Genomic DNA, 72,089 nt, shown 5'->3' on the forward strand with positions numbered 1-72,089 from the left:
ACCTGGTGGAGGAAGCCATCTTCAGGATAAGGGAAGGAGGATAATGTTAGAATAGAAGTAGATCTTAGGAAAGTGATGGAGATGAGTGGGAAGAGAGAAAAACTGAGAGAGAGACAGAGGTCTGAAGACATAGTATTTAAGTCCCGAGAAACAGCACTCCTGAATCCAGGTGCCCATGGATCTTGAAGTTATGGAAACCAATATGGTTGTTACATTAATTTGTGCTGGAGCTGATCATATGCATATAGAAGAGTTCTGACCTAGCTGTTGCCTTTAGATGCCTGCCTTTCCCTGAGGGCAAGCAGCTTCTGGCTCAGAACATTCAAGTGGATAGTGCTGGTGGTTGTGGCGGGGATGGTGGTGTTCACCACGGCCCAGTGGATCACAGAGGACAGGAGACTTCCACTGAAATCTCACGTCAGGCTTGACCTCTGTCTGTGACTTCCCCTCAGGTGCATTCATCATGCTAAAATGGATATTTGGGTCCTTCTATTTTGACCAAAATCCTCTGTGGGGAGTAAGGCTAGTCCTGTAAAGAATTTCTAAGTTTTTAAGAAGTCAGAGCCCTTACTTCTCAGGTTGAATGAAGAATGGCAGGGGTCTGAGCTGGAGGACCCTTCGGAGTGGCGGTGGAGGGGCAGACCCTTTCTTTTGAGGTGTCAAGGTGCTAGAGCTCTTTTTTGTTGACATTTCTGCTGAAACTTAATATCTGGTACTCTTGACATAGCTACCTCAAGGATGACCTAGCTGTTTTTCTCATCCAAAGGGATCATGAGAAGATCTAGTTTCGATGATCACTCTGTTGACCTTCACCCAACTATGTGCAAATACTCATATGCAGAAGACAAATGATCTCTGAGTCTTTTGCTAATAATTTACCATATATTTCTATTTAGCCTTCTAGTGGAAAGGTGACTGGGTAATGTACACAGTTCTTAAAAGCATTGGACAGTTTCAAAAATTTATTACTCAGTAACTAAATCATGTGGGAACACATAGCACATATGAAATTGTCAAGTTAGATTTCTGTTTATCGATTTTCTGCCAGGAAGCTGGAGGAAATGATGAATACATTTTGGCTGCCTTTTCACCATCCACGATGCTGTGCTCTCTGCCACAGGAACCATATCCAATAATGTTGTACTAACAATGGTGTCAGATGGGTACAAGACTTACTAGAGCAATCACTTTGTAAGATATAAATGTCTAATTATCATGCTGCAAAACTGAAAGTAATATAATTTTATAAGTCAACTATAATGAAAAAATAAAATTAAAAAAATAATTAAAAAAGATGCTGTGCTCCCAGGCTTCTTGAGAGAATTAAACTATGAAACAAACATGGGCCGGGTGACATAGACGCACATATTGAACGTTTGGAAGCTTACAGAGATAACTGTAATAAATGTCTTTACAGACTGGTTTTGACTACATGTTCTTATAAATCTTAGTAACTGATGGAAGACCACTGATAAATTCTGTCCTTTTATTGGTTGTGTATGCCTAGAAGAGCCCCTGATCACCGCAGGCACTCCACGAATATCTGGTGAATAAATAAACAAAGTATTGGTGGTGGTCTCCAGTTCCCTTTTCCTTCCATGGCCAGCTTTTCTGGAATTCTGTCAGTTCCTGAGATGACCTACACTCTTTCTTTTCTCAAGCCCTTTGAGCATGCTGGTCCCCATGCCTGGACTCTGTACATTCACCCAGAAAAACATTGATTGAGTGCTAATTATGCGCCAGACACTTGTACAGGTGCTGGGGAGACCCCAGTGAACAAAAGAGACAATGGAACTTACTTCTTACTTGGGAGAGACAGGCAATAAAGAAAAATAGGTATGTGTGATGTATGTTATGTTGGATGAAGGGAAGAGCTATAGAGAAAAACAAAGCCAGGAAGGTGGGTAGGTGGGGTTGCAAATTTTAAAGAGAAGATGACAGCTGGCCCATTAACTCGCACTGCTCCTGCAGGCCCCTGCATTAAGTGAGCTGCAGGTCCCTTTGCTTCCTTTATTGCTCTAATCGTGATTGCTGCCATTTCTTCACAAAAACTGTCTTCCCTGTGGGACTGAAGCTTCACAAAACCAAGGACCACATTGTTTAATTCATTACTCTATTCCTGCCACCTGAAACTGGGCTTTGCCCATATAGAGCGTCTATGAATACTTACTGGATAAACTGATGAGCAAAAATAGGACATTTCTTAGAAAATACCTTATGTTTCCATATTTGTTATGTGTAGGCTATATAAGATGTATTGAATTTTTGCTTGATGGGCATATTAGGCACTTTGGAAAGCAAAGTATGAAACACATAAACGGTCTAAAATTGTTGTTGCGCTGGGCTTCTCAATCTGGAATGCGTACACCAGTAACCTGGAGACTATATTTTCCAGAGATAGCTCAGTGAGATACCCAAGCCCACGCGCTTTTCTTACAATGTAACTTTGACATGTCTCCCATGGAGACCTGGGGTCTGTTTCCCTCCCCTTGAGTCTGGGCGGGACCCAGCAATGACTGATTATCGTAGAAATGACACTACGTGACTTTTTGAAATGTTTGCTTTTGAAAATCTGCCAACAGGCCATGAAAAGACGTAATCTCGGGATCTTTGTTGGAGCTATTGGAATTTCTCTTTCTCCTGGGTGTGGATAGGCTTGGAGCTGCTGAGGGTCCGTCATGTGGATAGAGGCTGTTCCAGAGTGACCTTCACACAGAGAGACATCACATTCTGATGATTGTTTGAGCCCCTTGATCCAGCAATGCCTGAACTTACTTCCCTTTGAGTTTTCAGTTAGATGAACCAATAACTCTTTCTTCCCTTTTTTGGTTTAAGGTAGTTTGAGTTGGATTTCTCTCACCTGTGTCAGAAGAGTCATGGCCCCTATAATGAACAATATTGTTGGCAGCATAGACTCTACAAACCTTGTCTTGAAAACTGTTCATTGATATATATATATATATTTTATATATATAATATATATATAATATATACATATATTATATATATATAAATATAAAAATCCAGTACGTTGCTAATCCTCCTCTCATAAGATATGCTAGAGGAGTCTTATCCATCAATTACTATTAGTGACCACATGCAAAACACCGGCCCTTTGATGATCTGGGCACTCTCCTCCTTCTGTGACCCCTGACGTTTCCCAGGCTGCCCTGACTCAGGGGTAAACACCATGAGGTTTCCCAGGTTTATCTGGAGATGTCACGGGAGTCGTCGTGTGAGAAGCTGTAGATTACACATGAGTAAATGAGTTGGATTCAGTGCCACTTTGGAGTGAATAAAGGATCCTGTGAAAGTTGAACCCCTAGAGAGAAGAATACGCTTCTATTGTATAGTTTTCTACATTGAAACGGCAGAGGAGTAGCCTCCTTTGGTCTGAGCACCTGTGCACACCACTCATGGTTCTTGGGCTCTTGGCTGAAGCAAAATTCGTGTCATCATGGTGGCCAGCCTCAGGCTGTTCCTTATTGTCCTGGGAATGCCTTCTTAAGAATTCCTCCAGAGAAGAGGTTCTGGGCTGTGCTGACAATTCTTAGTATTTTCAGACTGGGCTGCTGGGTCTTCCCAGCAGTCGTGAGTTGCCGGAGGGGTCAAATTCTTGGAGGCAGTTCACTCTTCTATCGTCTAACCGCAAGGGGTGCATCCTTCCCTACGTGCTCCTTGCCTCGGAATCCCCATCCCCTTCCAAGGCTGTCAAATGCCATCTTATCTGGGGATGCATCACTGACTCCTCCATTCCGGCCTTGAAATTTCTACAGCTGGGAGCTTTGGGAACCCATTCCACACGCTTTTTAGTTAATGAGCTGTTGGCACAGTGCGCCTCACAGGGCTCCTCAAGGATTTGGTGGTGATGCTTCAGGATTCAGAAAGCAGCTTCTTGAACTCCCATTTCTCTGAGACAGCCTCTTACAGCTGCCCAGTGGGACGTGTTGGAATCCTAAAAGATCCAGTTAATGCAAACTCAGTAACTCATCTTTCTCTGTCTCCGGAAAGCAGGGTAGCTAAACTCTGGAGGCAAGATACTAGCATTGGAAACCTGCCCCATCCCTTTCTAGCTATGTGATCTTGGGCATGTAGCTTAACTTGTCATCCTCACTCTTCTCACCCATATAATGGGCATAATATGAGCCCTACGACTGAGCATTGCTGTGATAATGAAATCAAGTGATACAGGCAGAACATTTAGTGCAGTGCTTGGCACATAAGAACTCAGTAACAGTTAGCTGTTGTCACTACTATAAATCAGTGACATTTTATTTAATATTCAGTAGGAGACAGGGCACCGTCTTAGGTTCTGGCCTCCGAGCCTCACATGGAATTGACATCCTGGTGTCTTAAGGCAGTGTCCCGACCTTGCTGTCACCAATTGTACCTTTTTTCATCATTTTGTTTATTCACTCAATAGATATTTACTGTTTGTCTACTGTGTGTCCACTGTATATAAGCTACGGCTCCCACAGTCATGTCATGGGAACCAGGATCATTGCCACTGCAGTTATGGCTGAATGATGGATTAGCGCTCTAGATGTTTACTTCCTCACTAGAATTTATTTCGCCATGTCCTAACTCTGTGGACAGGGACAAGAGATATTTGCTTTACTTTAGGGGTAATGCCAGGGGTGAAAATAATACCCTTGTTTCTGCTATTTCTTACACAGAAGCAATTTAAAGGAAGCTTAGAAGAGAAGTGTGTGGGTTGAGACAATGCTCTCTGGCTGGTAATAAACAAAACCGCAAGGATTAGGAGGTATATTGCACATTTTTTTAAAAAACGGGGCCATGCAAGGGACTTGACTCTTTGTGTCCTGGGCTGAAGTTGGGCATCCAGAACCCACAGTCTTCGGCTAGTGGTAGCATATGGATTAATGCATGGATTTGTGGGCCCGGATGATTCTCAGATGCAGCCAGGATTGCAAACCACTGACCCAGGGCAAGCTGAAGAGGAGAAGCTTTTCTGTTGGTCCCATCTCCTCAAGAGCATGTGGTCAGAGGTTTTTAAAAAGAGATGATAAGGTATAGGAAGCTAAATAAAATCTTAAATTGTTTCTGGGGAGAAATGAAACCAAAAATTGATGAAGAGAGTTGTGTCCTGGGTAGGGTTTGTGTGCAGAAGCCTACGTGTGGCCAGCCATGTCATGGTGGTGTCCGATATTTCTCTGACTGTATCGTCCCCCAGATGTAGGACTGAAGTAAGTAGACCCAGGTGGTGATCCGGTGCTGGTGAAACAGAGCCTGTCCCGGCTGATGGCTGGGTGGGCTAAGCACGGCATGCCCAACCACCGGCTCTTCCAGAAGGGACCAGGGGAGACTATGGACTTGGGTCTTGATGAACTCCATCAGCAACTGCCGAAAATCATCCAAGAAGAGGACTCAAGCCTCCATGCTCTTGACTCCATCTTAAGCTGCCCAGAACAAGTAGGGCTGAAAATTGGGAATGAGCTGGATGTACAAAATGACATGATTGATGATCTTGCAACCTGGTGAGGAACATAGATAACACACTTCACACTAAAATCAGACACGTGTCTATGGCGGACAGAAAGTCAAAATCTTATGGGATGAAAATGGTGACTTTATTGCTGCTCGTGGCCACTGTGGTCATTCCAGTCTGCCCTATCAAGAAGTGGCAATAAAAGGCCCACCAGCTGTGACACCTGCCAATGATGGAGAAAAAAGCTCAGTATCTTTTTCATACATGAAAGCTGCTCTCAATAAATACCCCCAAAGCTCTGAAAAAAGGTATGTATGCATATTTATTATTTTTGGGTTCTGTAGGAATTCTGTTCACAATATAGAATCCTTAGCTTGACTCTAATTGGAGAAGCATGGGTTATTCACAATACTTTGTAGAGTATGATTGTGTAGACAGAGTTTTCCCCTTAAATTGTTTGCTCTTTGACCTTTAGCGGATTCTTAGATATCAGCACCAGGTTCATGGAAACACTAGATAGTATAGCATTTATTTCTCATAACCTAGTCAAACTGAACTGCACTGTGTTTTGTAGACAAAAGCAACAGTCAAAGTATTTTAGAGATGGTTCTTGTACACACTCTGATCAATCAGAACTTACCCTGGAGAGTCTGAAGGTCCCTTGCTGGAACAGAGCTCAGGGGAATGGGAGTCAGGAGACAGTGAGAGGACAGTGTGTATTTGTCAACCAAGTTTTAACAGCCAGCCAATACTAGAATGCTCCTGAATATCATCAGAGTCGCTATTGTGTACAGTGTGGTACACAGAACGTTTTCAGGACACACTGCTAGCCATTCATTCATTGACCAAATATTGTGAAATTTCTTTACAAAACGTTTCCTTCTGGTGCCCAGCTTTTCACCACTGCATTTTTTCCCAGAATTCTCTCTTCTCTTTGCTCAGTCAATGACAGTCACAGTATTCAAGAAAAGAATGAGAAAGAACATTAGGGTTCATCTTATATTTCACAAATGTAACCCAGAGACAAATACCTGTTGCTCAGGAGCCTGGCCAACATTTGCTCCAATAACAATTCCTTCTAAGTCCTTTTCCTCCTGCTGTTGAAGCCTGACCCCTTTCTTCGTGTGAGTCCTTTAGACTTCTAGTCTCCAGACCTTGATGGAGCAATGGACACCATAGAAATGGGGGGATAGTGACAAAGGTTTGGATTCCAAAGTATCAGGAGACCCAGATTTTTAGTCCTACTTCTTCCCTTACCAGATGGGTAATTTTAAGCAGAGAATAAAAGCACACACCGGCATTGGGTGCTTGTGGATGAATTGCTTATCGTCTCAGTTTCAACTGTAAAATGAAGGGTCTGGTGTCAGCTGCTGTCTACAGCGCTCCTAGCCCAGACTCCACTGGTCCCATCTGCTCTGATCATCTCCAGGTTGTGGAGGTGAAAGTCTTTTCCCTGTTTTGGCCGCGTGCCCACTGCACTAGCCTCTGGTCGGCAATTTCCTCATCTGTGTGGCTAGTACCCTTGGGCTTCACCCCTGGGATTTCAGGCTTTGACCACTCTCCCTTCAGCCAAGGTTCTCTGAGTGGTGGAGCCTCCAGCCCTAGACTTTAGTTCAGAGGGTCTTCCGCAGGAAACCCCAGCCGTGACTCTTTCTTTTCTCCTCCACCTCTGCCCCTGCACGTCTCTCTTCTGCTCTCTCACTCCCACACATGCGCCTGCTCTTTCTCTCATTTCCCTCGCTCCTTCTCCCGTCTCCTCTCCTTCTCCACACTCTCAGTCCTGGACCTCATCAGCTCACCTGCTTCAACTTCAAGAAAACGGAACGACCAACGCCTCCGTCGCTGCAGGCAGACTGCCGCTCTCTTCCTCTGGGTCCATGGGAACTTACCAAACCTCTGCTTGCTTCAGTTTCCTCATTTGTGAATGTAATATTTGGTCTCAGTTCATAGGGTTATTGGGACAGTTCAATGAGATTATATATGTAAAATACTATAGCAGTGTTTGGTAAGCGGGAATAGCTTAATGTTGGTTAGAGTTTCTTTTTTTTCCCCTGCAGCAGTTGACTTGGCTCGTTGACTACATATAGGTGTGATTAAGTGAGTTATGAATGTGCCCTGGAAACTGCATTATCTTTCCCTCTAGCATTTAAAATATATGAGCAGTTTACTCTCCAAGCCTTCTTTTCCAATTCAGCTGCCATCCCCATTCCTTTCTACAGATACACACATGCTTCAGCTTGACTGAACTAGTTGGATTTTCAGAGCTCATTGGGCTTTCCTTTCCTTTCTTGTCTTTGACTTTGACTGGTGTGCCCTTCCCCAGTCTATCTTCTTTGTTTTTGGTAGTGCGAGAAGTGGACCTCTTATTGATAGAGGTTTCAGAAATTAGCTCACATGCCACCTCCTTCAGGAAGACTTCCTTGACTGCTGCCACTTCCCAAGGCAGAGATAAGTGCTTTTTTGTACTCTTAGGATATCATTGTTGCAAGGCTTATATAGCATGGCAGTATTATTATTCCTGTTTACTTGTCTCTCTTTCTAAACTGACAAGTCCTTGAAGACAGGCTCTATGCTTTATCCATCTTTTTGTCCTCAGCATCCAGCCCAATTTTTGGGTATGTAATGTGTACTTAGTAAATATTAAATTAAACGAATGAAGAGAATGGAAAAACACCTCATGAGAACTCACTACAGAAGTTGCAGAGCCATTGAACTAAAAGGCATTCATTTCACTAAGAGGAATGCTTCTCTCTATTTCTTTTCAGATGTATGTTCCTCCTTTGGGCACAATTATAACAAGTTTGATTTGTACAAAATCCAATACTGTTGGAAAGAGCTGATTAGGAGAAGCAGGGAAGAAGATAAGACCACGAAGCAGAAATGACTCCTGACGCTCTGATAGTGATAGAAACAGAAAAAGTAGCAACACAAAACTGGATGGTCAAGTATGGGCTCGTTTAGAGTACCAGGAAGCAGCACAGGATATTCCTACACAGTCCAACAACTGACATTCAGGAGGAATGCCCTGAGTTATCGAAAGGTTAAAGTATACTCTGCATACTCTGTTTAAGAAAACAAAATGTCAAGACCTATTGGGTTTTCAGTCGCTTGGAAACAGCATGGAACCCTTCAGTCATTAAGATGCTACTTGGACATTTTAAGACAGAAACCGTGTAGCCAGTCTACAAACATTCCTGTAATCTCATAATGACTCCTGAATACAGAGGGATCTTGCCAATAAATAGCAGAATGGTAAACAAAAGATGTCTTAGGACACTGCTTTTCTAATGCTTCTCTTTGGAACCCTGGGGGTTCCTCGTCATTATCTCCAATACTGATTCCGACATGGGGAGCATGGGACCCACATTCTCTCCACTTACCCTCTTCGGCCCCTTATTTTTTATGCAATAGGTTGGGTGTCGGTGTAGGATTTTGTTTGAAGAAAAGAGCCCTTAGATTAAAAAAATATGTGGTGAGAGTTTTCTTACAGTAGATAAAATAGGTACCCAGATACATGTTCTTAAGAGGCAGCAAGTAAGGGCATCATCTGAGCGAGTTCAAGTCCCTGCTCCGTGGGGTGGTGAAGCAGATGGTCACTTTTCCTGTGTGCTCTGTCTGAAAATTGAACCCGGAACTTTCACACGCCGGGCCAATGCGCTGCCACTGAGCCAACTGGCCAGGGCCAAGCAGGGCATTTTAGCTGGAAGCATGGGGAAGGATGGGGAAAGGTCCTATGTCAGGCCTGCATTCAGGACCTAGCATTGGGGAGAGACAGAATGAATGACAAATATATTATTATGAAGTAGGGTCTCCTGTCAGCCAGTGGGGTCAGGATGGAGAGGTGGGCGGAAGGCAACGGGGAACCACTTGAGTTGAGGATGGGGTGTGGCTGGGGCCATGGTGTGGACTACCCAGAACTTTATTCCTGGAAATCTCTTTCGATCTGGGTTTTACAGAGATACTCTGGAAGGGCTGCGCAGGAAACAGCACTAGAAGGAGAAGACAAGAATGGAGCCAGTGGTTATTTTAGAGATGGAACTCCCCGGGGCAGGGCGTGAGGCAGGCGGCAGGGAGAGGTGGAAGCCGACTCCAGTTTCCTGGTTTGGCAACTGGGCGGATGGGATGCTGCTCATCAAGGTGGGGAAGACGGGAGGAGGAGCAGGTCTGGGCTGGTCAGGGAGTGAGCTCACTCCTGGGACAGGCTGGATCTGAGGTGCCGAAGGGAAGTCGAGGCGGAGATGCCCACTGGGCAGTTGGATGCTGTCTCTGGGGTGCCGAAGGAAACGGCCCCGCTGGAGACTGATCCGGACTCACCTACAGCCAAATCCGGACTAACGCTGGCACTTTGGGAGAGGCTAAGTTCGCTCAGGGAATGAGCGTAAAGTGACAGGTGAACAAGTTTGTCACCCTGGGGAACAGGGACAGACAGGGGGGCAGGCGGAGGTAGGGGGGCGGCACCAGCGAGCAGGAGGGGCTGCCAGGGCAGTGGAGCAGCCCCAGAGGGGCCCTTCCCGGGACTTGCCTGTCCTGATCATGTATCTGAACATATCATCACTCTTAAAGGGCAAGAAGGGATTTATGGTCTTGGGATCACTGTGCTCTGGAGTTGGAAAGACTTTCAGAGATTTTATGGTCCAGCGGTTTTTTTCAAAAAGTGGCTAAGGCAGACAATCCTAAAAAAACTGAAAAACAAAAAACAAAATAAAACAGAAAAACCCCAAATGAGACCTTGTGCCAATCCCAGCCGATGAGAGAGTGATAACAGAACCGCCGGCTTCTCCCCACTGTCTCGGAGTAGCCGTGTGCCCACTCACCCCTCAAGCATTTCTCAGTCACCAGGTGTACAGCAGGCTCTGTGCTCGGGTCTGGATATAGCTGTGGACAAGACAGTTTCTGCCCCTGGGGCTTGCTGTTCTCAATCTTGGCTGCACCTTCCAATTACCCAGGGAGCTTTGAAAAATTCCTGAAGGCCTGGCCATTCCTCATTGCAATGAAATCAGGGTCCCGGACACGGAGACTAGGAAAACTGTCCAGGTGACTTCACTGGCCAGCCAGGTTTCAGGACTAACTCAGGAGAGACCGTCTAGGGCAGGGGTCCCCAAACTATGGCCCACGGACCTCATGTGGCCCCCTGAGGTCATTTATCTGGCCCCTGCTGCACTTCCGGAAGGGGCACCTCTTTCATTGGTGGTCAGTGAGAGGAGCATAGTTCCCATTGAAATACTGGTCAGTTTGTTGATTTAAATTTACTTGTTCTTTATTTTAAATATTGTATTTGTTCCCGTTTTGTTTTTTTTACTTTAAAATAAGATATGTGCAGTGTGCATAGGGATTTGTTCATAGTTTTTTTTTTATAGTCTGGCCCTCCAACGGTCTGAGGGACAGTGAACTGGCCCCCTGTGTAAAAAGTTTGGGGACCCCTGGTCTAGGGTACCAAAGTACTTTGACTGAACCCATGTGTCTCCAGGTGACTTCACTGCACAGCCAGGTTTCAGGACTAGCTCAGGAGAGACCATCCAGAGCACCAAAGTACTTTGACTGAACCCATGCGGAGGACACTTGAGCCAGCCCACACAGTTTGATTTACCCACCAGGGCAGGAGTTAAGGTGGTCAAAGGGGACAGCAAAGAGGCTGGGCCCAGAGCCCCTGCATCCTGTCCCCACGCCTCAGCCAGAGTGCCCTCTCCTCTTCCACCCCTGCTAGGTGGCCCTGAGCCTGGTTGGTCACCCAGCTTTGATGTTAAGCACAAACCAAGTGAATGATCTGCATTGTTCTCATTTTTCACCTGGGCTGCCTTCTTTCTCTGTGAAAAACCAGCTGGATTCTTTCTCTAAATGGGGTATTCTTCATTGAGTGGACACACAATGGGCCTCTTTCACCGGCAATTCAGTTTCTAGTAACAGAGACCGCGGGCCTGCCAGCAATCCCCTTGTGAAACTGGCGTGCACCGGCTTCTGAAAACGAACCGTGGGCACTGACACCTGGGGAAACGGGGCCCCACTCATGTGTGGGGCTCCATGAGAGCCAGGCGCTGCTTTGGCCCTGGCAGGGAGAGAGATGCTGGCTGGGCTCCCTGCCCACACTGAGGTCCCCTGCACTTGCTCTCCACAAGGGGAACCAAGTCTTTTCTCTATGTGGCTCACCACAAACCTGAGTCTGGCAACTGCTGTTTGAGCCAGGAACAGGTATCTACCTGTGTGACTTTCGGTGAGTGGCGCAACCTCTCTGAGCCTTAGTCTCAGGCTGGAACACTGGGAACATAGGATGATTGTGAGGATTAAATGACATGATGGATGCAAAATGTGGGCCACCTACACTTATGTGCCAACTACTAACTTAAGGCCCCTTTATATATAATCTGTAATTGAACCCAGAGAACTAAATCAGCAAACTAGCTGTTGTAGATTGTTATCTAGTGTATAAATGAGGATATTGAAGCCCAGAGAAGCAAAGAAACGTGTCCAACATTTCTCAGTCATCAAAGGAGCTGGACTTTGAACTTAGGCCTCCCACAGCGAGAAGTCAATGGTGGGTTAGCTGTTACTGTATCACCAGATGTTGCTTGAAATTCAGGTGGGAAGAAAGGAAAGATGGCGTAGGGCATGGGGAAAACTTTTCTTATTACTTTGGAGGTTGTATTCATAGCCATGATGTTCAGCCAGAAGCTGAAGGGTTTCTTGCCGAGAACAGGGAAAAAGAAACCAATTTTTGCTGAGATCAACTATGTGCTAGATGCTGTGCAAAACCTCTTTCATGTACATTTCTGCATTATTTGTTCCGCAGGACTAAATCTGCAAGGGTGGTGCTGTGGATTTTTATCTCTACTTCGGGGATGAGGATTCAGAGGCTCAGAGAAGTTAAGCAACCTGCCCAAAGTCACAGCATATTTAAGCTGGACTTCGAACCACGGTCTCTCTGGCCTGAGAAGCAGTTGCCCTCTTGCATTTGCCTGGCCTTACTGTGTGTGTCCTGTTGACCCTGAGAACGGAGGTCACCGGTGTCTTTCCAGTTCACTCACTTCCTTACGGATTCCTTTTCAATTTCCTAGGTCCTGCAGCAGTCAGAAAGGGCGGTTTCCTAGGTGAAGTTTCCTTGGCAGCCACGGCAGGAGGAAAGTAGCGCTGATGCTAATATTAATAATAATAACAATAATTATGACTAAGTTTGAACACTGTGTTCTAAGTGCTCAGTGTGTTCCGGACACTGTTGCAAGAACTCAGTAGACCTTATCTCATCTAATCCTCGCAGCACTCCTGTGTGGCTGGGATAATGACTCTCCCCGCTTCTGCCAATGGATACTGGCACAGATCAGTTCCGCAGCTGGCCGAAGGTCACACAGCCTGTCACTGTGGAGCAGGGCTTTGCACCATGTGCTCAAACCCAGAAGCCACTTGGCAGAACTTGCTGGAAGCAGCAGTCGGGGTCTTTGTGCCTCCTGACCTGACTTCTGATTGACAGCTGCCAGAAGGGGTGTTCCGTGGGGGAACGTTCCCTGGGGTGGGGGTCACTCTCCTTTCACTTCGTTTTGAGGAAACAGTTGTTCCCAGAGTGTGGGATTTGGGGGTGAACTTGAGAGGGCACTTACTTTTTTCTGCCTGTAGGTTTCTGGGGACTGGCCCCTGTTTTACTTGGCCCTGACCTGCTCACTCGCTGGGATCTCAAACCTACCGAGTCCTTCCCTCCCCTTCTTTAACGCGGAGAGCTCCCTTTGTAGGAGGAGGTGGGTCTCCTGTGCTTTCTCTCCTTGTACCCAGGCCACATCCTCCCTGCAGGCCACCTCTGTGTCCCCAGACCTTGGAGCCAGGAGCTGGACCCAGATGGTGGCTTGGAACCCTTGCATGTCTCTGGCCAACCAGAGCCACCAGCCCAGCTCCGGCCCTGGGCAGCTTGGCTCTAGTGAGTGCCGCATTCTAGCCGGGGGCTCGGTGTTATGTCAAAGCGGCAACTATGTGCCTGGAGTCACGTTGCTGGGGAGGGAGATGACAGTTTCCCTAAAAATAAAAGAGTTTTATTCAGTCTCCTCACTTTCAAGGGGGAGAAAATATACTAGCATTCCTTCTGCCCTTTATAGTCTCTACTTTAAAAAACTACAACAAAAACAAACTCTGCCTTAATCATATTGTGAGCAGCAGTGATTTATTGAGAACTTACTGTTGTGTGCCAAACACTTTACAAATATCATCTCATTTTAATCCTCTTAAAACATTTTGAGGGGAAGGACTTGATTATCCTGCTTTAACAGTTGAACAAACTGAATGTGGAGAGATTAATTTGCTCAAAGGCACACAGTAAGAAGTGCCGAGTGAGGATCTGAGCCCGGGTCAGCCTGACCCCAAAGCTCTTAACCACTGTGCAACTTTTCACCTGTCTCCTTACCCATCTTCCCCTTCCTCCGGAAGTCCTAAGTGTCGCACGGATGGGTGAGCACTTGGCCAGTCTAAGTGACATGGAGAGCTATTCTAGCTGCTCTTTTCTGCCTGCCCACATGGTGTGCCTCTGATTTCTTTAATTTGGGACCAGAGGGATCTTGTGCGGTTTGTTTGGGGCAAAGTGTAAACAAGTCATTTGTTTTTCTCTCTCAGGTTGACCAGAAGAGCCTTGTCATGTGTGAAGGTGCATACACACTCGCATGTTCCGCCCTTCCTTGCTCCTCCTGACAGATAGCTGGTCCTGTGCCCGAGTTTGATTCATTTCTGCTGAAAAACAACCTCGACCTGGAGATAAGAATTCACTCAAGCAAGATTGGAGGGTGAGATAACATGGAGCTTGCAATGAGTTCATTTTAACTGGTAACTTATTCCACCCCAGAGTTCTCATGTGTGAGAAGTGAGCTCGGGGCTGGACAGGCGTGCAAGGGAGGCTGGGAAAGCAGTTAGCTTCTCCTGGGGAGCCCGGGGCTTCCTGCTGTACATGCGTGGGAACCCACACTGTGGGCCAGACCGACACAGAGGCCAGGCACGGCTGCTGGTGCAGGCCAGGGGGCCATCCATTCTGCAGTAGGCATTCCTTAGCTTTGTGGAGTCTAGCCTTTCTGCATATCTTCTTAGTTTTGATTCTGCATTCTGAGTCTTGATTCCCCAGTGGAGGAGCTTTCTGTGGGCTTTCTCAGACTACTTATAGCTGGGGCAGGAGTCATGACATAGACTCCTTCACTGAGCCCAGCCCCCGCCCCCTGCAAAGCAGACTTTGCTCTTGAAAGGGGATATATGAGGAAGGCAGCACTGCAATAGAGCTGTTTTCAGGGGCAGCAGTGGTTGGTGTCCTGGCAGAGTCAGTGTGTGGCACAGTCCAGGGGTGGTGGCAGGGGCATCTGCAGAAGCACCCCTGCTGCGGGGCTTGAGGGGTGTTCTTGTTCTTCTTTGTGGCGGAGCATCCAAGTCTGACTCTCAGACCCTCCAGGAGGTTTGTGAGCTACTCAGTACCCTATTCGTTTGTTAAGGTTTGCCTGATGGTCCAGATGCGGGCTACCTGTGCATGGTCCACGGATGCTGGCATGTGTGTTCTGCTGTTGCGGGGTAGGGTGTTCTCTAAATGTTGATTAGATTCTGTAGGTTTGACAGCATGGTTGAGTTCTATGTTTCTGTTGATAGTCTCTCTAGCTGTTGTATTAATTGTTGAAAGAGGGGTGCTGCAGTTTGCAACTACTGTTTTGATCTTTTCTATATCTCCTTCCAGGTTATATTGGTAAAGTATTTTGCAACTCCATTTGATGAATAGTACTCTTTTAGGAATACCAAATCTTTCTTGTGAATCGGCCCTTTTGAAATTATGTAATTTCTTCTGCTTCTGGTGATTTTCTTTGCTCTGGAATTTTTCATATAATTCTATATCCTGCTTTCTTTTGCTTAGAGTTTGCATGACATAGTTTTCCCATCCTGTTACTTTCAGCCTACCTATAGCATTCTTTTGAAGTCTGACAGCCTATAGTTGAGCCATATTTTTAAGTCTACTAAACAATCTTTCTCATTTAATCTCTGTATTTAGACCATTAACACTTACTGGTTTCACAGTTCTTAAGTATATTATTTTAGTTTTTCTTTTCTGTTCATTCTCTTTTTTTGGTTTATTTGTTTGTTTCTGTATTTTATTTTATCTGTCTTCCTGTAGGTTACTTGAATATTTTTTAGAATTGCATTTTGATTTATCTGTTATGTTTTCAACTGTATCTTTTTGATAGCTCATTTAGTGGTTGCTCTAATATTACATTATATATACATAACTTATCATGGTCTACTGCTGTTGAATTTTACCGATTCAAATAAAGTGTAGAAACTTATGTCCCTTTAAGTCCTTCACCCTTCACCATTTATATCGCAATTGCCTTAAATATTTCTTCTAAATACATTTAGAACTATGTCAGATAATATAATTTTTTTTGCTTCAACCATTAAACATAATCTAGAAAACTGAAGAGAAGAAAGATTGCTGTATTTACTCCAAATTTTATACTTAATGGGAGAAATAGGGAGAAGTATGTCTAGTCCATATTCCTGAAAGTAGAAGTCACAATATCCCTTCATGAACTCCCTTTCTGCTGAAACTGGCCACAGTGGGCTCTGTTGTTTGCAGCAAAGAACCCTGATTAACACACTACCCCTTTGAGAAGGGCAGAGACGCAGAAGAGCTATCCCTTTAAGTAGGCATACTGGTCTTACCAATGAGTTTTTCAGAATTTAAACTGAAAAGAGGAGTGGTTTTCCTCTTTTTCTTCCAAATTACAGAGCTTGTCTTCTGTACACAACCAAAATGTTTTTTATTACTATTTTTTATTTAAAAATTAGTATTTGGTTTTTGTAGAGAATTTAGAAAATATAAACAGAGAGCATCTCACACTAGAATAACTGTTGCTAATATTTATATACCTGATGCATATATAACAAAAATGTAATGCTTAGTAAACTGCTTTTTCACTTAACCAGATAGCTTTCTATCTATTCATTCTAATAAATATAGTTTAGATCATAAATTTTTAATGGTTACACACCATTCCTTTGCAAACATAGCTATTTCCATATCTGTTCCCTACTGTTGAACATGTCGATTATTTCCAATTTCTTTGCACTGTAAACAATTCTGCATGGAACATCTTTGTAGATAATCATTGTGCACTTGTCTGGTTATCTTACCCCCTAGAAATGCAATTGCTGGGCTGTCAGGGATGCACATTGTTTTAAAAAGAGCTTTGATACAAATATTTACAGAGCCTTCCCATCCTGCTTGCAGTCCCAGTGCCACCACTGGGCTCCCATTCTGCGACAGAGTTCTCTTGTTCACAGAGCCTGTCCCACCTTCAGTCTTCCCTCTTCTTCACCCTATCCCCCAGGGCTAGTTTGTGGCAGGTTGACATGTGAAAATTAACTTAAGTGTTGTGATACCCTCCACTTTCCACTTGCTCCCATCTTAGGAACCTTTTCCATTCAAGGCATGGCAGAACATCCAAATCGATGTGGCACAGTTTTAAGTCTAAGTGCTGAGCGTTCAGATGGAAGATGCGAGAGCAAGATGTGATCCGCCACTTCCTTCCCCATGCCTGACCTCTCTCAATCGTCAGAGAAGAAGAGAGGTGGAGATGGAGTCACTGGGTCAGACTTGAGTGCGAGTGGCCCTCTCTCATGTCTCCCTCCATCCTGCAAGATGAATCCTGGCAGGAGGGCATGATAGGATCTGCCTCCAAGTCATAAGGACCTGTGACGAGCATCCCAGTGTATAGTCTGGGGTGGCATCAAGCTGCAGGTAAGTTCTCTATTCATCAAATAAAGGCTGTCATAGAGTAGAAATGTAGTAGGGTAGGTCTAATGGGGAACAAAGGGTGTAAGGATGAACTCCCAATTTTCTCCTGGCCTCAGAGTGCTGAGGATTAGGCATCTGAATGTCCCTGTGGCATCAAGTTGGTGTGTGTAGGACGAGGCAGAGAAGAAGGAAGGACAGAGAGAAGAGAGGAGAGGAGAGGGGAGAGAGAAATGAGAGCTAGGAGCCCGACAGGTGCTCCTTGCCTGAATGTGTGTGAACCCCATGGCAGAGGTTGCTTCCAGGCATCTGATGAGGACATGGTTGCATCCCAAATAATTTGATTACCTGAGACCATGATAGATACAGAAAGTGAGGCAACTTCTTTTTTATTTTATTTTTTTGTATTCTTCTGAAGTTGGAAACGGGGAGGCAGTCAGAAAGACTCCTGCATACACCCGACCAGGATCCACCTGGCATGCCCACCAGGGGGCGATGTTCTGCCCATCTAGGTGTCGCTCTATTGCAACCAGAGCCATTCTAGCACCTGAGGCACAGGCCATGGAGCCATCCTCAGCACCCGGGCCATCTTTGCTCCAATGGAGCCTTGGCTGCGGGAGGGGAAGAGAGAGACAGAGAGGAAGGAGAGGGGGAGGGGTGGAGAAGCAGATGGGCACCTCTCCTGTGTGCCCTGGCCGGGAATCAAACCTGGGACTCCTGCACTCCAGGCCGATGCTCTACCACTGAGCCAACTGGCCAGGGCGGTAACTTTTTTTTTTACACTGTATATAGGGTGACATTCTCTCCCCCCTCCCACATTTAAAAACACTGATTTTGACAGGACAGATACCCCAGGTATAAAGTACCGTATTTCCTCATATGTAAGATGTGCTATTTCCCAAAAATTTTGGGGTCTAAAACTGGGTGCGTCTTATAGAGTAGTTGTAGATTTTTTTACTTGCATTTCCCCCTTTTTTGCACTTGTTTTTGTGCTCATTGTTGAAGACAGTGATTTGCCCTCAGACACAGATGAGGACAAGCTAATGGATGGCAGTTTTGACAGTGATGAAGAGTTGTATGAATGAGTTTAATAACTTTATGTAATACATTTTTTTTCAAAATTCGGGCCCCCAAAATTAAGGGGCATGTTATATATGGGAGCATCTTATACTTGGGAAAATACGGTATATGCATTGGAGAAAGAGTGGGGGTGGGGGAAGAATTTTTGTAGTTCTAAGTTCACGTTGATGGACAGTCTTTAACAACTTAACTTGTTTCTTTAAACTATGGCTTAAGAAAATGTTTTCCAGATTTGAGCCTCTACATAGCTCCAAACAAAAACTCCTTTTATTTCTACGTTATATATGCACAGTAGTTATCAAAATTTTCAAAGTACCAAAATTTTTATGGACAGCCAGTATCATGTAAAGCAAGTAAAAATCAGCTGGTGGGGTGGGGGGATGATTTCTATCAACCATCGGAGGTTCATAGGGGACTCTATGGGACCCTTAGGAGTCAACAGGTCCGAGGCTGCCATCTATGGTTATGCAGTGTGTATGCTGCAAAAAACTGCTGGCCAAGGAGTCCCTTGGGTGTTGAAGTCTGGCCCATGTTCCACTCCTTAAGACTTGGGCTTGGGAATAGGACTGTCCTTACCTGGGGATAAGGATGTCTTTTTCTTTGCACAAAGTACAGTCTATTTATAACCCATGTGTACACAGAGCAGTGTACATTCACAGGAGGATTCTTTTCAAATTCATTCACCCAGATGGGGCACCTTTTGTATACAGGCCCCAGAAAGGCACGCAATGACCCCGCATGAGCATACTTTGAAAACCATCATAAGTGTTTACTGCTACATAGATTTTGACTTTATAATTTTGAGTCCTCCGTTTGCTGGTAAATTTTCAAACAAGTCCAATACATTTCCTTGTCGCAGACTTAGCACATTACTGCCTGAGTGTGGGTGAGGGGACCGTTGCTTGTCGGAAGCATGGTGATGATAGTGTCATTATACTCTGGAGAAAAGTGCGGGCATGATTTTCTCTGGGCAGAATCCCCTGCTGTGATTTTTAGGATGACGATTAAAATCAGACTTAGGAGACCAAAAGATCACTTTAATGAAACATCCTTATTTTACAATCAGGGAATGATGATCCTGGGAACTTATGGCTCCTGCTCAAGGCCACAGGATTCTAAGTGGTGAAGTTGGGACTCAAATCTAAAGCTTCCTGGCTATGGTCCCAGGCTCCTTAGTTAAGGTCTTCCTCATTGGCCACCTTCTTTCAAAGACAGGTATTTACCCCTTGGAGATGCTCTGTGGCCCTTCTTCGAAGAAGGAGAATGCCTTACACATCAGGGGGAGCCTAGCATTGTGGTATCATGTGCTGTCGATGAAATGAGTGGTCTCTATGTCAGTGGCTTTTGCAGCATGAAAAGGTGAAGGCAGCCCTATTTCCTGGCCTCCAACATGGCCACCTTAAACAACAACAATAATAACAAACTAATGATTGTAAACACCATCATCATCTCGTTTGGTCCAGGTGGAGCACCTTTGATCTGGGGATCTCTAAGCATGTTGCCAACATAATCCAGCAGCTAGTGTCATTATATCCCTTTTATAGACAGAGAAAATAAAGCACAAGACATTTAAGTTAGAGGCTCAAGGTCACATAGGGCATCATTAGTTGAGACATGTGAGGAACTCAGGTTGTTAACTCTGAAATAAAATCTCTAGGCACTTAACAGGTTTTGGCTGGCAATGGCTGCTCTTTATGAGGACTGTATGTTTTTATGAACCATACCATAAAAGCAAATACTGATTATTACATTTTATTTAAAGGGTGTCTTTCACAATCTTAAATGTTGTGAGCATGCGGTGGACGCTGCCCTGCTCCCACTTGCAAATTCCACACACAGTCCTCTAGAATACTCAGGTGGGTCCCCATGGTTCAGGAAGGTGAACTTTCTCTACCAAGACTACTCAAAGTCGGCATTATACAACAGAAGAACCATTGGTCAGAGTCTTAGAGCACCTCAATTTGTCTTCTCCTTCAGCTTTATTGAGTTATAATTGACAAGTAAAATTGTATATATTTAGCATGTACAATGTGATGATTTGACATACTTTGTGAAATGGTTACCACAGTCCTGTTAATATGCCCATCCATCACCTCCCAGTTACCACTTTCTAAATGGTTCGAACACTAAAGGCCTACTGCTTTAGCAAATTTCAAGACACAGCACAATATTAAGTATAGTCGTCATGTTATCCACTAGAACCCCAGAAATTATTCATCTTATAACTGAAGACTTGTATCCTATGATTATGACCAGCCTCTGCCCATCACCTCCATTCCCCAGACCCTTGTAACCAGCATTCTACTTTCTGTTTTTGAGTTTGATTTTTTTTTTATTCTACGTATGAGTGAGATCATACAGTACTTTTTTCTGTCAGCTAATTCCACTCAGCAGGATGTCCTCTAGGTTTATCCATGTGGTTGCAAATGGCAGAGTTTCCCTCTTTCTTATGGTTGAATAATATTAAAATATAAGATGGCTTTCTAAATTTTTCTTTCCAATAGTACATTGTTAGTGCATAGAAACGCAACAGATTTTTTTGTAAATTAATTTTGTATCCTGCAATTTTACTGAATTTGTCTATTAGTTCTAAATGTTCTTTTAGTGGAGTCTTTATGGTCTTCTACATATAAGATCATGCCATATGCAAACAGATATGACTTTACTTCTTCCTTTCTGATTAAATAACTTGTATTTCTTTTTCTTGCCTGTTTCCTTTGGCTAGGATTTCTAATACTATGTTGAATAGAATTGGCAAGATTGGGCATCCTTTTTTTTGTTCCTGATCTTAGAGGAAAAGCTTTCAGCTATTAACCACTGAGTATATTACGTATGGGCTTGTCATGTATTACCTCTATTATTTTGAACTACATTCCTTCTATACATAATTTGTTGAGCGTTCTTATAAAAAATGTTGAATTTTATCAGTTGCTCTTTCTGCATGTATTGAGATGAACATATGATTTTTATCCTTCATTCTTTTAATATGATGTATCACATTTATTAATTTGCATATGTTGAATTGTCTTTGCACCCAAAAGATAAATCAAACTTGATAATGCTGTATGATTCTTTTAATTTGCTCTTGAATTATGGAAGCTAGTGTTTTCTTAAAGATTTTTGTATCTATATTCATCAGGGATATTGGAATGTAATTTTCTTTTCTTGGAGTATATTTATCCGGCTTTGGTATCAGGGTAGTGCTGGCTTTGCAACATGAGATTGCAAGTGGTCCTTCCTCTTGTGGTTTTTGGAAGGGTTTAAGAGGAATTGGTAGTAATTGTTCTTGAAATGATAGAATTCATCAGTAAATTTATAGGCTTTTGTTTGTCCAGAGGATTTAGATTACTAAATCAATCTCCTTACTTGTTATTGATCCATTCAGATTTTCTTTCTTCACAATTCAGTTTTGGTAGGTTGTATGTTTCTAGAAATTAATATTTTTTCTAGGTTATCCAATTTGTTGACATAGTTGTCCATAGCAGTCCTTCTGATTTTTGTATTTCTGCCATATTAGTTGTAATGTTTTCTCTTTTTTTGGGTGTGACAGAGATGAGAGAGCAGAGAGAGGGACAGATAGGGACAGGCAAATAGGGAAAGAAATGAGAAGCATCAATTCTTCATTGCGGCTCCTTAGTTGTTCATTGATTGCTTTCTCATATTTGCCTTGACTGGGGAGCTACAGCAGACTGAGTAACCCCTTGCTCAAGCCAATGACCTTGGGCTCAAGCTGGTGAGCCTTGTTCAAACCAGATGAGCCTGTGCTCAAGCTGGCGACCTCGGGGTTTTGAACCTGGGTCCTTTGTGTCCTAGTCTGATGCTCTATCCACTGCACCACCGCCTGGGCTGTTTTCTCTTTTATTTATGATTTTGTTTACTTGAGTCTCTCTCTTTTCTTAGTGTAGCTGAAGACTTTGTAATTTTGTTTACCTTTTCAAAAAACCAGCTTTTAGTTTTGTTGATGTTTTTTATTGCTTTTCTAGCCTATTTCATTTATTTCTGCTCGTATCTGTTACTTCTTTCTTTTTGATAACTTTGGGCTTAGTATACTCTTTTTCCTTTAATTCCTGAGGTCTAAAGTTAGGTTGTTTATTTGAGATCTTTTTCTTTTTCTTAATGTAAATATTTATTGATATAAACTTGCCTCTTAGAACTGCTTTTGCTGTATCTTAGAAGTTTTGGGGTATGTTATATTTTTATTTTCGTTTCATTCAAGATATTTTTTGATTTCTCTTTTGAATCTTCTTTGATCCATTTATTGTTCAGGAGTCTGTTGCTTAATTTCCACATATTGGTGAGTTTTCCATTATAATGCTGGTTCACACAAAGGCATTTTTGGGGGAGCTAATTTGCTCCTAGAACCATGTTTTTCAAGGGTGTCTGAAAAATGTTGATTTTTTTTCTAGCTCCTGAGTTACAGGAAATGGGAAAATAATGCCAACAATTCAATTTGGCACAAACACCATTCAAATGTCATATTACGTGGTGCATTAGTCAGGATAAGGTCTGCTATGTTGCAGTAATAAATAATCACAAAATTTAAGTGAGTTAATATATTAAATGTTGATTTCTCCCTCATCAGCTATCTGATGTAAGCTGATTGGCCTTACTCCTTCTTATAGATGCACCATTTAGAACAAATGACATTCAGGACACTGAGGGAGTGAAGAGAGAGACGGAGGAGGCACATCAGCCATTAACTGCTTTAGCTAAGAAGTGTCCCATGTCACTTACACCCTTAGTTTGTGCCCAGAGCAAGTCACATGGCCCATTCTAGCTGAAAGGTAGGCGTGGGAAATTATGGGAGCATGTGGAATATTTGGCAAACACTTCCTATCATTTGTAGTAAAAATGAGGTTCTTGGGTTCCAAGTTGAGGAGCCTGCCTGTCAATCTCTTTTTCTCTTCCTGAAAGCCTCTGAAGACAGAGTTCATATGGCTCCTTAAGTGCCAATCTAGACACGCTGCATATTATAGGATTCAGAGCTAGAATCTAGATATCTGTGTGGTGTCCTTGGCTTTATGGCTTGTGACTTTGAGTGGTCTCCTAATGGATGCGATGAGGGCTGGTGGAAGTATGACTTAAAATGTCTGACATCTGAAAGTATAGAAGTCTGCCCTCAGAATATTCATTCATTCCAGAAAGAATTATGTTCCAGACACCGAACCAGGGTCTGCTGGTAAAATGATAAACGAGTCTTAGCTTCTGTCCTCATAGAACTCACAGTCCAGTAGAGGGAATAGATAAGTAAATTCAAGTAGAATGAGGGCTCTCACTGGCGCAGAGAGCTTATAGTTTGGCAGTGGAAACAGTTAAGTAGATGTAGTAGGGTAAGAGTTCTCATTGGGTAACTGGGCTGCTGTGTCCATAGAATGGGTTCTGAAAGAGCCAGAGTTTTGGCCCAGATTCTGCCACTGGTGTGACCTGGGGCAGTTTCCTTCCACCTTCTGGGCTTTCATTTTCCCATCTGAGGATGGGGCCTCTCTGTAGTTCATGTTGTACTTTTACTGCCCTTTCACCTTACTTCTGTTTTTATTGTTGCTGTTTCCATCATCTGGACGTTCCAAGACTGAGAGAATGACCAGCATTGTGGTATAAAGTATGAATTGAATAATGTTAGAAAATGAAAGGCTAAAGGGGAAACCTATGTTTCTGTGTATTTTTTTTGTCCTTCTTTGGGAAAGTATAGCATCTTTGATTGAATACTTATTGGCTGAACTAACACAGAGATGTCTAGGAAGAATTCCAGAGAGGTAACTAAGTGGCTGTAAGAAATGAAAAGGAAAAAAAAAAATCTTCCTTAGGATCCCTGCTCCAGATGGATGCAGTGTTTCTGCAGATGGAGAAGGTGGAACTGGATATCCAGGGTCAGCCCAGGGATCTTGAGGACAGATGGGCTGAGTAGGGGCGAAGTGACTTCTCTTGGTTAATTCTGAGCCTGATCCACATGCTTCTTCGAAAGAGAGGTTTTCTTCTCCTTATTTTTTCTCATTGTTCAGCAGGTGTTGGTGAAGAGACTGCTACCAGAGTCCCAGTTGGTCCTTACAACAGCCTTGGTGAATGGAAGGTAAAGGATGCTGATCAGTAGGAGATGGCTGAACACCTGAGGACTAGCAAGAATGAGTTCTTTTCCACCCCTGGTAGCCTTGGAACCCAGGTGAGTATTGTAGCCATGGGATAAGGGTGCCTCAGGGAAGCTGTGACCAAAGCTCAGGGACACAGCCACCGCCACAAAACTGGTCCAGTAGGGAGGGAGTGGGGGAAACAGCACTTGCTTCTCTCTCCCCCTGTCTCCCAAACTCCTCCTGGTGCCTCCCATTGGCTGAGAGTACCTAAAGGCAGAGGACAAAGGAGGCTGGTCACGCAGTCCCTCATGGTCAACCTTTTGAGGGCTAAAGCAGGGCCTGGTCCTGGGGGCGGGGAGGGGGGCTGCAGAGCTGGGAAGCAGAGCAGAGTCAACACCAAGCGAGAGGCTCTTCAAATTCTCATGGCCTTGGGACCAAGAATCCAGTCCCAAGCAAGCAGTTGCTCAAACACACACACCAGCCCTCTCTTGCTCTCTCCTGCAGCAAGAGCAAAGGATCCATGGACCAAGTGGGTTGGCTGGGCAGAGGGATGCCCACGCTGCAGTAGGGAGTAGAGGAGAAACCTGATTTTTCTGACATGTCTTTCCCAGGAGACGAAGGGTAGGCATGGACTTACTGGTCCACTCTCCCAAGACAAATCTATCTTTTCACTTTTGGGAAGGGGAGGATAACAGACATTTGCCAGATGTCCATTACATGTGGGTATGAAACTTGCCTTTGTGCATGTTGGTTGCCTGTGAATCCTATGGTGATTGACTTAAGAAAATCAACAGGTACGGGCCAGCTGCCTTTGAGAAAAGCAGGCCCAGCTCTAGGAAAGCAGGTGACGTTAAGGAAATTCAACTGGAAGTCTGTCCTTTTTCTGTCATTCCTGTGAGACCCAACCTGACACCATGAGCCAAGGACCCACATGTCTCTCCCATCAGGAGGAAAACAAATGTCTGATGAAGTTATTCACTCCGGGTGTTAGGAACTTAATGGGTCACCCCTCCCAGGAGTTCTGTGTTTTCCAGGATGGCCAGAGAGTGGGTGGTGCTAACCCAAAAGAGTGAATCACTAATAATGGAATCCCAGGCATTTGAGGAGATCCTATTTCTGGGGTGGGTTCCCTCTTGACATTGTTCATGTTATACAAAGGTGACAGCCACATATTGTCCCCCAGAAGGGACTGTCCCTGTGGGTATAGTCACAGTGGAGATGAGAGGCAACTCCAGGCTGAAGCCAGGGTCTAATTTCTAAAACCAAATTCATCCCTTTGAATGAGAGGTGGCTTAAATGTCCGCATAGCCTGCCCGAGAGTAGGGAAGAGTCCCTGCCCTCCTCTCTGAAGCTGGATTCTTGTCAGCTGGAACACACTGATGTTCTTATGCAATGTCCCTGTTGGCAGAAGTGTTTGGGCCCCTTGTTTTCAGGGCTATGCCGTTTCCAAGAAGGAGCCGTGGCCTTTGAGTAGCACTGGGCTACTGAATAGCAGCCCTGGTGCCAAATGAAGGAGCCAAGAAGGGGCAGAGAAGAGGAAAGTCCTGACTTTTACGCGAAGATGAGACAGCTGCTCCCGTGGCAGCCAGGGTGACACTCCTCCTGTCCTGCAGTGGCCTCGAGGTCAGACTGGGGTCAGAGCCAGGTTGGGAGCAGGAAGGGTACCAGCCAGGCCAAGTGGGACAGAAGGGCAAAGTCCCCAGCACCCAGGTGGGAAAATCTGAGAAAAGCCACTGTCATCAGGAGCTGGAGGCTCGGTGGAGAATGCCCGTCAACGTCCAAGCCCAGCACCTCATGAAGCCCATGGGGAAGGTGTTCCTATTACGTTCAGCAATATCATCGACAATAATCACTGCTTCCATTTACTGAGCATTTCTGCCAAAGCCTTTTACATATTTACTTAAGTCCTCAAAAAGGTTCTATTTACCCAAAACATATTTATTGAGTTCCTACTTGGAGTCAGGCACAATTCCAAGTGCTTAAGGCAGATTGAGGGACAGTGGTGACAAAATCCCTGTTCTCACCGCAACGCCGCTATTTGCAATTAACAATGCACAACTCTAGGGTGCGCCATACGCATAGGCTACTTTGTGAACGCTGGTGCCCTGGCATTGGGCAGCCTGGCAGCCCCTCTCTGTGGACCTTTCATTCCAGTGGAGCTCATAGAATACCAATGAGGAAGGTGTTACTATCTTCCTGTTACATAGAGGTGTCGGGAGAAGAGGGATGGCAGTAACTGTGCCAGGCATTTGCCATCCCTCGCCCAAACGGTCATGAAGATTGCTTTCCCAAAAAAGATGCTGCCTGGGTAACTTCAGTCCAAGGCTACATCGAGAGAAAGATGAAATTTGCTTAGAACCAACCCAGCTGCCCTCTGACACTCTCTCTCTCCCAGTCTCCAAAACTCAAGTAGATTGTTGGTCCCTCACTAGTGTTTCAGCCCCTGCTTTTCCTCCAGGGAGTTTATGACAAACAGTCTAAGGGGTTTACTTTTGTGTGTGTGTGTGTGTGTGTGTGTGTGTGTGTGTGTATTTTAATTAATTTATTTTAAAAATTTATTTTTGAATTGCAGTTTACATTTAGTATTATTTGGCATTAGTTTCAAGAGTAGAGCCTAGTGGTTAGACAATGAGATACTTTACAAAGTGAAAGTATGTAAGTCCCCCTGATATTTCCAGTATCCACCCGGCACCGTACACAATGATTACAATATTACTGACATTTTCCTGTGCTGTACTTTACAAAGGGTTTACATTTTAACAGAAGTCAAAGTACTCTCCGAGAGCTGACGGGCGGGAACGGACAGAGTTGACATCTGAGGTAAAGTCTGCCCCCTCTGCCCATTTAGACACTTTGCTATGACTCCTCTATCGTTGCTCATAGCCAAGGCATCCCATTTTATTGTGACCTCTCCATGGAATGGCAGAGCATGGTTCTGTGCTGAGTCACAGACCGGCCTCTGGATCGATGGCCCTCAGTGTAGACTGAACGTGACTGACTCACCGGTATCTATTTGTCTCCGCCACCGACCGAGCTGGTTCTGGAGGCTCTGCTGAGACCTCTCATTGCTCCATATTCTCTCTCTTACTAATGAGGCGTTGTTCCTTAATTACTAGGTGCTGGATACCAGCATTAATTTCCTTTATTTCAGGGGATTTAGCAAAGAACTCATGAATAGTTCTGTGCTTCACGTGAGCTGCCTGATTTTTCATTTCCAGGCGTGCAAAGGTCACGGAGCTGACAAGCAGGGCCAGCGAAAGGTAACTGGGAAGCCGAGGGCAGGGAGACGCGGAGCGAGGCCCACAACACCCACGGGTGTGAAATTCATCTTCGTCAGTGAAGCGTTCAGGCTCTTGGATCCAAGTCCCCTGGCTCGTCCGCTGCCTTGTTTAAAGAGAAAAAACAAGGAGTAGCAGGCGCTGCAGGTAATTCAATATTCTAAATGATGAATATGAATGAAATTATGGTATTAAATCACTAATAGCCTTTCTGTGAAAAGTTATTCCAACAGGGATGAGTCTAAATTTTCAACCTCGGGGTGTCCCAGCTCCTGAGCATCACTGAGCCCTCAGTGATTCAGAGTTTCAAGGCCTAAGGGTCCTATTCCTGAGAAGCAGAGAACAGAACAAGTTTGCTGAAATGTGTTGGCTGGCTACAGGATCCATCAACAAATTGTCTTTTTTGGATTAAATTCAAGATTTTTTTTTTTAACCAATGGTTTCTTTGTTATGAAAGCTGAAAGGTTAAAGAAGGTAGAGGCTAGTTAGTTGCCAATTAACAGATGGGCTTTTTCTCTATGCCTTGGAGAAGCTGTGTCTGACGGCAAACTGAATGTCTGCTCTTGGCGATGTGTGGGCCACATTCAGTACAGAGGGCCTAAGATTGCCATGGTCATTATCCTCAATACGCTCTGTCATCCTGAGAGGTCACTGAACCTCTTTGAGCCTCAGTTCCCTCCTCTGAAGTGAGCAGAGGACTCAGGCAAGGCAAGATACTAACCTAAGTGAAGAAAGTGTATTATTGTTACCCTTAAAAAACTTTAGGAAGACATTAGACATGTTTTTATTCAATCTCATATTTAAATTTGTTTTTTAAATATGGTTTATTGGGTTTTCCAGGATGGAGTAAATACATTCCTTTGATACATTTTAGAGAGTACAGAAAACTAGAAATAAGAAAAAAGGTCACACAAAGTTCTCCCATCCATATATAACTTCTCTTAAATTTTAGTTTATTTTCTTTTAGTCATATTTTTGTGCACTTTGATCACAGTAAAATATACACAACATAAAAATTGCCCATTTTAGCCATTACTAAGTATATAGTTCAGTGCCACTAAGTAGATGCACACAGTTGTGCAACCATGATCACCATCCGTCTCCAGAACCTTTTCATCCCAAAGTGAAATTCTACTAACTCTACCCACTAACCCATAACTCTCCATTATCCCCTTCCCCAGCCCCCCATAACCACTCTTCAGTATTTTTCTCTATGAATATTACTGTTCTAGATGCCTCATCTAAGTGTAATAATTTCTAGTCATTTTATGAATAGGTCTTAAAAAATATGAATTGAACCCGATGAATATGGAATTCAGTGTCCAAATTTCTTAACATTTTAATGTATTTTTGTATTGTTACATCCTCAATACAAAAATATTTTTGATGGCTGAACATTATCAGGTTGAGTGAATGCATCATCCATCATTATTCTTTTATAGCAAGGGGTCCCCAAACTTTTTACAAAGGAGGCCAGTTCACTGTCCCTCAGACCGTTGGAGGGCCGGACTATAAAAAAAAACTATGAACAAATCCCTATGCACACTGCGCATATCTTATTTTAAAGTAAAAAAATAAAACGGAAGTAGTACTGTACGTGAGCGATGCCGCCACATATAGTACTCCAGGAACACAGGATACGGATGCATCCTGTGCTCCTCTCACTGACCACCAATAAAAGAGGTGCCTCTTCCAGAAGTGTGGCGGGGTCCGGATAAACGGCCCCAGGGAGCCGCATGCGGCCCGAGGACCGTAGTTTGGGGACCCCTGTTCTACAGTTTTTAATCGTTTGCACTTTTAAAGACAGTTGTGGCAACATTGTTTTGTGTAAAACTTTTACCATATTGAGGATCACTTCCTTTGTGCAGATTCAAGACATTCATTACTGGCTTAAATGGAATGAGAATTTATTTTCAGGCTCATGATCTCTATTACCAGATGGCTGGGGGAAAATTTTTCAGAGGGTGCCTTTCACAGGTAGTGCAGGTTTTCTCCTGGGGCCGTGAGGTCCTAGTCTCTAAGATGCTGACAGCCTGTACGGTTGATTAAGGCCTTGACACTCTGGGAAGGTGAGAAGGGCAGGCCTGCTTCCGAAATTCCTTTGTAGGAGAGGCTTAGGGATGCTGATCTCTTCACCAGGGGGAAGAGTTTTCCTTGTTTTTTCCTTTAGATTGTGTGTGTGTTTGGGACGACCTGGATGTTTGCTGACAAAGGTTATGGAGTACCTAAAGCTGCCCTCCGAGCCACGCCTCGGCTCCTCCACCAGGGCAAGGATTGAGACGAGTGACCTTTCAAACCTCCTCCACCTGTGTTTCCGTGATCCCAGAGTCATGCCACTGCGCAGCCCACCAGTTGGACCCAAGGACTTCAGCGGCCTCACGTCAGCCTGGTCCATCCATCTCTTTTTCTGTTTCATCCCTATTGTCAGGGCGGTGTGGGCCCGTCCTCTCCCTTCCCAGGAAAGCCCATGTCACAGGGAGCACTCCTGCGCGTCTCCCCGATGCTTTCTTGGTAGCACCGTCTGATGACACTGCTCCCGCTGCCCTCAGCTGCTCTCCAAGAAGACGTCACAACTGCAAGAGATCCCAATCAGCCCATTTGTCCCTGGGGCCCTGTGTGCTTTGGCGGCCCAGCCGGAAAGCCGGGCCTATTTTTACCTGTCATGGTGATACTATCTTCAGGTGTAGTTGGAACTGAGCTCTTGGTGTGGAAACTCTTACTCAGAACAGAAAGGGTTGAAGAGAGCTTGGAGGCTGAACTCCGGGAGGACTCTTGCCGGAGGCCACTTGGCGGGGTGACTCTGGTTTCTTGGAGCAACAGTATGGCCAACAGGTGGGTGTTTCCTTCGGGAGAGATTTCCTGGTTTTTCAGTAGCTGTGGGCCATGGTGAACACTGCCATTTCCTGCCTTCTCTGCATTATTTGATAAATGTGTGGGTAGGCTGTTCTGTGGTTTAATTACAATGGCAGAGCACTCACCATTGTTGGTTCTCGTCCCTGTGGGAACCCTGGTCTGCACCTCACTGTGTTTCCCTTGAAATGTTGTTTGGGGTTCTTCAAACTGCTTCCTGCCCCTCCGGCCAAGGACACTGAGATTTTAACCAGATTTGAAGTCAATGGTCTTACCCTTGAGAGCCACCTGTGTGTGGAACATGTTACAACTGTTAGCCACACCCATAATATTAGCTGAAAGGTACTTTCAGAGGACATTTATTTCAATGATACATGAGGTTTCTTTTCTCAATTCTTCCCTGCACAGTCTATGCAATAATTAAAAAAAAATTAGATCCAGTGTGTTTCCTTTCTTCACTGTATTTCTCATGTGAGGTTGATTCTAACACAGCAGCAAACAAATCGATGCACATTTACCAGACAAAGTCATGATTTCACAAATGAAACAGAATACAGTAATTTCTATGGAGTCCAAAATTGGTCATTCTTTTCCTTTCTCAACTGGAATGTCAGTTTTGACAGGGCTCAATAGAAAAAAAAAAGGTGTGACCTTTTTTTTCTCTTACATTTTAATGATCATGGAACTAAAGCATACACAGAAGTTGGCAGAAAAATTAATGGGAGTTCCACTTTCAAGCTTCAGTAATGATCAACACTTAGCTAATTCTGCCTTTTTTGGTTCCTCACCCATACTCTCTGACTCCAGATCATTTTGAAGCATATCTTAGACATCATGTGATTTCACACCTAAGCATTACATTATGTTTCTCTAAAAGATAAGGATTACTTTTGAAAATACATATACCTGTCTCTGCTCTTTAATGAAGAAAAGTTTGAGGCATCTTCATAGCAGACTCAGAAAAGGGGTGAAATTATACTTCTTTAAAATGTTTATTAGACAACTAATCTGTTATTGCTGCTAATATAGGTGCGTTTGTAATTTGTTAAATAAACTTCAAGAGAGGCCATTATAAAGGATATGCTATCATTTTTAGTCACTTGTTGAAATCAAGAATTTAAGTCTACAAAACACAATTATTATCACGATTCAGAATTATACACATTGAATATATTTTCCCAGAGGTAAGCTCACATCCGATTGATTTAATTTCCTTAACTATGGGGCTGGCCACATCTTAGTTTGTCCAGATGGGTGGTCTCCAAGCTTTTTTGACTGCAGATTTCTATCAGTAAAGAGTTAAGTATGTATCCATAATATGACTCATTTATTCATAAATTGTATATAAACTCTATTAGGATGGTAAATTAAGTGTATGATAAAACATAAAGTAGAAACTGAAGGATGAAATAAGTAAAAATGAATAGCAGTTCTAATATTTTCCTCCTGCCCTAATGAATCTTCTTGGAAGCACCCTGGTTTGAAAACCACTGGGGAAGCCAGTGAGAAGCAACACATATCTCTGGACAGGCTGGGTTCAAATCCCTGCTTCATCATTCCTTAGCTTGTGATCTTAGACACATCACTTAACCTCTCTAAATCTATCTTCTTATTGGTCATATGAAGATGCTAATACCTTACAGGGTTTTGTAAGATTTAATGCTTATACAGTTCCTGGTACGTGGTAAGCATTCGATTCATTTTAGTTAATAATAATGCTGATAACACAGCAGTAGAGGGCTGGACTGGGGCTAGGTTTTCACTGATTTTTTTTTTTTTTTACAGAGTACTACAGCACGAAGCACGCGTGGGCACTCACCCAGGTGTTGTGGAGCTGATGATGGTGATGCTGTGATGACAGTCACTCACAGGGCTGCTCATGCTGGGTGTGATCAGTAACACAGTGTGCATATCTCACTCACTCTGTTTTATTTGTACTGATGATAATGGTGATGGTGTGAGGATGGTTACAGGGATGGTCACATGAGGGTTGATGAATACGACCAGAAGGAGAAGTCAGTCTCCACCGGAAACACATCATCAAACTTACACTTGTTTTTCCTAAGAACCCTTCCCTTAGCCACCTGACAAATATGCTGACTAACTTGTTTGGCTGTGTCTCCCTTCCTGGCCTCTCTTTCTTGCTGATCTGTTTCGCTGCTGTGCCCTGCTGCTGTGTTCCTGTGTCTGTCTTTCTCTACGGCCTGGTGTGATGCTTGCCCGAACACAGGCCTAGCAGACGCCGGAGCCCTGTGCACTGCAGGGCGTCATCTGCCCGCGGCTGTTTGATGCGATGTCATGGAGCCTGCCTCTCACACCCTGAGGGCTGCTGGCTGAGTGCTAGACACCTGCAGAGTGTGGCGCTCTGCGGCCTCGTGCAGGATGTGGCCCATGGCTTTCCTGTTATGAGAGAGGGCAGGCATTGCATTGTAGGGAGCAAACCTGCACTGGGGCAAACTTAGGGCAAATGCCCCAACCTGGTCAGGCAGGGGCACCTGGGAAGCACGTGCCCAGGAAGTGTGCCGTTCAGCAGGCGGCCTCCCTTGCCGTGACCTCGGGGGCCTCCTGGGAAGGGCTGGATCCCCGAGGGTGTGCAATCCCAGAAAGGCGTTCTTCTTTCCAAAGTCAGGAAGAAGGAAAGTTGTGTTGAGCCCAGTGGTGCCCAGAGATAGGCTGAATTGAAATAAAAACTTGCCTTAAGTGCTTTGTGTGGGGACTTGTGTGTTTTTTTTCCCCATTAACCTTGTCTACTGGGCTTTAGGAGAGGAAGCACCCCCCTTACCACCCCCCCTTCTCTAGGAGGGTTTCGGACTTCACACCTTTAAAAAACTCACAAGTCTGAGGATGCTCTTTCAACATGAGCACCCAGACTCTTGCTCTAGATTTGATTTGGGAATTCATCTCTTTAGCAAACTCCAACAGTAAGTAGCACCTCATCACCTCTTCTTTTTCATTTTTTTCTATAGAACACTTTGTATCCACCGAGGATATTCTTCTTCTTCTTTTTTTTTTTTTTTTTTACAGAGACAGAGAGTCAGAGAGAGGGTTACATAGGGACAGACAGACAGGAACGGTGAGAGATAAGAAGCATCAATCATCAGTTTTTCGTTGCAACACCTTTCAGGGGTCGTCAAATTTTTTATAAAAACCGCCCACTTTTGCAGTGCTGGTCAACCTGGTCCCTACCGCCCACTAGTGGGCATTTCAGCTTTCATGGTGGGCGAGCAACCATACAGCACCGCGATTGGCCCACAATGAAAGCTGAAACACCTACTAGTGGGTGGTAGGGATCAGGTTGACCAGCATTGCAAAAGTGGGCGGTTTTTATAAAAAGTTTGACGACCCTGCTAGTTGTTCATTGATTGCTTTCTCATATGTGCCTTGACTGCGGGCCTTCAGCAGACTGAGTAACACCTTGCTTGAGCCAGTGACCTTGGGTCCAAGCTGGTGAGCTTTGCTCAAACCAGATGAGCCCGTGCTCAAACTGGCGACCTAGGGGTCTCGAACCTGGGTCCTCCGCATCCCAGCCCGATGCTCTATCCACTGCACCACCGTCTGGTCAGGCCTCCACTGAGGATATTCTGAAAATAAGCTGTGACACCTGAAAATATATACTTATCTCTTTATATCAATTTTGCAACTGGGTTGTTGCTCATGTCTCAAAATTAGTATGGGTTTCTGTAGAATATCATGTTCTTAGAATACTAACCAGACACAAATTATTCTTTAACACAAGACTACTATTCTATTGATTTGAAATAACGGTATCAGTTCTCTACTTAATGCTAAATATTCCTGGGGCTGAAACATACTTATCTAATAATCAGAAAGTCATGCTGTTTCAAACAATTTGGAACTGCCTTTCCAAAAATATTTCTGAGAGACCACAGGCCAGGGAAGAGGAAAACATTTTTTTTGGTGACTCTGATGGGCTAGACTTTACCTTTTTGATGGTCACATGAACAACAGCTGTCCCCAAACTTTGTTTTTTAAACAGAGGTGAGAATGAGTGCTAGATCACTCTCCGGCTGGGAACCCGGAGCTTTCCGCCTTTACTTAACCGCATTGCTTTGGCTAAACATGGCAGACGCACAGCTCACATTTTTCATCTCCCCTTCTCGACTCCAAACCCTCATGATAGGAAAGGAAGAAAACATCAGAAATCTGTCCATGAACTAATGCATAGATAAGCAAAATGTGCTATACAATGGAAAATTATTCAGCCATATAAAATGAAGTACTGACACAGGCTACAATATGGACAAACCTTGAAAATGTAACGATAAGGAAAGAGGTCAGTCACCAAAGGTCATCTACTACTGTATGATTCTGTTTGTTTGAAAAACTCAAAGTAGGCCAATCCATAGAGACGGAATAGATAGGTAGCTTCCAAGGGCTGGGAGGAATGAGGACTAGAGTGAATGTTTAATGGGTATGGGATTTCCTTGTAGGTGATGAATGTGTTTTAAACCTAGGTAGAGCTAAGGGTTGCACCACATTGTGAAGGTACAGATTGCCAATGAACTGTGCACTTTAAATTTGTATATTATGTTGAATTTTACCTCAATTAAAAAAAAAGAATAGGCTAAGACAAAGATAAAAGGGGAAATGAGACATCTTTGGACAAGACATTTCAACAAATATAAGGATAGGGCAAATATTAGGAGAATTGAACTTGCCAGAGCAGAGAAAGCAATAATGTAAGTGATGGCAGAGGAGGGAGAAACAGAGCAAGGCTGGTGCCAGTGGGGGAGCAGGCTACTTTGCTGGTCAGAACCACAGAAAGGCCGAGGCTTGGAGATATCAGGCGCTGCGGCAGGTGGCAAGAAAGAGCAGGATGTAGAGAATATTGATGACATCGGATCACTTATGACAACGTGGATGGACCTTGATAACATTATACTGAGTGAAATAAGTAAGTGAGAAAAAACTAAGAAATATATGATTCCATACATAGGTGGGACATAAAAATGAGACTCAGAAACATGGACAAGAGTGTGGTGGTTTACGGGGGTGGAGTGGGGTGGGGGGGAGAGGAGGGAGGGGAGAGAGGGGGTGGGGGGAGGGGAGGGGCACAAAGGAAACCAGATAGAAGGTGACGGAGGACAATTTGACTTTGGGTGAGGGGTATGCAACATAATCAAATGTCAAAATAACCTGGAGATGTTTTCTCTGAACATATGTACCCTGATTTATCAATGTCACCCCATTAAAATTAATAATAAAAAAGGTGAGAATTTGGATGCCAAGGTCTTCCTTTCCCATGCCAAACAGCCAGGAGACTTGTGTTGTTTGCCCCTTTGGTCTTGGTGAGACCTAGCGCCTTAGTGCAGGGTGAGAGTCCACCCCGGACACGAGGGAGAAGGGCACGTGTACACGTGAGACCTAGCTCTCTTCCAGAATGCTTGCGCCTCCACCTGGAGGTCAGCACCCACACCCTGCTCCAAGCAGAAGATCGGGAGACCCCTTTCTGGAGAAGTGGACTCATCCAAGAGAAAAGGCCCAGGACTTTGTTTCTGACAGCGTCCCTGTGAACAGGCAGCTCACTGCCCGTCAGCTTCCAGAACGCCTGCTGCTCAGACCTCACCATGAACCCAGAGCTTCTCACCTGCAATACAGTCTTTGTTATGGAAAGATAGAATCACTTTTGATGAAAGTTTTAACATAAGAAAGAAAAATAAAATAAAGAGGAAAAACTTGGTAAGGAGCAGAGAAATGTCAAGGAAAGAAGTAAATTAAAACACAGAAACTTTCATGTAATTATTAGTTTCTGGAGAAACAAAAATATTGCATCCCTAAAACAAGGAGAAGTTACCATGGAAACAGATTCATTGAGAAAAGAAGGAAAGATCTCAAAATTTAAAACATGAATGACAAAATTAAAATTAAACAGAAGGTTAAAAGGATAATGTTGAAACAATGAAACTTTAGATTTCAAAAGCAACAGTGGAGAATCAACCCAGAAGGTTGCATGTGACCAAAAGACGTTTCAAAAAAAGAACAGGGGAGGCCCTGGCCGGTTGGCTCAGTGGTAGAGTGTCGGCCTGGCATGCAGAAGTCCAGGGTTCGATTCCTGGCCAGGGCACATAGGAGAAGTGCCCATCTGCTTCTCCACCCCTCCCCCTTTCCTTCCTCTCTGTCTCTCTCTTCCCCTCCCACAGCCAAGGCTCCATTGGAGCAAAGATGGCCCGGGCGCTGAGGATGGCTCCATGGCCTGTGCCTCAGGTGCTAGAGTGGCTCTGGTCGCAACAGAGCGACGCCCCGGAGGGGCAGAGCATCGCCCCTTGATGGGCAGAGCATCGCCCCCTGGTGGGTGTGCCGGGTGGATCCGGGTCGGGCGCATGCGGGAGTCTATCTCTCCCTGTTTCCAGCTTCAGAAAAAAAAAAAAAAGAACAGGGGAAAGGGATTCAGAAGTACAATAAGAAACCCATCTGGAACAAGAAGCCACGGGCCTGCAGACTGAAAGACCCACCAGGGACCCAACAAAGTGGATTTTGAAATAGAAAAAAACATATTGAAAGCCTTCCCTGTGAAATTTTAGGACAAGAAGATTCTAAACACCCTCAGAGAGAAAAAATGGGTCCCATACAAAAGACTTGAATCCAGAATGCCACCAGACTTTTCTATTGCAATAATGGATGGTAAAAGAAATGAAGTAATGCTTTAAAACTCTAAGAGAAAATGTTTAGCTAGCATTCTCTATCTGGTTCAACCAAAAACCTGATGTGAAGGAGGAATTAGAACCTTGTCAGACATTCTCTGATGGGAACCTAAGCTCAGAAAGTATCGGAAGATGTATTTCACCAGAACAAGGACATAAATCAAGAAAGTAGAAGAAAGGGGACCTGGGAGATAAGGACGCCACACAAAGCCAAAGGGGTCCCGAGAACATGTCCAGGGTGACAAGGATGGGACAGCACCACCTGGGGAAAAAACAAAAGGAAGATCTGATCAGCTTAAGCATTTGGGAGTAGTCGCAAAAACGTGTGTAACAGATATGTTCGAACATTTGTAAAACATAATAAAAGGCACAAAGAAAATCAGGCAAATGAAAAGTAAACAAAGCAACTGCCCAAATCCTGGAAAAACAAACAAACAAACAAGCAAAGCTTTCAAGAAAGGAAATGCAATCATGCTGCACTACTTGATTAATTGGTGACCGATAAATATGTACACACTCATTAAAATGTAAACACTGATTAGTGCCTTATCCCAGCGATTTGCAGCCTTTTTCATCTCATGGCACACATAAACCAATAACTAGATTTTTTTTTGCTGCTCTGACAAAAAAAAAAAAATAGGTATAATTTTGATTCATTTACACCAGATGGCTCATGTTGTGTTGGCTGTTGTGTTTTTTAATTTGACAATCTAAGGGAAAAGAGGTCAGCCCCCCTGACTAAGTCGTCAGGTATTGCATGTTTTAAAAATTCTTGCAGCACACCAGCTGAAAATCACTGGTTCAACCCAACCTTGTGACATTTGGAGGGACAAGGATGCTGGGGCATAAGAGAGATAAATCTAAACCTTCACTGACCATGTCTAATAGCAACATAGGAACATTATTTAGAAATATGGGTACAAATACCAGAAGGACAAACAAAAAACGGTGAACGTGCTTGCCTCTGGAACAGGACTTGGGATGTTTTGGTTGGTTTGTCTGTCTTTGTTGCCGCCATTGGAAGTCTTTCAGTACTATTAACTGTTTCCAACAATGTTGAAAATAAAAGGTAAATGTTTGTTAAAAACCAAAATTAGTTAAAAATACGTATTTGCCCGTGTGGAGTGTGGCGATGGCATGCATGCTGACACTGACGGATTGCGGTGACTTTACTGTATTCAAACCACAAACGAGTGCAGATAATTGAAATTGGTGGCATTTATTAGACATTTCCTATGTGCCAGGTACTGTGCATTATCTCAATGAATCTTCACAACCGCCCGGTGATGGAGGTTCCTAGGCTCCTCCTTTACAGGTGAGTAAACCTGGAGGGGGAAGGCCCTTGCCCAGGGTCCTGCAACCAGCAGCCCGTAGGTGTGGAGCTAGGCTTCAGCGCAATCCAGGAGACTCAACAACTCGTGTGTTTAACCTTGCAGTTTTACTACCTTTCCTCTGCATCTTCATTAAGTATTTTTAGCGCCTAATTGCCCATGCCCGGAGCTGGGTGCTGTGAAGGGGAATTACGCAGGCATACAGTGCACTGTGACTGACTCTTGTTGACAGCAACATGTCAGAAATAAAGGAGACATACACACATTACCCACTGACTCAGTGCTGGGACACAGCGAGGAGGTGGTGCAGGCAGCCCCTGGAGTCCTGTAATTGGGGGGGGGGGGACCTGGATACTAAAGTGATTCGCAGATGGGATTCTGGTGGGTGGGGGTGTGGAGGAAGGAAGGGGTTCCTCCAGACCAGATGTAACCCTCATCACCCAATCCATCACCATGGAAACCTTCTCTCTTCTACAAATTCTCTCCAACCCATGCTGTCCCATTTCCCTTCCTGTAAAAGCCTGGTGTTCTTTAGGCTTCAAAAGTTGATTTCAGCCCTGGCCCGGTGGCTCAGTGAATAAAACATTATCCTGGAGAACCGAGGTTGTGGGTTTGATCCTGGGTCGGGATGTTTGAGAGGCAATCAATGACTACTAAATGGAACAGTGAATTGATGCTTCTCTCTCTCTCCTTTCTTCCCTCTCTTTATTGATGAAAAAAAAATTTAAGTTGACTGTATTTTCCTTTTGTATGAAATATAAAGGTGGACAATGAAAAACATTGAGAAATACATAAAAATAAAAATAAATCACTCAGACACTGTTGACCACTTCTCATCCATTGTAATTTTTATTTTATTGTTATTTGTTTATTTTATCAAACAAATACGTGTCTGTAGTTTAACCATTCAAGTGATACCAAGGGCTTAGAATGACCGGTGGTGACGTAGCCTCCCCTTCTTCCCAGCCCTGTGCTCTGGGCTCCTTCTAGGGCTCTCCTGGGTCTTTCTCCCATAGCTCTCAAAATCATGCAGAAATGGCTTTTCTTATCAATCTATCTATCTATCTATCTATCTATTTATTGAGTTTGTTGAGTGTGCCATTAAAAACGAAGACTTAGGTCACTTCATGTGTCCCCCTCCCTCTGGGCCCATGCCCACCCTTACACACTTAACCCCACTTCCTATCTCCCAGCAGTGATATTACCATTTTAGGGTAAGTCAGCGCTCAGTATTTACATAATAACTAGACAAACAGTGTTCACAGCTGAGCCACATGATGTGTTAGGAATATATATCCTTCTTTTACTACTCCTCGTCCTCCTCTCTTGCTCCCACCTCACCTCGGCATTTACAACCATCTCATTTTTCCTTCATTCTGTTTTCCAAATACCTATCCTCAGTTTTTCTCCCAGCGCTTTCCTCCAACACTCTCACACTGTGCTCCTCCCATCCCATAGTCTGGCAGCTCGTCTTTCCCCGGTGCCCCACCTCCTCCCAGAACCCTCCACGCTGCTCCCTGGCCCTTCCTGCCGGCTGCTCCCTTGTCTTCTTGGGTTTTCCAACCTCCTTTTCACTGTCCTGGAATTCCAGCCTCCCAGTTTCTGTGTTGGATCAACTCTGTCCTGGATCCCACGTCTTTGAGTGAACTCGCCATCTATGACATTCCTAAGAAACAGCAAGAGATAATTGTTTGAGTCTTAGGCTGGGTTTCCAAGTCTCCAGCCTAGATGATTATTGTGCCTTTATTTTTACACCAGAATTCCCTCTGCACTCCCAGCCATAGATAAGCCCCCATCTGTCTATCTCCCCAGCCAGTGGTGAACCCATCCCTCAGGACAACAATACCACATGTCCCCACCTGGCACGGGGCCACTGCCCATGCCTGACAAGTGCCAATCAACAGCACTGTCCTAATAACACCTTAGCCTCAACACCTGAGGTTTATGTTGCATTAATCACCTAATAAAGAAACCTTCACAGGTGCTAATTACCAGCCTAGTCTTCATACTAGACCCATTTAAAGATGTGCCATTTTAGAAGCTGTAGTACTTACAGTCACTCAACAAACATTTATTAAGTGCCTTCCTTATACAAGACATCATGGTAGGGTTTTAACGTGCCTCATTGGAGTCAATCCTCCTGGCAATCCTGTGAAGTGGGCATGGTTGTCTTTTGTAAATGAGAAAGCAGTTTTAGAGACTAAAGGTTCTCCAGCTATTCATTCATTTACTGAGCACCTACTGTGTACAAGGTGGTGAGGACCCTGGGGAAGGCAGACAGCCATGTCCCTGGGCTCTTGAAGTGGCTATTCTAGCCAATGGTAACAGACATTAAACACATAATTTTATAAATGATTTGTTAAGAACATTTGAGACAAGTGTCGTGAAAAAGTAGTGTGAGACGCTGTGTGCTGGTCTGGGAGTCAGACATGTTTCCCAGGGGCACTGCATCAGGTCTGTCAGGTTAGTAAGAGCCAGCCCGACGAAATGAGGCATAAGTTGGGGGAGAGAGGGAGGAAAAGCACGAATGGAGGCTCAGAGGCAGGAAGGGGCTTTGTGTAAGTGAGTCAGTGAAGGGAAATGTGACCAGAACAAAGAGTGTGCAGCCCAAAGCTCGGCAGGGACCAGGTCCGGGAGTAGGTCCTGGTCTTTGCGTGTTCTGTTATGGAACCTGCATTTTATATTGGAGAAAGCAATAGAATGAAACGATGAGACTTATTTTGCAAAAACTCATTCCGGTTGTTGTGGGGACACTACAGTGGAAGGGACAAGATTGGAGATGGGGAAAGCCAAGAGAAGGCTGCTCCAGACATCAAGACGGAGGTGACAGCTGCCTACGTCAGCGAGGTGTGGATGAGGATGGGTAAACTGGAGCGATTGAGGAGGTGTTTGGCAAGAGGGCTTGCTCACGGTCACATAGAGTAGAGCAGGGGGTCGGAAGCCAGCTCTAGTGGTGACGAAGCTAACACAAAAGCTGCTTTTTTCTCTGTGCAAGAGTGAGCGGGATACCTGTACCTTTTCTCTCCCAGGGACGTGAGCGGGACACCTGTACCTTTTCTTTCCCAGGGACGTGGTTGGGGATGCAAAGTCACCACCCAATAATTGTGAGGAACCCCTTTCTTTCCTGTGCAGTGAGAGCCCTGCATCATGCTGAGCGCTGTATTAGCCCTTCGGGGTGAGAAGGAGACACACCTGCTGCCTTCAGGAGGAGCACACAGCCTGATGAAAGGGTCCCAAACCAACACGAAACACGAGGAAGCCACAGATGCCCTAGAACGTCACACAGTCTTTCTAGTTCCAGGGCGCCGTTCTTGACTGTTTGACTACACTGTCCCCAGTGGTATCTCTCATGGTCCTGGTACTAGGTTGCATTTTTCTAAATAGACTTAAAATCACCCAACGTTCACACTGGCTGGATTCACAGTCCTGGCCAGACATTGTGTTCTTCAGGAACAATAGTAACATCTTTGGAATGGTTTCAGTATTTTTTTTTTTTCAGTCTAAAGAATCTCCTAAATCATTCATTGATCTTCGTGAATTTTATTGGTCAATGTTTTAAACCCTTCTCATCAATGAACTTCTTGGTCACGGGGGTAGAAATAATGCAGTTGGAGAATGTGACCACATGACCCAAATTTTGTGCAGCAGAATTATTTTCATGTGTAACAACCATTGTTCGACCATGTACCAAATTTGGGTGGAAAACAGAATTCACCTCCCAGGAAGGGTAGGTAAGGACATCAGGGTAGGTGTCTCTGATGGGACCTTTGAGGTTGAATTTGAGAAGGGGACGTGGGGCCCTGCAGATCCCATGGCTTCCAGACTGGAGACTCCCCTGTGATCTTGGGCTGTGTTCCTTGGGGACCTTCGCTGAGCTGCCACATGGATAGGCCCAGGTGAATGGCGGGGAAAGAACAAAAGCTGTTTAGGGCACATTCTTTGTTCTCAAAGGTGCAAAATCCTGTGTTCCCGGGTCCAGGCCTTAATAAAATCATTTGAAGTTCATAAATAAAGTGGTATTCAGGTAAGTATTTATTTCACATAAATAAGTGTAGACACAATTTACAAATAACTCCAAATGAGACAATATAGTCTTTACTGTAAATTCCTTATAGCCAATGGATTCCCACAGAATGCTTTTGTTGATTTTGCTATGGGATGTTGCATCCAGAGCGGAGCCAACCTGTTATTTCTATCCACGCACAAGTGTAGTTTCTCATGTGAATTTAAGGTGATATTTCCCTTTATGCTAATAAGTCAGAAAAAAAGTGAAACAAAGCTGTATTTTGGGCGCTATCAATCATTTGTCAATGACACGAGCAACTTCTTCATGGAATTCAATAACAGTTTTCAAATATCAGAATTTTTTGCATTCCATTGTTTGTGCCGTTCACAATGTATTGGTTATTGACATATTTCAAAATTTAACCTGTATTCATCTGCATTTCCCTATCACTGTTTTAGAAGTCTTGACCAGGGGTGAGTAAACTATGTATGGTCTGTGGGCCTAATCTGGTCCTCCACGTGTTTCTGTAAAGTGTATTGGCACATAGCCTGCCCACTGGTTTTCTATATCACCTATGGCTATTTTTGCACAACTGCAGAGGCAAGTAGATTAGACACAGACTGCATGGACGCAAAGATGAAAATATTTATTATCTGGTCCTTCACAGAATAAAGTTTGCTAACCCCAGGTTAACAAAACAATAAAGCAAACCTTGATCTGTAGCGTTTGATTTGTAGTGTTTGCTGATTTATAGTGTTTGGGGAAAACCAAGAGTGTTGACGTGGACATGCTAGTTATGATGCCCAAGACGTTGACGTGTTGAGTGGACAGCTGCGTACATGAGCCTGAAGTGCAGAGGGAGACGGCGGGTTGCGGGTGTGTGAACTTAGGAATCAGCAACAGATACACGGCACCTGAAGGCACGAGACTGGATTACTCTGCTTAGGGAGAGAGATGTGACACAGAAGAGAAGTGTCTGAGGACTTGAGTTTTGGCTGCAGTGTTTATAGGTGAGGGCCAGCAAAGCAGCTCTTGTATTCATAAAATGAGGAGGCCCAGCCTGACGTGTGCTGGTGCCGTGGGTGAAGCATCAACCTGGAATGCTGAGTTCGCTGGATTGAAGCCCCAGACTTGCACGGTCAAGGCACATACAAGAAGCAATTGCTTCTCCCTCCTCCCCTCTCCCCTTCCTCTCTCTTGCTCTCTCTCTCCTCTCTCTAAAATCAGTAAATAAAATCTTTAAAAAAAATGAGAAGGCACATAGAATCCTCTCTGTTGGGGCACTTATAAACAGATTACTGGAAGTGGTTTAGTTAGTGAATGGACAGAAGGCTCTCTTCCTAGTCCGTGGACCCAGGCTAGTGGCCTCTGCTACAGTGAGTACTTCTGCAAGTCATTCCGTCTCAGAGAAGACATTGTGATATTTGGCAGAGTTTCTCCATACCGGTTTTAAATTAAGATGTATGCCATATGACTTTCCAGTGTGTTCTACGGTCAAGCTACGAACAATAGGATGTGGCAGTCAGAGGAACACGGTGCTTCTCTAGTTGTCGAGCTAGACTATCAAGAAGTGAGTGAATGTCGTCTAGCTACACCCCAGTGAAGAAGCCATGGAGGGCTGTGTCACAAGCACTGTGCACTTCATCTTGCTCATAGTAGCTTCAGTATCAAGTTTCTTCTCGTCTTTCAAGCGTCAGTGTTGTCATTGGTTGCTGTGTGATCTCAGGAAAATTGCTTAACTTCTCTGAGCCTCCATTTCCTGATTGGTAATGACTGATTATTCCCACTATAGGGTGTTCATAGGCGTTAAATTATTTTAAATAGATTAAAGCAAAGTGATATGCAAATATAGGAGGGGAAATGACTGTACCTAGAATAAGAAGGCTCATAACACAATAATAGATTTTCACACTTTGCAAAAACAATCAGGATTTCTGTTCATAACTCAATGCCTTACTATCTTCACGACCCAAATATTCTAAACAGATGTGAAAGCCCCCCCCCCTTATGTCATATTACTTTTTCTGGCCCCAAAATTAGAATGGTTGAGCTGACTGATCAAGCTCCATCACAACTGCTGACTCTTGAGTTGCAAATAAAAAAACATACCAGAATTCTCAGTTCCCAAATTCCTCCACGCTCTGTCCCTTTGGTTTCTGATATGCCTTCTCTCTGGGCCAGTTGCCAGCTGAAAACTCCTCTGGCCTTTCTCTTCTGCCTCCCACGAAGTTGATAAATACCAAGAGGGGACCCACAGGATGAAAATGATTGTGACTGTGAGAGCCCTGATTATTAATTCATTTTAAGCTAACGCATGGGGTAAGTATACGTCAAGGGGATCATAGAGATGGGACAGGGCTGCATTACTCACATAAAAGGTCAGCGGATCTGGGTCCTAGCCTTGACATTCACAAACCATCTCTGTTCAACATTTCATTACTTAGTAAAGAAATTGGATCCAAGCTCTAAGGACCCTTCCAGTTCTTTATGGGGTTCTGTGACTTTTCCCTTTCAGTGAAGTCCATCACTCTCAGTCTAGTTATTTCAACATCATTCCACCAGGTGGCAGTGTTTCCTTAAACCAAAAGCAAGTTTTCACTGAGGGGGGGGGGGGGAGGGGTTGGGAGCCAAGTTTTATTGTCCACTTTTTCTCCCGGGAAATGCAAAAGAATGATTCGCCAAAGCTGTGGAAGAAAAAAAGGAAATTTTCTTCTAAACAACTTGGGCAGTTCATGCTGGAAACCAACAGGACGCTTGTTTAGAGATTTCTCCTCTCTGCAAGGACCGGGAAGCCCAGTAGATATTTTGTCTTCCATGGTTACATACAGAGAGAGCTGGGAGATGCTGGAATTGGTCTTAGGGCGATTTAGTAGGCAATGGAGAGCTGGTGGGCTTGTATGAGCCCTGCAAATCTCCATCCCGAGAAGGGCATCAGACATTAAGTTTTTCCAGGTGATACAGGACTAGGAGCTGCTGTATGCACCCGTGAGCAAAGCACCGTCCGTGCAGAATCAGAGGGCTTTACCTGAAGGTCAGAGATGCAAGAGAGCAGCATGTAGTCTAGCGCCCTTCTCATGTAGATGGGGAAACTGAGGCCCAGAGTGAGTCAGTTCTCCTGATTCTACCTTCTTGCCCAATTACTTTTTACTTACACATTTCAAATAGACTTTTCCAATGTCTCATCTCGTGAGCTTGGCTAACACAGCTTGTTTAAGCTGCTGGCCCCCGGGCCTGCCAAGCCCCTGCACGTATGCACACCAGGGCACGCTGCCCTGAGCAAGACTCCAACAGCTGACTGATCTGCTCAAAGACAGTCAGGGAGGAAAGTCATTTACGGTAATTGTTTATTAACCTGTAAGACAAACCTCATAGTAGAATTTGTTAGTTTGTTGTTTTGCATTAATAATAATAATGAGCATGTATTTAGTGTTTCTTATGAACCAGGCTCTGTGTTAAGCTCTTGACGTCATTATACCATGTAGTAGTCCTCCAAACAAAGCTGTGAAGTAGCTATTACTATTCAGTTATTTATAAAAGCTCAGAGAAGTTAAGCAACTCAGTCAAGGTCACACAGCTGGAAAGAGCAGAGCCACCCTTCACACCCTGATTTGCCTAACTCCAGATTTGATCATTTAGCTTCTTGTTGTATTTCATGACACCGTCTCATTCCTAGGATCTGATATAGAAACTTGTTGGAGTTTCTTACTGAGGCACCAGTCACTGTCTCATCATTTTCCTGTTGTGACATGAAAGCTCAGTGATAGTGAGCCAGCTCAGAGTCTAGAGACTTGGTGACATCAGTGTCACACCTGCAGAACACCCAGGACATGGACACATGGGAGGACGGGAGATGCTCCTGAAAGCTGTCGGCATCAGAATCTAGGAAACAGTTAGCATCTGTATTTGCTTGGAAGTTTTTCCTGGTACCTGTCAAGGTAAGGAGAGCTGGCAGTCCCGGGGCCCGAGGAAACGACAGCATCATGGAAGCTAGAATAACGAGAGCCTCCTCTGCGCCTTGCTCAGAATCAGGAGTTTTGTATGCATGACGATCTCACTGGGTCCTCATGACAGGGTTGCTGCAGGGACCACTGTGTCCCCACTTCACTGGGAGCAATGTACCAAATACAGGAAGCTGTCCTAAAGCAACTGATGCCAGACACAGATGGTCTCCTGAAATCAAGGTTCCTGGTTTCCCTCCAAAGGGCGTGAAATGGAAATATCTTATTAAGAAGTCGATGAATAACAGTCAGCGCCCAGAGCGGCAGTTACTGTCATAGAAGAAGAGGCGAGGATTTCCAGTCTGACAGATTGGTTCCCGACTCAATGCCACCCCCTTCTAACCATGGGACCTGGGGCAGATTACCCAACTCCTTCTGAGTCCCAGTTTCCTTACCTTCAAAAAGGGGATAATGTGATATACTACTCTCCACCCCAGGGTTGCGGTGACTATCAAACGAGATCGTGTGTATGAAGTGCCGGGCGTGGTTTCCGTGGCGTAGTCAGTGTCTGGGAGACACCAACGAGGCTGAGGGGGGCGCTGCTCTCAGTGCTCTGCCAGCTCTCTGCCTGTCCTTCCCCAGGGCCTTCTTTCTTTCTCTTTCTTTCTTTCTTTCTTTCTTTCTTTCTTTCTTTCTTTCTTTCTTTCTTTCTTTCTTCTTTTTTTTGTATTTTTCTGGAAACGGGGAGAGACAGACAGACTCCCGCATGCGCCCGACCGGGATCCACCCGGCACGCCCACCAGGGGGCGATGCTCTGCTCCTCCGGGGCGTCACTCTGTTGCAACTAGAGCCACTCTAGCGCCTGGGGCAGAGGCCGAGGAGCCATCTCCAGCGCCCGGACCATCTTTGCTCCAATAGAGCCTTGGCTGCGGGAGGGGAAGAGAGAGACAGAGAGGAAGGAGAGGGGGAGGGGTGGAGAGGCAAATGGGCGCCTCTCCTGTGTGCCCTGGCCGGGAATCGAACCCTGGACTTCTGCATGCCAGGCCGACACTCTACCACCGAGCCAACTGGCCAGGGCCCAGGGCCTTCTTTCTGACCCTGGTGAGTGCCTCAGAATCTCAGGACCCATTTAAAGCCCAGTTATCTCAAAGGCCCTGCCGTGTCTGCTTGTTGACAGCTTCTTTGTCTCTGGGTTGACCTGCATCCTCCACGTTCCTGTTCCATTTTTAAAAATTTTATTTATTCATTTATTTATTTTCTTTTTATTAAATCGACTGGGGTAACATTGGTCAATAACGTTATATAAATTTCAGGTCTACAATTATATAGTTTTTATTTTGTTTGTTTTTGCCAGACTCCAGTATTTAGGTAGTGAATCCTCAGGGCTCCTGAGAGCCGTGGTCTATGATGCATTTACTACCCATGCCCAATAAATGTTCAATGAGTAAATAAGAGCCAATAACACTATAAAAACCAGGAGTGAAAAATAAGTATATCCTTACATGTGCTTTAGATCTTAAATTTATATCCAGGCTACTAAGGGTCAAAGATGTATCTAATAAAGGTTTTACAAAGGGCCTGGAGTGGTATGACCAAAGGAAGAGGCTCCAGTGTCCGTCACGGGGAGCCAGACGGACAGCCGCCCGGAGCAGGGCCTGTGTCCTCGCATCTCCAGGTCTGAGGAATACCCTGGAAGACACTTGGACCAAACGTATTTTCTATCAGAGAAAGGAGGCCAGAAATAGAAGAGGCACACTTTCCTCCAGGAATGGAGACTGAATCTACAACAGATGGCTTTTAAAAAGTGGTATCAGGCTGCCTTGATGATGTTTTACATCAACTAAATGGAAAAGAGCGACAGGAAAGGCCACGATTTCCATCAAATCGCATCTCCATCTTGCTGCAATTCCACTATCAAGATTTCTTTCCTTTGGGTTAACAAACAAGTAAGAATAAAGTTTGGAAAATTCTTATTTGATATTATCAGCTTTTGAATTGCCTGTTCTTGATTATAAATAACAAATGAAAACTAATAACTTTTTTTCCCCTCTCTCTTATTATAAAAGAGATCCATATTCATCATAGAATATTTGGGGGAAAAAACTATACAAAATTAAGACAATAAATTTAGTCCATAATGTAATCATATGTAATAGCGATAGCTATTATTACAATTTAGGTAATCCCTCCTGCTATTTTCTCTTGTTAATAAAACTTATTCTTGTGAAATTTAATAGAACACAACTTAACTCTCTTTTCCTTTAGAGTTAATAATTTTTGTTTTTTACTTAGAACACCTTTTTCTGAGTTACAGAGAATTCGCCCATATTTTCTTCTAAAAGTTTTATACAATGTTGTCTCCCAGATAAGGTTAAGAATCCATCAAAATTGATTTCTGTGTATGGTGTGAGGTAGGGACAAGTTTTATTCACTCCCCTCCCCCCCAGCTCCAAATAGATTATCCAGTCATACTAAGATTATTTTTTTTCTCTACTAATTTTTATTTTTTGTTGAAAAATCAACTCTCTGCATACAGACAGTTCTCTCCCCAGATGCTCTTTTGTGTTCCATTGGTTTGCTGTATATTGGATAAAATAAAACAGGCTTTGTTTTGTTTTGGGTAATAAACCCCAACATCTCATGGCTTAACATAATAAAGTTATTTCTGCTTCACTAGCAGATCACTGGTGAAGCAGGAGGTGTGTCAGGAAGACTGTCCTTCGTGAGGTAAAGTGTCTGTGTCCCTGGGAGCACTCTCCATCCAGAGTGGAGAGACTGGAAAATCCTCACCCACTTGCTAGAACCAGTCAGAACATTAGGCTCACTTAAAAGGGGCTGTGAAATGCCTGTCTGCCATGTCCTGGAAGGGGAAGATACCCAAATATTGGAAAACACTAGTGACATCTACTTCTATCTATATCTTTGAATGAAAACAACAGTCTTAATGACTGACTGTACTTCTATGGTAAGACTCAATACATGGTGGAGCAAGTCCTCCAACGCTGCACTTCCTCTCTGAGAAGGTCCTTGGACCTTGGAAATTCCATATAAATTTTAGAAAGTGTGTGTTAATTTCTTATAAAATTCTGTTGGGGACTATTACTGAATTCATAACTTAATTTAGGGGGAATTGACATTAACATATTGAGTGTTTCAGTTCATTGACATAGAAGTCTTTCTTTTAATCTAGGTTTTTAAATCTTCTCAGTAATATTTTATAATGTTTTTCATAGAGGTCTTGCTCATTTTTGTTAAATTTTCCTCTAGGAGTTTGATATTTTTTTAAATCTAGTGTGAACATTATCCTTAATTATTTTATTTTATAAAAGTATATGTTTGGATATAAAAATTTAACTCAAATTTCTGTGTTGACTTTATATTCAGCAACCTTGTAAAAACTTTATTAAATTCTACAAACTATCTGCTAATTCCCACGGCTTTTCTATGTAGATAATAATATAACCCATAAATAATGAAAATTTTATTTATTCCTTTCTGGTCCTTATTCCTTTTATTTCTTTTCCTCGCCTTGCCCACATGGGATTTCCGGGACACTGTTATGATGGACGTTCATGTTCTGTTTACAGTCTCAAAGGGGACATTTTCAAAGCATCACCTTTACCTCAGTCATTACAGGTTTCATTGTAGTTACTCTTTACCAGATTCCTTCCGCGCTTCCTTCTTTCTAGTTTCTAAGATTTTAATAGTGAATAGTTGAATTTTAGCAAATGCTTTTTTTCTGCATGTATTCAGATGACTATATGGGCTTCCTCCCGCATTTTGATCTGTTAAAATGGAAAATTACACCAATTTTCTGATGTTAAAGCAACATTCCACTTGCATCCTGGAATAAACCACATTTGGACATGATGGGTTTTCTTTGTACCTATTCTTGGCTTTGTCTTATTAGTATTTTCTTTAGAATTTTTACCCATGTTCATGAGTAAAATTAGCCTGTAATTTTTTCATACTGCTTTCATTGGATTTTGGAATCAAGATTGCTCTAGCCCAGGGGTCCCCAAACTATGGCCCACGGGCTGCATGCGGCCCCTTGAGGCCATTTATCTGGGCCTGCCGCACTTCTGGAAGGAGCACCTCTTTCATTGGTGGTCAGTGAGAGGAGCACATTGACCATCTCATTAGCCAAAAGCAGGCCCATAGTTCCTGTTGAAATACTGGTCAGTTTGTTGATTTAAATTTACTTGTTCTTTATTTTAAATATTGTATTTGTTCCCGTTTTGTTTTTTTACTTTAAAATAAGATATGTGCAGTGTGCATAGGGATTTGTTCATAGTTTTTTTTTATAGTCCGGCCCTCCAACAGTCTGAGGGACAGTGAACTGGCCCCCTGTGTAAAAAGTTTGGGAACCCCTGCTCTAGCCTCACAAAATAAAATGGGAAGTGTGTTCATGCTTTTATTTTCTGGGAGAGTGTGTATAAGTTTGGATTGTATTTTCTTTAAATATTTCATAAAAATTTGCTTGATGCCATCAAAGACATTTTATACATGAAAAGATTAAAATATCAACTATATTAATAGCTGTAGGATTATTTAGATTTTTAAATTTCTTCTTTTGTTAGTTTTGGTAAGTTGTGTTATTCTAAGACTTTGTCTAGTACATCTAAATTTTTAAATTTATTGAATATAGCTATCTTCTTATTAGTTTGCTAATGTCTGCAATATATATAAAGATGTTCTCCTTTTCAACACTGACATTAATTATTTGTGCCTTTCCTCTTTATTGTCTTGATCTGTCTCAGCAGAGGTTGATCAGTTTTTATCAGTCATTTCAAAGAACCAAATTTTGATATATATGATATATTATATAGGAAATTTAAGAGGATAGATTCTAAGAATTCTCTTCACAGGAGAAAATTTTTTCTTTTTATTGTATCTACATGAGATAACTAATGTTGACTAAGCTATTGTGGTAATCACTTCACAATATGGTAAACATTTCACAAGATATAAATCAAACCATCATGCTGTATACCTTATATAGTCATGTATGTCAATTATTTATCAATTAAAACTGGAAAAAGACAAATTTTGATCTTTTTTAATAGTATCTATTGTGTTTTTCTTGTTTTATTAATTTTTGGTCTTATCTTTTTAATTTTCTTCTATATTTTTGAAATATTATTTTCCTGGTTTTTTTCTTTTATAACTTCTCCTTTAAGGAATCCTAATATATATATTAAGCCTGCTCATTGTATTCTTTTTATATTTATATTTTTCATCATTTTGCCTCTTTCTTATTTGTTCTGGGTAATATCTTCTGGCCTATCTTTCACTTCATTAATTTTATCTGTATCGAATTTGTGATTAAAACTGTATATTGAGTTTTCACTTTGGTTTTTGGGTTTTTAAATATTAAAATTCTAGAATTTCTATTTGCTCATTTTCTTAAATTTATATGGACTACAGAAATGCTTTAAGTTAAATTTTTATCTCTGAGCATGGTAAGCACTGTTATACAGTTCTTATGTAAGTATATTTTATTAATCTTTCCAAGTTTCTGGTGGTAGGAGTGGTCATACGAGACAAAGACTCTCTCTTTCACATTGCTATATTTTTACCACAATTCTTTTATGACTTTTATTATATTCTTATCTCACTATTTAGATATTTTTCTCCCACACTAGACGAATGGTTCAAGGTTCATCAAAGATAAATTCTCTGTCTTGTTCATCATTGTGTCTGTGATAGTACTTAGGAGACTTTCACCCAAGATATGAAAATATTATAAATAAATGAATGATTTTAGGGTTACCTACATACCCACCTATGCTTCATTTTGCTGGGTTCAAGCCTTACTGGTTTCTGTAATGTTCCCTAAATAAGGAAACATGCTCTAACCTCAGGGCCTTTGCACCTGCTCTTCCTTTATCTGAATGCTCTGGCCCCAGATCTCTCTATTTCCTCATGTCATTCACACCTCTTATCAAACGTCACTTGAGCAGAGTTCTCCTCTGACTACCTTATCAGTAACCGCATTCGCTCTTCCTCTGCCATCGTTATCACCTCACCCTGCTGTATGTTGCTTCATTGCACTTATCATTAAGGGACAGTGTATTGTCAATGGATGTTGGTTAACTGTCTCCAGCAGCAGTTTATAAGCTCTGAGAGGGCAGGGGCTATGGATTTTGTTCATCACAATTATCTCCAGGGTCTTGAACAGTGTCTGGCACGTAATGAGCATTCAAGAAATATTTATTGAACTAAATACTGTGATGACTACTTTATATAATTTTTAAAATTTTTGTGACAGAAAGAGAGAGACAGAGAGAGGGACAGATAGGGGTAGACAGATAGGAAAGGAGATGAGAAGCGTCAATTCTTCGTTGTGGCATCTTAGTTGTTCATTGATTGTTTTCTCATATGTGCCTTGATGGGGGGGGGGGGGCTCCAGCAGAGTGCGTGACCCCTTGCTCAAGCCAGAGACCTTAGGCTTCAAGCCAGTGATCTTTGGGCTCAAGCCAGCGACCATGGGGTCATGTCTACGATTTCACGCTCAAACCAGAGACCCTGCGCTCAAGCCGGATGAACCCGCGCTCAAGCCAGCGACCTTGAGGTTTCAAACCTTGGTGCTCTGCATCCCAGTCCTACGTTCTATCCACTGTGCCACTGCCTGGTAAGGCTATATAAAATATTTTAAATGTTGTTTTTCTCTTTCAGCAGTTCTAAAAGTTTAAAATTTATTATTCTCTTCAATTTACTGATAAGTGGACTGAGGCTCAGAGAGGTTATTGAACATGTCTTAGGACACACAGCAGGGAGTGACTGACCTGAGATTTAAACTGAGGTCTTTGCCTTCTAAAGACAGCCAGGGCAGCCCTCTCCATGTGACAAACGTCCACTGAGGTGTGTAGACAAACTGAGATGCGGCTGGTTGGAGCTCATCAGCTGTTGGGAAGGATACAGAAGGAACACAGAAGACGCGGGGGAGTACCAGGCTTTCTCTCATGGGGCCGCAGCACTCTCTGCACCCTTGGAATGACCTCCGGATGTGAGACTACCCCACCCTTGCCGCTGCCTCACGCAGTCTCTATCCAGAGGTTTCATTAGCCAGTGGGATCCAAACAGCAGTGTCAACAGAATGGTGACCAGACATGTAGAGCGATGTACTTGAAAAATAGAAAAGGCAGCTCAGATGACGCAAGATCATCCAGGTGTCAAGCACCCTGTGCCTGCACGCTTGCCCATTCATGTTATTAACTTTTTAAACATTTGCAATAACAGCACCAGCTTCTGCCCTTGAGGCCTCCCTGGATGCATTAATGCAGACACATGCTACTTCAGGCTTTCTAATTGGTTCCTACTGGTTTGGGGCAAAACCCAAAGCAGCTGAACCAAGTGCAAGGTAGAAGAGCTCCCAAGAGCCCCCGGGGAAATGGAGAAGGACAATCAAGAAACCACTGGGTGCCTCACCTGCCAAGATCCCTTCCTGTCACCTGGAAGTTCACAAGGCGGGGGTGGGGTTGGGGTGGGGGGGTGGTGTCACCGATCACCAGCCCCCTTTGTAGTTCACTGGCATCTCATTCAGGAAAAAACCCCAGACCTCTGGAATAGAATGCCCCACACAGAGCCAGCTCAGCATATAATTACTCCCGTGATTGTTTGGAGATGGAGTGGGCTCCATTCTGGGAAGATGACGTGGACGGACAAAAGTCTGGCTTTGTAGTCAAGCAGAACTCGATTGGAATTCGGGTCACAGCTGGGTGACCCAGCGGCACTTATTTCATCTGAGTCTCAGATTTCTCATGTGTAAAACGGGCACTATAATAGCTACTCCCAGGGTTGCTGTGAGGACTGAATGGAACCATGCACATGCCTGGTCTGCAACTAAGCCTGACTCATAGTGGGGGGCCATACCTGGTACTGGGGACCGAAGCCGGAGGGGCTGGGCCTGTACTTGATTGGCCAGAAACCAGCCCTCTTATTACCTTGCTGATGCCTAGTTCTTCTCTGTGCACAGTGACAGGTGTTTTTTTTTTTTCTTTTTTTCTATCTATTGGAACAGTGGCCCTCAAAATTTGTTTTTCATTAGAATCATCTGGAATGCTAATTAAAAATGTACCTTCCTAATATCCATTCCCTAGACTGTTTATTTTAGTTCGTGGGGGTATTTATTTTAGTTCTTGGGTAATGACCCAAGAATCGGAACTTTTACCAGGAACTGCCCCCCTGCTCTGTGTACTGCTGACTTTGTGCAACACTGCTAGGCTTTCTCATCTAGGATTTACAGAATGCTGACAAAGCCTGCTTGATGTAAATGCAAAATATTCTTCTAAAGCCCAGCATAGACATGAATACTCCCTTAAACCCTGGGGGTGTGCAATTTGCATAGTTATAGTACCTTTTCATCAAGTGCAAATGAGACCCAAATGAATTCTTATGTTGACCCACAAAGAATGTCTTCTGGTGGTGAGGCTGGGAAGAGAGGGAGGGTTTGGATGCCATAGGGAAATTACCAGCAGCCCCCGCGGCACCTGGATTCCGGCTTTTGGTCTGTAGTTTCACTAACCGCACAACTTTGGTATATCATTGTAGCATCTCTGATCTGTTTTCTCTTCTGTAAAATGAAAATGGTAATCCCTGTTCTGTCAATGTCTCAGGGATACTGTGGGCTTAAGTGAGATGAGCAGGCTTTGCAAAGGGCAAACTGCTTGGTGAATACAGAAGACAAAGCGTTAGACTTTTGACTGGGCTGGAAAAGTAGAGACCAGTTACCTCCTGTATTAGCTGGAGACTAACCAGGAGACTAAGCAGGGAGGAACTCACCTGGTATCAACAGAGAGTCATGAATGCGGGGAATGGGTCACAGTGTGGATGATGAGGTATTAACAGGTTAGCAAGAGCCGAAAGTCACTGGTATGTATCGACAGAAAAGAGACAAGGAGAAGGCATGCTACTGGAGTCCCTGGTGGTCTGTCGGGAGGGAGCTGGAGCCACGGAAGAAATATATTGATGTCAGCGAAAGGAAATACCTGGCTTCCCTCTTCCCTCCGGCTCCTGCTGGTGCTCCCACTGGCTGAACCTAGGCAGCGGCTGGCTGACAGGGCGGCCCCAGCAACCCCTGCAGCCTCACGCATCAGACTGGAAGGAAGAGAGCAGATAGGGAGGAGAGCTGAGAGGGGAAAGGGTAGGGAATGGACTCAGGGCGAACGGACCCGAGCAAGCACACCTGATCTTCTGGCCTGACACGGGTCTACCCACGGATCCTCCTCAGCTGAATTTGTTTTGGAGCCGAGAAAACTGCCCTACTCTGTTCTGTATCTCAGCAGCACCTAATGACTCAGTTCAAACTTTAAAAATGCCCCACAGGCTAAGATCCTAGGTCAGATATCTGCCTCTACAATGGCTGAGATTCATGAGAAAAGAGATGGAACGAAATCAAGTTTTTATTTGAACCTTTGGTCAATACTATTTTTCCTTGTCCACAGAAGCAGGAAAGTAAGTATGTACAGGGAATTTGGCCAACCTCCGCCTGAACCCTACCTAGTTTAACAACAGTCAAATAATTAATCAGATACCCTGAGTTTGATAGTTAATCATATCTACCATGCATGTACGGACTTTTCCAAGCCATTAAAATCCCATTATTTATATTCACTGGCAAATGATCTCTAAACATAATTTCATGATTCTTCATTGAAGATGCCTTAGGACTGTGCAGGGACCGCACAGGAACTTAAGAAGCCAGAGATGCCCATTCATTCATACTGAGTTCTGGTTAAAGGAGTGTTGTTGACTGTAGAGGGTGCTGTTGACTCTAGAGGCTGTTGTACACAGAAGTGGTGCTGTAACCCCCTTTAGAAAACTGTGTCTACTTACTGGACAACGCGCCCTTCCAGGGAGCGAACCAAAGAAGTAAGAAATGGAAGGAAACATTAAGTCATCCTATGCTTTGGCTTCCTTATTATACACACGTGCACACCGAGTTCTACAGAGGGGAAATGCCTTCCTGGGCCCCTTTTCCAGGACTCTTGACGGAATAAATGATGAGTAATTAAGTGATGAGGGCCACATGTTGTGCATCTAGATTTGTAATCCAGCTTGAATTATACCATCAAATGAGTGATCAGACACAACGTGACTCCAAGGCCGCATGCTTTGGCAGACATCGCATGTGATACAGGCACCAAAGGCCCTTCTCGGACCCCTGCCCAGACTCAAGTTTGGACTCTGAGGATGGGGCCAGGAATTCTGCCTTTTTCATAAACTTCCCAGGTGATCTGACACACATTAATTAAAACCCATAGGAAATTTTTGAAAGAAAAAAAGAATGAAACAACAAATGCGGAAGCTGTCACAATTTATCTATTCTCCCAAAGTCCATCTAGGCTCTTTCCAATTGTTTATCTTACCAACAGCGATGTGATGAGTATCTGGTACTGTCCCCTCGTGAGCCTGTGCTGGACGGGGATCTGCTGGGCCACCAGCAGGTGTTTTCTTTTTACTGGAATTGACAAATCACTCTCCAGGGTGCTTATGACGATACACAGTGCCCAACCAGCAGTGGGGTGGAATTTCTTCCTTGTTATCTTCTGGCTAGTATTGATTATCATCAGACTTTTAAGTTTGGCCAATTTGAAGGATCTGGGGTGCCTCTCACCTGTTAGTTTGTGCTCCTCTCTGATTATCAGTGAGGTTGAGGTTGAGTTTTTCACGTGTGTAAAGATGCTCATTTTAAACCGACTTTCTTCCATATCTTTTAGCAGGGAAGTTAAGTTGTAGGAATATATCTCTCAACACGGGACTTCCCTCAATACATGAATTTTTTTTTTTTATTTGAATGAAAAAGACCATCAGTTGTGTAAACATTTGTATTTTCTTTCTGAGTTTCATCAGTGTACAAACAGCCACTCAGCCTGGAAGAGACAAGGGCGTTTTGCAAAGTGAAGGTGCAGACAGGGAACTCCTTAGAAAGGTTCTGCTCCACCTGGAAAAGACGGGTCACGTCTGCAAGTCAGGACAGTCCACTCAAGCCAGCCTTCTCCTGCCATGGGCTCTGCGGGTTTCTCTTCCCACTTCTTCTCTGCTGCCGCCATCTGGTTTCCTTTCTGGGGACTTTCCTGTTGCCTGAGAAGAGGGACTTGGAGACCCAGAGTCTTTGTCCCTCCTTCAATCTTGGGGTCCCCTAGGAGTTATCCGAAGTTGCCACTAGAAGCCACTCTAAGAAATGTGGGGAAGGCACAGGGGATGATGTCATCAAAAGGAAACAGAGGAACCAGGCCGACGTTAGGGTTTGGTCTCTCCCAGCTGCCTTCACTAATGCATCAGTCATATTTCTTCTGAAATCAACCTTCCCTCATCCCCACTCCCGCGCCTCGCTCTTTGAATTCCCAGGGCTAGTGTTCATGAGTTTCTCTCTTTCTTCTCTTGTATAAAGAGGCCGGTCCTCTTTCTCAAACAAGACACCAAAGCAAGAGTCATCACCCCTCACAGGAAATACCAGAAAGATGTGTTGTCACCTCTTATCACACAGGGAGGTCACTGGGATTGGTTTCTGATGAAGCCTGCTGGCTTGGATTTTCCTACTCTTGTCTTAGAGTGGCTGCAGGGGGACCACAGTTCCCCACGACAATCCCCCCTTTCTGCTGTATTTGTCCACCCTGCCAACCCTCATTCTATTACTTCTCTCAGGCCCGGACCAGTCAGGAACCTATAGTGACAGTACAAGCAGAAGGGACAGGGGCTTTGGGGCTGGGAGGCGGGCAGATCTGCAGAGGGGCAGCAGGGCCAGAAGAAGGTGGGGGAGTGGCCTTACAACCCTCAGGTCTCTATGGGACAGTCTTTGGGGGGATTGTCACATTGCTGACAAGAATCTATCTGATGCCATCAATCTTCCTTACACAAGTGCCTCCCACTGGAGTCCTGTGCCCTGAGAAACAGCGGTTAACTGAGCTCGGGTTCTGCGTGGTTGTTAGTCCTTCAGCAAATATTTACCGAGTTCCTACTATGTGTCATGTGCCATGCTGGGAAGCATAGGCAGGGGTGAAAGTAATACAGAGAGAACCTGTCAACCTTCCCCCTGTCACTGAGTAGAAGCAGGGCCTTAAGGGATGAAGAGGGACAAACTAGCTTTGATCTCTGCAGAGAGAAATGTCTGGAACAGGAAATGCTATGGGGCGGGGGTCAGCGCCAGTGATGGGAGAGGGGCTGGACGTCAGCAGGCGGCCGGCACTGAGGAAGCAGAGAGCCAGGGCCTGGAGGCTTCCTGACCACACATTGTGACTCTACTTGAAGTTTTATCTAGAGCTGAGAAACAAAATAGGTAAAGCACCAAACACAGTGCACAGTCTGTAATAGATGCTCAGTTAAATGTTATTTTTCTTTTTTTCTTTTCTCCTGATTGTTTCTTTTTTCTTTCTCCCTTCTCTTATATTTTGATTTTGTTTCCTTCCTCCATTATTTCCTGAATTTTATCAGATCCTGCCTCTACTTCCCCTCTCCGCACGAGTGAGAGCAGTGGTTGGCACACTGTTGTGTGAAGGCCTGGACAGGCAGTATTTTGGGCTTTGCAGGCCAGACAGTCTCTGCTGTTGTGTGAGAGCAGCTGCAGAGAATAAATGAATGGCAGGTTCTAATATACCGTATTTTTTTGCTCCATAAGACACAGCTGGCCATAAGATGCACTAGGGTTTTAAGAAGGAAAATAAGAAGGAAAAAAAATATTCTGAACCAAATGGTGTGTTAAAATATTTAATAAAATATACCACAATATTTCAACAATGTAAACTCAACAGCAGTATTAACAACCATTAGCACTGTTATTAACAAATGAGAAGAGACTTGAATGTTCAAATACTCTTCTAGTTGTCTGGGAACCTGCAGCAGCTAAAAAAAAATGAACACTTGCTCCATAAGATGCACAGGCATTTTCCCCTCCACTTCTAGGGGTGGGGGGAAGTGCATCTTATGGAGTGAAAAATATGGTAATTTGTTTTGGGTGCTGAAATTTGCATTTCATCTATATTTTTTTGGAGGATACTAAGTATTATCTTTCTTTTTTTCAATTATTTAAAAACATAGAGAACATTCTTAGCTTGCAAGATATACAAAAACCGTGGCCTGGATGTGGCTCAGAGGCGACAATTTGATTCAGAGCAATTGTTCTTACATGTGGGGGTTTACCACCAACCCCAAGGAAAGCATCTCATTCATTCATTCATCCCAGAAAGTGCTTGGGGTCTCCTGCACCCTGGCCACAGAGCCCTAAGTTCCACCCTCAAAGAACTTGCTTTCTAAACACTAAATAAGCAAACAAAGCAAGACCTCCTAGGTGATATGAGGCTATAAAGGGGGTGCTGCGGGGAGCTGGGGGGTAGCCGAGTGTAATGCTGATTCAGCTAGGGCGGTTGGAGCAGGGCGGCCGGAGCAGGGCTTTCTGATGGTCAGAGGCTGGAGTTCGACCTGAGCTACGGGAAGGGGGCATTTGTGAGAGGAGCTGGAGAAAAGCTAGAGGCGGAGAGAAAACAGCCAGCCTGGGCAGAGACAGAGCCCGAGGGGCCTGAGAGCCCTCTATGATCCAGGCTGGGGCCTAAGGAGACAGTAACAGAGGACAGTCAGGGGTCTCTGTGTCATGATAAAGGTTTGCCTGTCCCCCAAAGCAAAAGAATAAACAGGAAATGAGCAAAGGGTTCTAGGGTGAGACGTGACAAGATCCGAGTCACATCATTTTGGCAGAGCATGGAAGCCTATCCCTAGAGGAAGGTACTAAGATGCGCACTCCTGATCGCTTGTGTATATTTTAGGGGTTCAAAGGTCTCCCTGAAAGTCCCTCTAAGGAAGTCCAAACCTCAAATCAAAAATCCCGCCATTAAAGAAAGGAAAAGGTAGAGCCCATGCTCTGAAAGGAAACGGTCTGTGTGTACCCTGGAAAGGTCTGTCTTCTACCCGGTCTCCCGGATGCCCCACACGAGGTGGGGTTTGCCAGAGAGGGCTGGGAGGGGCTGCTCCAACTTCTGTACAAACCCTGACCTGCGAGCTGCCATCAGATTAGAGCTACTACGTTTGCAGATCTTATCTGATGGCAGCTCCACAGGTCAGGGTTTGTACAGGATCCCCAGGAGTGGGGTGGAGGCGGTGTGGTGCAAGTCAGCCCTCACTCTCCCAGGTCCTAGTTGTCACCCCCCAGCTCCAAACACACACACACACACACACACACACACACACACACACCCCAAAAGAAACAGCTCCTGCAGAGCACCTCCCTGCTGCCCTGCCCAGCACCACCTGCTGCCAGTTGATGCAGCGCCAACCTCTGGGCTGAGCCCTGCTGGGCCCCTGACCCCCGGGGGCTGTGCCTCTGGGTCCTCCCTGTCTTGCAGAGAGAACTGGGCCCTGAGTCAGACTCTTCGCTCCAACCCAGTGGCCACCTGTGCTCCTGGGGAACTTCGGAGGCTTGGAAACCTTCACAGAGCAGTTAATCACTAACTAGCTGGAGATAAGAGGCAGAGCGCAGCAATGGAGACAATGCCCAACCCAGCCCTAGAGCTTCCCTGCCTGCACATGCCAGGACCACTCCTGCCTGGAGGGGCTGCGGTCGAACTGACTTCTCTAGGGAGCAGTGACACGCAGTCTCAGTGGGGCTGCAGCAGCCCAGGCTGAGGGTCTGACAATGGCCACTGTCCTTTCCCCACAAGACCTTTCTTTCAGCTAAGCCTTAGCCCAGAGGACAAGCAGGACAGTAACCCCGGAGGGCTCCCTCTATCTCTAAGGTCAGGGTCTAAGTTTCGGATGGGCCCGTTTGTTATGCCAGCTGGTGCGGGACATGGAGGTCAAAGATAAGTCAGGCTCCCTGCCTCCAGTGATCTCGGGGTGGAAAGTGGGGGGAAAGAAACAGACACAAATGAAATGACTTCCAGTTGTCTACCTGCTAAAAATGGTGGAGAAGTCGGGCAGGCTGGGACTGAGGAGGGAGGGGTCAGCCCCACTGGGAGGTCGGGAAGGGCAGCCACGGTCATTAACTGAGGATGGCCAATGTCAGCCTCGGGCATTCTCCTAGCTGCTTCCTATACATTATCTCTGATCCCACAACCACTCTGCGTGGGAGCTATTAGCCCCATTTTATAGGTTAGGGACTTGGTGACTTACTCAAGAATACACAGCCAGTAAAGGCAGCTGGGATTCGAATTTGGGCCTTTCTGACCTTGAACTACTGCCGGTTTCCCATGGGGGAATGTCTAAAACGTTCTTAGTAGAGTATTTCTATCTTCGGCCAAAGACTTGGATTCTGGAGAAAACAAAAGTTCCAGACTTCTACTTGAGCTGCTTGCTAACAGGCATTCCAGACTTAGTATGAGTGATGTGGATGTTTATGTCACTGGGGGGGGGGGGGGAGGTCAGGAAGGTGAGGGGGGGTTTGCTGAGAGTAGAGATAAATGCTCCCCAGCCAGAGCAAAAGGAGCCAAACTTTGGGCACCTGCTTCCCTCTTTCCCGGTTTTCTGAAGCCCAAGCTGACCCGAGAGCCCCAAAGGGCTTTGAGTTTCTGTCTTCTGAGAACTCCCCTGACAAGCTTGCCTGCCTCCTTCCCCTGATGGTATCAGCAGGGTTCTGCAGTTGCCTCATCATCTTTGTTACCTCCTGGCTCTTCAGGATCTGGGAGATAAAAAACGCTCTACCTCCTGAAAGCTCTGAGGCCGTTAGAGAAACAGACCCAAAGGGCTGCCCAGTGGAACCTCAGCTTTGCAAGGCCCCCTTGGCCCCCATATCCAGCCCTCCTGGCTGCACAACAGCCGATGGGCGAGTGCCCTGGGCTGCTCCTACCATCACCTTGGCTAAGTGAACTCATTCTTTGTGGGCTCAGGGCTGTTCGGGGTGGTTTAAACCAAGTCTAGCTGAATGTCAGAGAGAGTGGGCTTTGGGGGGGGGTCCAGGACAGAAAGCAGGGGGGCTGCTTACTTACTCTAAGCTCTCCTTCTGCCTCCACCTTTTTTTTTTTTTTTTTTTTTTTTAGATTTTATTTATTCATTTTAGAGAGGGGAGAGAGGAGCAGGAAGCATCAACTCCCATATGTGCCTTGACCATGCAAGCCCAGGGTTTCAAACCAGCAACCTCAGCATTCTAGGTTGATGCCCTATCTACTGCGCCACCACAGGTCAGGCCCTCCTGCGACCTTCAGATAACAGTCAAAGGCTTCTGAGTGCCTGATATGTGCCAGACACTGGGCAAAGTGCTTAACACCTCTGAAGGAATTCAACCTCCCAATAACTCCGCAAACATTAACTACGATCACGCCCTCCTTTTCCCAGCAAGAAACCCCAGTTCCCAGGAACTGGCTCAAGGCTACACTGCTGTAAGTAGCAGAGTTGGAGAGAAGAGAGAGTTGGCAGTCTGGCTCCAGGTTATGGTCAGGGGCCAGCTGTGTCAGAGTCACCCAGAATCCCGGCCCATCCCAAACTCCCTGCATCAGTGCCTGCATTTTAACACGACCGGCTGATGATTCCTGAGGCACTGCAGTCTGAGAAACTGCCCCTGCTCTCCTCCTAGTTGGAGATTTGGTTTACAAACTGCTCATTGATTCAAGGCGTGAATAATCCCTGAGCTCTGGACACGGTGCCAGGCAACTGATGGAGGCCAAGGGGCAACATCCTCATGGCGCTGTGGGCTGTGGCCTTGGTGTGGAGGGCGGTGCGAGCCAGGATGCTGCATGAGGCCGTGGCTGGCTTGTTTCACCTTCCTTGAGTGAAGAGAAGGACTCCAGTGTAGGGGAGACGGGACTACCTCCCCCTTTGTTGGTGAAGGGGCAGGGTTTCCCAAACCCCCTCATCCACAATCTAGGGTCCTAGATTGCTTCTTTCAGGGGGCCGCCATCCCCTCATTTATTCTCTTGGTGAAATCCTGCCTCCCATTGGTGAGTCACTCGGTAACTCTGGCCACACGTCCAGAGTGGGTAGAAATCAGGATTGGAAGAGTGATGGAGAATGACTGAGAATCCTAGTCTGGGACTTCAGAGACCTCTGATTTGGAAGGGAAAGGGGTAGATACAATCTGGACAGTGTGGGTTATTTGGGGACCCCCTCTTTCCACCTGTCTTCTTGTTTTCCCACAATCCACTTTGGGACCCTTTTGGTTACCAAGATAAAAACCAGTGTATCCTGCTTCACACTGTCCAGTATTTCTTTAGCTCTTGCTTCCAGCTGGTCTCTGTCCACTGCACATTACGTACGTGATGTCATGAGTCCTTTCAACAACCCGAGGACACGGGAGAACCACTGTGACTCCCACTTTAGAGCCAAGACAACTGAGGCTCAGAGTGGTTATGCCTGAGGCCACTCAGCCACTTCCTGCTTGTGGTGAACCTAGGGTTTGAATCCAGGTTTGCTTAAGTCCATAGCCCCAGGACTAACCCCCTGCACTTATTGCCCTGATAAGACCACTGCAGGCTGTTGCTCAGCCACGTGGGAAGGAGACTGAGCAGGTGCTTCCAACCAAGAATGTCGGCTTCCAGACCCAGCAGAACCTCAGACTCTTGGCAGGAGCACAGCGTGCAGCTCCCCAGGTCCATCTCTCGGCGACTGTGGCTCCGGGAGTGCGTGGGGCCCAGGCGCCCTATATTTCGGTAATGCCCCTCACGTGCTTGTGATGCGGAGCTGGTGAGGGACCCGCCGACCTAGGTTGGGGAGACTGGTTCAGTGGGTGCTGGTCACCGTCCTTCCTCTCTGAGAGCAGGAGGAGCTTGCGGACTGCCGAGAATGAAAGGCAATTAACTCGGAGGGAGCTTCCTGCCAGTGACCTTTGCCCTCAGTGAAAGTGTGGAGACAGAGATAAGGCAGAGAAATCTCTGGCAGCCGCAGGAGGAAGGGCAGGGTGGTTGCCGTAGGGCTCCAGACTGGGCTCCTGGGGCCCCTCTCCCAGAGACAGTGTGGGGTGGGCTGGGGCCAGCTGGAGGGAGACTGAGGGGACAGAGGTGACCGGGGCAGGATCGATGACAGTAGTAAGCAGTGAACCTTCGGGCCAACCCAATTCTGGTTCTGAAAAGCCCAAGACGTGAGCTTTTTGGGTGTTGAGATGCAACAGTGCTGTCGGCCATGCTCTTGGCCCTGCCTGGTTTGAGTCTCCCAGACACCCAGGGCTTTGCTACATCCGTTCACCACCTGTCCTATTAGCCTCTGAGATCCTTGTTTAAAATGACTCACTGATGAAAAGAATTTAAAAAGCGATGATAACACTGCCTTCTATGGAATATTCCCACCGCTTGTACGCATGCACGTAAAGTGTTAACAGACAGGGTGAAACCCCACAACGAGATGAACTTCACGCTGGATCCTGCAGCCACGCCCATTTTGTTGAAATGGGGAAGCGGCGAACTGACGTAGGTCTTCCTTCGAGTGTGTGAAGGATGGGAAGAGTGGGACAGGGTGCCCGTTTCTCACTCTGTCGTTCACTGCGGTTGGATTCCAGGCCCACGTACCATCTGATAACCACTTAGAAATACAGCACCAGAATGTAACATCCATGAGGACAGGTGTTTGTTTGTTTGTCTGTCTGTCTGTCTGTTTTAAATCTGTTGTAGTCACTGCTCTGTTCCTAGAGCCTGGAATGTGATAGGTGCTCAGGTGTTTGTTGAAAGCATGAACTATGGGCCACATGGACTGGGCTGTCCCATTTCATCTCTTCTTTCCAGACTGAGAAGCAGAATGTCAAACTGTGGAGGACGTTGGGCTGATAACCCAGCCACCAGCCCAGTCACTCACGTGAGACTCAGAACTCCAGGAAACTGACCCAGAGTCAGTTTCTTCATGAGCCTCAGCTTCTCCAAACCAGGTTGCACAGGTCACCAGGTGGTGCTGTGAGGGCCCAATGAGATCACGGGTGGGGGAGGACGTTGTGTGCCGTAGGGCGCTGAGCACAGGGGAAGGGCGAGTTGACTGTAACTGGCAGGGGAGATGCCTGATTTGACTCCGATGACTCCATGCACGCAAAACCTGCCTCTAGGACATTTGCTTTGCCCTCTTTTGAGAGAGAATCCGCTTGCTTTCCTTCTCCTGGCATCGGGTAATCATGCTGACGTGAGGGTTGCAGTCAGACCTTACCCTGTTGAGACCTGTTTCCATGTTATTAATAATAATATGCTCCTGCTAAGCATGTAAGGAGACACCCACTTGTCTGTGATTGAGCCAGCCTTGCCTGGAGGCAGGGAATGGACTCCCCAGCTCCTGAGCCTGGTCACAGCCCTCTGGTTCTATTCCCACCTTGTAAACCTGAGGATGTTCTGCTCTTCCCTCTGGTAGTTAGAACCTACCAGAAATTTCTCACAACATACCTCCCAAGAGTCACTGCCTTTTGTCACATACCTTGTCATTCAAGGCTTAGGAGTTCCCCCAGACGATGGCAGAGAGGCATTGACCCTGTAGGAAGGCAGCAGGTGTAGATGTCACATTCGCCAGGGCTGTGAGGCTAAGTTCCACTGCTGAAGTCTGATACCTGTCATCTACTGTGTGGTGATGGACATACCCCATCCTTCTTCTTTCACTAATTACATATTTAGGGAGTTCTGTAATGCACCAGTCACTGTGCTGGTCCAACCAGTGAGAGACAAGAACATAAGCCATTACAATTCAGTTCAGTAAGTACCAAAGATGGGAAGACCCAGAGACACAAGAGCTCTGGGTGGGGGTGGATATTGTGGCAGAGTGAGCTGATCAATCAGGAGAGCAGCCGGGTTTGGGCTGAGATCTGAAGGATGTGTAGGAGTGACCAGGGAGAAGGGGGAGTGAGCAAGTGTGCTCTGGGGACAGGACAGCATAAGGACTAGATTAGTGGAGAGGGGCAAGGGGAAGAGTGGCTAGCCTGTTTGGGGTCCTGAATGGAGTCAATATGTAGACTGGCAGGTGGGAAATAACTGAAGATGAGGCTGAAAAAAATAAGTAGGTGCCAGATCCCATGGGGCCTTGTGAATCCAGATGTGGAGGCTGGACTTGATTCCAAATGGCCCGGTAGTCGTGTGTTATAGGAAGACCTCTAAAATATCCTTTTTCTACCAAGAGCTCTGAGGACAGATCCTGAAAGGCCCATTGGGCAGAAGATCAAGTTGCACACTGGGGTTTAGGCTCAGCTCATATACAGGTTAGAGCAAGATGACAACAGGTGATTTGTCTCCATCCTTGGCATTCTTAGCCATGCCCAAGTATTCTGGTCTTCACCTTGTGCCAGAGAAAATGTGAGGCTGGTGTCACTTGATTTTTGTCATGTAGATAGACACCTGTCACAAAATTTATACCAAGAAAAATATGAACTTTCCTCCCAACCTTGCCCCTCAGCAGCAACTATGAACTGTTTGCTATACATTCTCTCAGATAGACACAAACTGTATGTGTTTAAACAAAGACACTATCACATTATAAACCCTGGTCTACCTTGTTTTTTAGCTTGGTTTTTTTTTCCCCACTGAATATGAGCATTTTTTTTTTTACATCATAGCACTTAGATATAACACTATCTTCCTAATATTATTTCATGGTATGAAGACCACAATTTATATAAGTATTCTCCTATTAATGAACTCTAATGTTATTTTTAATTTTTCAGCAAACATTTTTACGGTCTTGTGTACACATATCTAGGAGGGAAATTCTGAGAAATGGGGTTTCCCAAGGATATGAGCATTAAAATTTTGATAAGATACCACTAAGTTGCTCTCCATAAAGATTGTACAAATATACCCTCCCATAAATAGTGTGCCTGCCTCCCCATACCCAAACCAAGTATGATGTGATCAATTCTGCTGGGGCTTTAATTATGAAATCTTCCTCCTTCCTCCATGGGCCGTGTGGCCACTGACCAGCCTGATTCCAGCGCTCCTCTGCCCGACAGGCAGAGTGCTGTGTGATGCGGCAGACGGGGCCGTCTGGAAAATGGCTACCCAATAAAACGGTAAGAATCAGGCCTGAACATATACAGAAAGGCTGCTTTAATGTTTAAACGGAGGAGCACTTTTCCCAACATGAAATCTAGAAGCAAATATTGTAGTCTGCTTTAAGTACCAAACATCGTGTCTAACATAAAACATTATTGTTGTTAATTGTTACTATAAAGAGTTCTGATGCACAGATTTTTGTCATGTTTGGAGGGACAGTCATTCGAGAGGAGAAGAAGGTATGGAGAAGATGGGAGGTGTTAGTTTTAAAAAGTGTGACTTTGTTATCGTCAAGCGGTTGCTTGGTCAGATGTCTTGGTCATAGCCAGGCCTTTGGTGTTACAACATGCAAAACACTGGGTAACCAAATAGCATTTCCATGGAAAGAGCCTGTGACCTTTGGTGCTATATGCAGGTGAGACTCTCAGAAAGGGAGGGGGAGGGGAGGAGGAGGAGAGAAGGGCCTCTTCAGCCTCTGCAGCCTAAAACAACGGGCCGTTGGAAAGTTCCAGAACCCAATTACTGACAACACAGACTCCACTGCTGGCAAGTGTGGGGTAACCAAAGACTGAGGAATCTGAGTGTGCAGTTGGTCTCCAATTCAACTGGTTCCATTTAAAAAATTTCTATAAGTAGGGGCAGGGAGTAACCCCAACGAACGATGGGGAGATGGTGATCACAGTGAAAATTGTATAAAACAGAAGGCTGGATACCAGGAAAGAAGGAGGCAGAATTCAGAACTGTAGAAACAATAAATCAAATAATTGACAAAAGTTACCCTTTACATGTATTATCTAATGTAATCCCCTTAATTACCCTACTGAGTTAGTATTATTATAGTCTACATTTAATAAATGAGGAAGCGGAAACTCAGAGAGCTCAAGTCACTTGGCCAAGGTCACACAGCCACAGCGGCAGATCTGGAACGCAAACTTAGGTCTGTCTGACCCTAAACCAAAACGCTGAGGAGAGGCTCTGTTTTGGCATGGCAGGGCTCAGCTGAGGCATGGAAGAGGTGATACATCGCTGCATGTGGTAATTGTAGGTTTTTATTTTCCATCTGGATGAAAACTTACCTCTTTATAACCTGTTGTAGCCATGAATTCCATTTCCGGCCACATTGCTGATTTTTGTGTACTTGATAATTATATCACACTCCCAATATCACCCCCTCCTCCCACCGTTTCTGAGAACATGGAGCTAGTGGAGGCAGTACTGGGAGACTTAGGCATGGGCTTATAGAGAGAGGAAAGGCAAGGAGGTCATGTGGGGTAGTGGTTGGAATGCGGTGTAGAAGGTTTTCTGTGCTTTTGTTTAAAACATTCTTGTTGGGTCCCCAGTGACCTGGGAGAGCCTCTAGACCTCCTCAAAGACTCTGAGATCATGACTCATCCTCAAAGTCCTATGAACTGTCTGGTCCTTCGCCTCTGTGCTGCCTCCGCAGCCTGTAATGACCTCCCTCTGCTGCAGGTTCCTGCCTGGCTTTGTTCTGTAGTGAGATGCTCTTTCCTCGGTCCCTCTGGGTCCTGAGTCACTCTCAGGTTCACAGGTGCTTATTGGGGCCGATCAACTGCTAACTAGCACCTTGGAGGGCAATGCAGTTAGGGAAGGAGGGGGTGCTCCCATGGAGAGGCTGTGCCCACCACGAGCACTTCTCTTCTTTCCAGGTGCACGTAAGGACCTGCCGACTGAGAATCGCAGGCACGAGGATGCTGCCAGAGGAGGACCTGTGAGTTGGGCACATTCACATGTATCGTCTCATTCAAAGCTTTACAGAACGTGTTACAAGAGCTAGCACACGGGGTAACAAAAGAAAGAGGGCAGGGAGTAAGGTTCTGTTGGATCGCCAGTGCCGAGGCATACATGACTTTGGCCAAACTTTCTGACTTTCCTGAGCCTCGATTTCTTCAACTGTAAAATACAGATGAAAACAATAACTACAGTGAAGGGCTTTCGAGAGGATTTGGTGCCAAGGTGCAAGCAAAGTGCCGGGCACTGTAGGCACACTGTATGGTGATGTTGACGATGAGGAGGAGGATACTGTGATGGCCTTTCTGCCTATTTTACAGGTGGGAGAACTGAGCCTTGAGATGTCCAAAGTGGCACTGCTAGTCAGCGATAGAGTTGGGATGAAAGCCTGTCTGTTTCCAAGTCAGGAACCCTCTCCTCTGTGATGGACAGTCTACAGGAATGGGTCTGCATATTAAACTGTTGAAAAAAATATATGTCCAAACATCAATGGTTCATGGGCTCCGGTTGGTTCTATGCTTTCTCCTCAGTCTGAAGCTGAGGAGCAATGTAACGAGATTATGTAACTATATATTCAGGTTCTGGGAAACCCATCAGGGTTTCAGGGTAAGCCATCTCCCAGCAAGCAAGGGCTCGCCTGCTAATTCCCCTTCTCTGAAAGGCTGATCAGCTCGCCCAGTGCCTCATCAAATGCCAGTTTCCTTCTATATGGAGGGGAGAAACGTGGTCAGCTCTGGCCGAGGTATGGGGAGAGGATATCCTTGTTAGGTACTGGTTAGGGCTAGAGGCTCTGAGGTTGGGCAACCCTGTCTGCCCTTCCCAGCAGTGTGACCTCGGGCAAGTTACTAAATTTCTTTCAACTTCAATTTCCTCATCCTTAAAATCAAGAATTAGAATGCTACATGGGGGCCCTGGCCCAGTAGCTCAGTTACTTACAGTGTTGTCCTTATATGCCAAGGTTCAATTCCCAATCAAGACACATACAAGAATCAATTAATGAATAAATAAGTGAAACAACAAAAATTGATGTTCCTATCTTAAAACAAATAAATAACTAAATAAATAATGTTAAAAACTGGCCTGTGGTGGCACAGTGGATTAAGCATCGACCCGGAATGCTGACATCGCCAGTTCAAAACCCTGGGATGGCCTGGCCAAGGCACATATGACAAGCAATCAGTGAACAACTAGAGTGAAGCTGATACTTCTTGCTCCCTACCTCCTCTCTGTAAAATCAATAAATAAAATCTTTAAAAAATAATTTATAACTTTCTGAAAAAAAATGCTACGTGGAAGGGCTGTTGCGAGAATTGAACGAGAAATTGCATGTAAATAAAGTGCTATGTATCTGGCATACAGTAAGTGCTTAATAAAAATAGCAACACAGAGCCTGGCAGAACCTGGGTTTGGTTTACTTTGCTGGCAAGTGTCTTGTTTGCTGCTATTCAGAGACCCTGGTGCGGCTCTGTCTGCTGTGGCCATGTGACCCTTGGCTTGTCCACTCCAAAAGAGACATCCAGAAAGCATTAACCAGCCCTGAGTCCTTTGCCACCACAACAATCTCTTATCACACTTGCTCTCAGTCCAGCCTCCAAAGGTATTAAGAACAGCAACTATTTCTGGCGCACTGGCAAACTCCCTAAACACACATTCCCTCTCTAATCCCCACGGCAGCCCTGGGGCACAGCGTTATCTCCGCTTGCAGATGAGAAAACAGGAACCCAGAGATGGTAAGTAACTGCCCAAGGACACACAGCTGTTAGTGAAGATCAGATTGGAGCACAGTCTACGTGACATACAGCCGGACTGACTGACATTTCTGGTTTGCCTGGGATCACGGGGCTTCCCGGCCCTGGGATGGGGCGTTCGGTGCTAAAGTTGGGAAAGTTTGCGTGAGTCGGTTACAGGTTTGGCAGTGGTTCTGGAAAAGAGATGGTGAGAGGCAGAAGGAGAGGGAGTTACTTGCAAGGAGAGAACAGCAGGAGAATTCTGCACTGTTTCTTTCTATAAAGATATCGGGCTTTTTCGGCTCCTGGCAGTATTCTCGGGAATCCTCCTCTTTTTAGCAGTCACTACAGAGTTGCACCATAGGGGTTCAGTATCTCCTGTGGGTCTGATTCCTATTGGGACTTAGAGTTGTCTGTGCTGAAGGTGTCTTTCCCTGAGGCTCATCATGGTGGCAGAAGGAACCGCTGGAAATCAAGTACTTGACCTCAAGCCACTGCCTGTCAGGCACTGATGCATGGCCGCTGGAAAGACACCAAGCCCAATGGGGGACATCATTTCAAACATGTTGTGTGCATCACATGAACCAGGGACTTCAGGAGGACCTAAGGAGCGACACAGAGGAAACAGTCTAAAGGGCCACAGACACACAGGATGGTGGGTTATGAGTCTAGACACCAGAGCCCCAACTCTGGGGTTTCAACCTCTGAGAAATGCCAATTTCACACCCTGTTACCTCAGAGGAGCACGTCAGGCCTTTCTGGGGATAGGACAATGCATATCCTGTCTACCCAGGTACCCAGGTTGGCTGGGGCAAAACCGCACCCCAAGTGCCCTCACACGGCAGAATAGGAAACGTGCTGACATCTCGCTTCATTAGAACCCGCATTTCCTGACAGCAGAATGTTTGCCTTTTCCCCTCCTCTGGCTGAATCCCCACCGCCTAGCAGTGTATGGCACATGGAAGAAGCTCAATACACATTTGTGGAATGTTGACAATTGAGTGGTTCCAAGTACCAACAAGCTGTGCTGGGAGATTTCAATTCTGATAAGGCAATGGGGAACACAGTGGAAAAATGGCTTGGGTTTCAATGAGCAGAGATGGGAAAGGACAGTCCACATGGTGGGCCAGCAGGAAGCAGGGAAACAGGGGAGACAGGTGCAAAGACGACATGGGTCCCCTATCTGGGCTGTATCTTACGAGGTACAGTTGGAAACCCGGGGACTGAGGACCTCAGTGGAGAACAGTTGGTGTAGGTCTGGTGAGTGGCACATCCTCAGGGATTTCGCACTGTTTGTCTCTGAGCCACTGTTTCCAAAGTTTCACATTTTATTACCCCGTTTTTGCTATATCTATGTAT

General features: G+C 44.9%; 1 long non-coding RNA gene across 3 annotated transcripts; it reads left to right on the top strand.

Annotated features, from left to right (window-relative positions):
* The first annotated feature begins 14,369 nt into the window (after window positions 1–14,369).
* LOC136318645 (uncharacterized) lies at window positions 14,370–33,120 on the top strand. 3 transcript variants are annotated; one of them, XR_010728104.1, is made up of 6 exons: window positions 14,370–14,446; window positions 16,855–17,183; window positions 24,257–24,414; window positions 27,541–27,747; window positions 29,771–30,432; window positions 32,236–33,120. It is a non-coding gene; the product is annotated as an uncharacterized lncRNA (long non-coding RNA). The 3 variants fall into 3 exon arrangements; XR_010728103.1 differs by lacking the exon at window positions 14,370–14,446 and adding an exon at window positions 14,737–14,852; XR_010728105.1 differs by lacking the exon at window positions 14,370–14,446 and adding an exon at window positions 14,737–14,852 and having other exon boundaries at window positions 29,927–30,432.
* Window positions 33,121–72,089: the final 38,969 nt, after the last annotated feature.

Source organism: Saccopteryx bilineata, chromosome 1 (assembly GCF_036850765.1).
Source record: "Saccopteryx bilineata isolate mSacBil1 chromosome 1, mSacBil1_pri_phased_curated, whole genome shotgun sequence".
Classification (NCBI taxonomy): Eukaryota; Metazoa; Chordata; class Mammalia; order Chiroptera; family Emballonuridae; genus Saccopteryx; species Saccopteryx bilineata.